A 60,948-nucleotide genomic window follows, 5' to 3' on the forward strand; every position below is an offset into this window, starting at 1 on the left:
TTAGATTCTGCCAATGACCACCTGCTTCCTAATGGCAAGAGTCCATGGAACAAAAGGATTACAAGGAACTATCTCTGACCCTCAGCTGTACCACCAACAAGTAGTTTGAAGAGATAAGTTCTCTAATCATGACCCATACACAGGGCTAGATACGTGGGAAATAATGGTATCTTAAAACAACGGAATGAGGGGGCGCCTGGGTAGCTCAATTAACTATCTGACTCTTGATTTTAGCTCAGGAGATGGAGCCTCGGGCCTGCTTGGGATTCTCTCTCACCTCTTTGTCCCTCCCCCTTCTTGCACATGTGCATGCACGCTCTTTTTCTCTTTCTCTCAAAATAAATAAACTTAAAACAACAACAAAAAACAAAAAAACAAGCAAATGAGAATCAGAGAGAAAAAAGAAGAGTAAGATATCATGGCACATGGATTTGGCCTTTCAGAAACTCTTAAAAGATTTCAGACTTTCCTTGAATGGATGACTCTAGATTTGAGGAAGAAAATATATAAAATGAGCCTAGGACACCGTGTTGTGCTAGAATCCAAACAACTCAAAAAACAATAAGCTCTTCTTTGCCAGAACACATGTATTGAAAGCCTCTTAATGGCTAAAGATAGGACAAAATTGGGCATCAAGAAGAATATGGAAGCATTAATTGAAACACATTACATATATAAAAGTCTAGAAGTTCATAACGTGAGGAGAAAGAGAGAGAGGAAGGGGGAGGAGGAGGAAGAGAAGAAAAATCACTGAAAAATAACTAGAGCACTAATTCCTTACTCTGAAAATGTCATCCTATCTTTTCTGCTACATACTGTACTTTTGGTTAAACATAGTCCTAGTTGGTGAGAGACATTGCTACTTTACAAAATTTTCCAGCTGATTAATGTGAGTTGACTTACATAAATAAAAATTATCTTGTAGCTCCTCCTGAGGTTATTTATTTAAGTTTGGGTAATCAATAGATGAAACTAGATCTTAGTATCAACAAAAGTGAGAATATTAAGTGTCCCCTGATACATTATAACATGTAGCACCTAGCACCATCTATGAAAAGTTCTTGGAAAAAGGTGGATTCCAAATATAACTAATTTCCATTGGTAGGAAAAAGCTGATATTCATTTATAGGAAATACCAGAGATGGAAGAAGAAGTTAAATGGTACACAAGGAAGCAAACAGAAAATTTGGAATGTGGTACATTTCATAGGAACTGATTTCTGCAACAAGTTAGTGGCAAGGAAGAGAGAAGGGCAGACGGGAAGAAAGTGAGAGAAAGACAAGTCCTAGACTAAAGACACTTGAGTGACATGATAACCAAATGTGACGTGGTCTTTTTTGTTTGGATCTTAACTCAAATGGTGCAAATGAAAAGATACTTTTTTTTTTTCCTTAAGATCATTGGCGGATTTAATTATGGAAATATTTTGGCAATCTTGTCACATGGTGGACCACTTAGTGGCTTAAAACAATTTATTTTCTCACAATTTTGCACTCAGGTCAGGTCTTTTGGGGATAGCTCTCTGTCCCGTTGTCATAACTAGGGTGGTTCATCTGGGACTTGAGGATTTACTTCCAAGATGGTCTCACTCACAGGGCTAGCACATTGGTGCTGGTTGTCAACGTGGACAGCAGCTGGAGCTGTTGCTGGAACGCTTGATGTTTTTTCATGTAGGTCTCTTCATGTGCTGCTTGGGCTTCCTCACAATAGGACAGTTGGGGTCCAAAAAGGAGGAAAGGGGGGTTGGCAGCCCTCTTAAAGGCTAAGCTTAGATCTAGCACAGTGATATTTCTTCCATATTCTATTTATCAATGTAGTCACAGCTTCAGCCCACATTCAAGGAATTGGAGAAATAGATTCCATCTCTCTGGGGGGGAATGACACAGGGAGGTATTTGAAGTTTTCAAGGAATAATTTTAAAGCATAGCAATGGCACTCTGATTATCTAGGAAAATGTCAAAAAAAATTTTAGAGATACAAAGTGAAGTGTGTAGGAGTGAAATGACATGATGTCTGTGGTTTAAAATACTTGCACAGGAAAGAAAAATGATAAGGAGAAAATGGGATAAATTTAGCAACTGTTGTAATATCTTGATAATTATTGAATATAGGTGATGGGAATGAGGAGGGATTAATGAACTCTACTTTTGAGTACATATGAAAATCTCATGATTAATTTTTAAAAAATATTCAGACTCAAAATAATATTAGAGTTCCTAAAAGAGACTCGAAGTTCTAGTTTCATCTGGTTTTGATTTTGATTAAATTTTAATATTAAATCTTCTCAAAATACACCTGAAATGATATTCCCCAAAAGTACTAACTTGGGAAAGCACGCAGAAATGGAGAATCTTACAGGGGTGCTGTGGTGACTTTGGGGAAAATTAATAGCCTGCAGACGAACACAGAGGGCTGCTTGACAATGGTCCCCAAGATGTGTTTTTTTTCACTTGAAAGAAACTGTGAGGACTTGATGCTTTGAGGTTCTGCATCCATCTTCAGAACAGGAAGGGAAGGCAGGGGACTGCAGAAAATCACCATGACTCTGATCTCACTGACCCTCTGCATCAATACCAGCTGTTGTCAATCCACAAATCAATTCTTACATGAGGAGAGTAACTCTTCTTGAGTAAGCATCCTCAGATATGTAGTCTGTTACTTGGAATTCAAAGCATTTTTTTAAATTTATTTTTGAGATAGAGAGAGAGAGAGAGAGAGGTCACAAGTCGGGGAGGGGCAGAGAGAGAAAGGGAGAGAGAGAATCCCAAGCAAGCTCCACACTGTCAGAGCAGAGCCCAACGTGGGCCTTGATCTCAGGAACCCTGAGATCATGAACTGAGCCAAAATCAAGTCAGACACAACTGGCTGAGCTACCCAGGCACCTCGGAATTTAAAGCATTCTTAATTTACAGCATTCTATGAGCAGAACATGTCAAGGGATCTCTCCAGATATCCCGAGTTTAAGAACAAGGGACAACTATGGATGCCCTTTCTGAGGGTATTAAAAATAAATGTTATTTACAGAAAAAGACGTCCAGGACCAGCTGAAGAAGAAGCATATTTGCAAGTACAAAATTCAAATTTCCAGCAGTTTCATCTCTGGTTATGTATGTACTCAAGAGAATCGAAAGCAGGGACACACACAGAGATTTGTAGACCCTTGTTTATAGTAGTGTTATTTCCAATAGCCAAAAGGTAGAAGCCACCCAAGTGTCCATCAAGATATGAATGGATATACAAAATGTGGTATATACCTACATATATACATACAATGAATATCATTCAGCCTTAAAAAAGATGGAAATTTTGACACATACTACAACATGGGTGGACCTTGAAGGCATGTGTGCTAAGAGAAATAAGCCAGTCACCAAAGGGCAAATATTGTATGATATCATTTGGATGAGGTACCTAGAATAGTGAAATTCATTGACACAGAAAGTAGGCTGGTGGTTGCAGGGGCTGGTGGGGAGGGAGGAATGGGGAGTTGGTGTTTAATGTGTATGTATTTTCAGTTTTGCGAGATGAAGACTTCTGGAGAGGAATGGTAGTGATGGTTGATGACGTGAATATACTTAATGCCACAAGATGGTTCATTTTAAAACAGTTAAAATGCTACATTTTGTTATGTATATTTTACCACCATAAAAGGTACCTATTTGAGCTTTATGTCCTATAAAAGACCCAACCTTTTTTTCTTTTTTAAATGAATGGAAGGGAATAGAGGAATGGGCCCTGGGAGGCACATGAGACACAGCTTTGACCTACCACCTTTGAAAGGAAGGTGTTACTTTTATATTGAAGAATGACCTTTTTTTTTTGAAGGTTTGCTCCATACTTTCTATTCAGTTAGCTAGGCCTATAAGGTTGTTTTCACCGCAATTTTGCCTCGGATTTTAGTAATATTATTGCCACCTCCGAAAGCTGTTTACACAAATCATGCTAAGTCTCATTCTCTCATTTTATTAGTCAGGCTTCCTCATTAATTTAGAAAATTGTTTGTTTAATAAAGACCTATCTTACTTGATCACGGTCTCTGAATCCCCTGGATTATGGCAGGGATTTTACTTTGTAATAATCTCCCAGGAGAGCTGCCCAAACAGCTGCGAAGGCAACAGAAAGCTACAGGGGTGGTCACATTCTCTCAGGCCCAGCAACAAGGGACTGAAGCTGACCAAAATGAATCTTTTCTGCTTTTCACTGGTGAGTTTCTTTGGTAACCTCATTTTTATTTTATTGTATCAACTAAAAGGAATGGAGTTAGGGAATGCCCTAAACTTCCTATGCGGTGATATTAATTAATATATTTAGGGTCTCATGAGAAAAGTCCACATCAGAAAGAGGAAAACGGATGTTTTTATTAAAGCACTTAAGCCAACTCTGTTCAGACGCAAGTAATTTACAAAAATATATATACATTTATCTAAAACAATTACGACTTAGTTAACATTTTGACGCTGAATCTCTAAGTATAGTATGTCAACAATTTTTGAGGAACTATTTTCTTCTATTTATTATAAATACGAGGAAAATTTTGCAAAATGTGCTGCACTTGGGTTGCTTGCTTCGCTTTGGGACATCCTAGGAATCAAAATGTCTTCTCTATTGTTTGAGTAATGAATTCCGTTTAATGTTGGCTTTGTTAAACTACCATGGAGGCAGCTTTCTGAGTTACACAGTACTGTGGATGCAAGGTACGATAGATTATTTCAGTCCTGCAGATGTGCTCATTCAAGGGTATAAGCACTTCTCAAATTCTTTTTTACCTTATTACCTTATTTTTTAGTTTAGCCTGAAGTAGATCGGGGAAAGTTAGCAGGTAGTCATAGATCTGGAAATACGTTATAACTCTAACCTGCAATTGTGACCATCTGCCAATGCTAAAAATGGATTTCAAAAATAATTTTATTCATTTCTATCTGTGTTTACAGCAGGACATTATGCCTACCCATTGGTTTTTCAAGATGTGGATGGGAGATCCCTGTCATTTGGGGAAATAAAATGGTTTACTTTGATGTTTGTTTTCTTTCCAAATTGCAAATAAGATTAACATAAGTGCGAGAGATGGTGCTGACATAGGTTGTAATACCTAAACAGGAAGCATTTTAAGCCAAGATAAGGGATTTAATCTTAGAGCATCTTGAAAAATAAAATGCAATTGTGAGTTGTGGCAGGCTGAATCATCGAGTTCCAATTGCCTATGTAGTCCCAATTTACAAAATAATTGCCGGTGCTCAACTTTGCTTTATGCCATATAAATCTGACTGGAGAAATCCCATTTCAGGTGATTTAAATGGTATTGTGCATTCTTTTCTAGTCGATCTAAAAGAGCTATATGTGGTTTATATGAATATACGTCCCATGGAAATAGGCAGTGTAGCAGCCGAGAAAACTGCGTTGTGAAATCACTCTGAATGGTTCTATAATCAATATGCTAATGTTTCTAGAACATAGCATGGCTCAGCATAGTGTGGCATACGTTTGTAATCCTGCTAGTGAAGACATATAACCATATACTGAGCATGATTGTCTCTCTGGGTAATATAGGAAAAGGAGGGCATACTCAAAAAGGATGGCTTCAAAGTCATGCCTCATGAACTCAATTTGACTGCAAGTCTTTTCCATGTTTTAAAGTCCTTAAAAATTTACTTGTGCAGAAACAGATTTGATTAGACTGCACCATCATCAATGCTTAAGGATTTTGTTCAAGCATTCCAAAGTTTATCGAAATTAATTGCTTTAATAATAAAATGTCCACAAGGTACTTGGGAAAAAAATCAAACTATTTTAGGTGGTTTTTTATTCCTTCTTGTGGAGTAAATAAATAAAATTATTTAGCATATGGGCTCTCAACCAGGGTGTTGAGACACCCCACTGTGCTGTTGTGAGCTGTGAAAAAGGGGTGGGGTTACAGTCTTCCCCAGGAATTTGTGCATAGTTCAAAACATATTTTATCTGTGCATGTAGGAATGTGAACATATGGGGCATTCATTAAAAAAAGAGACTAAGAATCCCTGATTTAGTGGAAATAAAGATAGCAGAATTAAAAAGTAGTGGTGTATATAAATATACTGACCTTTAATTCTGTAGGAAGGAGGTGGCTCTAAATACTAAGCATCCCATAAAGATTGCCCCTGAAGAAAGCCAGAGAAAGAGTTAAACATTCCCTTATTTAAGTGTAGGGGAAAATTGTAAATCTTTTAGTAAATGGGGTTTTTAAGAGAAATATAAAGCAAACTTAATGAACTACCCATTCTGAACCAAGGATACTATAAATAATCCATTAAGGGTGATTGCTATTATTTTGGATCTATAAACTCGAAATGGGGTCTATCTTTCAAAAGGGAGGCAGGGATATCCTTTTATGCATGCCACTCTGACTCCAGAATTTTTCTTACAGTTTTACATTGTGATTAGGCTTTTAGAAGGCTTGCTCATTAGAAGCAGGATGATTTTCTTGTTGAGCTCATCATATAGTTATTGAGTTTAACATGACTTTGTAACCCAGTAAGGTTACAAATCAATTATCCCTGCACCATTTCTTCAGTGATTTGCAATGCTGCCTCTATTTTATTTGGAGTCTATTCTATCCCACTGGTATATCTCTACCCCTTTCCTTATACCTGTTCTTTTACATACCTATTAAGATAATTCTAATGCTAAGTAGACAGCTTACTCAAGAGAATACCCTTTCCTTGTCCTTCTTCAAAATTTGGACTCTTTAAGTCTTGGTGCTTCTATGTAAATTTCCGGTTATATGAAAATCTTTGATGGAATTTTGATTAAGATGGATTTAATTTTATGTCATCTTTAAGGGAAATTGACTTAATTATGGAGTTGAGTCTTCCCATCCACAAACATGTGTAGCCTTTCGTTTATTCTAATTTTCTTTTATGGACTATTAAGATAATTTGTACTTTGCTCTATAAAGTTCATGCACATCTTTTTACTAAATTTATTGCTAGGGGTCTAAGAATTTTGTTTGCTGTTGCGATTATTTTTTCCTAATTTGTTTTGTGATTTATAGATACATTATAGACGTCTTGATATTGAAATTGCAAGTAAATAATTTTGCTGAATTAAAATTCTGGTAGTCTACATTTTTTTTCTTAGATTTTCCATGCAGATAATCTATAAGGTTTCTTCTTCTTTAGTAATTACATCATTCTTAACTTTTCTCTCTCTTCTGTAATGTTGACAAGAACGCTCTAATAGCAGGCATCTTACTCTTGTTTCTAACATTCATGTAGTTACTCCTAACTGAGTCTTCCTGAGGTTTTTAATAAATAACCCTAATGAGGTTAAGGAAGTCCTGTCTTTTCCCAATTTGCTTAGATTATATCGCAGATGAATAAATTTTTCAAATTTTATTTCTCAAAGAGAATAAATTTTTCAAATAAAAAGTTTTCCTATATATTATTTCAATAAGTTTTCTTTTTAATGTTGTAAAAAGGCATTTAAATGTTGAAATATCCTCATATTCCTACATTAAATACTAATTTTTATGTACACTATTAAATTTAATTTTGTTAACATCGCCTTTAGAATATCTTAAAACTGTTTTATAAGTAAAATAGGTCTGTAGTTTTCTTGAATTGACAAGAAAATCCTGTCATTTTATTTTTCCAGAGTTCTGATTAATTTTATGTTGTAATGTCTTAATATATTACCATCTACACTTTTACCCAAATGTTCCATGTGTTTTCTATTTATTCTTATACGCTGCACCATGGGTAGACTCTTCAGCATTTCATAATTTTTTCAAAGGTCTAGAGTTGATCTTAATTTTTTTTTTATTTTTAATATAAATTTCTATGATTATATTACTCATTTTCAAGAGTTTTTTGTTGCTCTTTAATGATTCTTGTTTCATTTCTGCCTGTTTGGTTTTATCATAGATTACTTATAATTGGATGTTACTTTTTCATTTGTTCTATGAAGATCCCATTCTTTGGTAAATTATTTCTCCATCCATTTTATGATTTCAATTTTACCTGGAATGAAATGGTTTTATTTTCAGATTGTCTATTCAGTTGGCTCTCTTTTTCAGCATTTAATCCCTTCATCCCTCGGTCAATGTCAAATGACAAAACTCTTTGCCCTCCCTGAGTCCCTGTGGCTCCCTCTCCCTCACCCTGCTCCCTCTCTTTTTCTTTCCTCTCTTCACCTCTCTCTCTCTTCACCTTTCTCCCTCTAGTTGTGAAACAGATATCTCAAGTCTCCTGAGGCTCCAATTTAGAACCAAGACTTACAATGCTGGTCTAGGGATGTTATCCCAAGGTGATAGTTGGTGTATCACCCATCCAGTCACTGAACCGGCTGGCTGCTTATTTCAGATCCCATTTTGCTTGCTGTGTTATTAAATTTTGCTTTTCTGGGGGCACCTGGGTGGCTCAGTCAGTTAAGCGTCCGACTTCGGCTCAGGTCATGATCTCGTGTTTCATGGGTTCAAGCCCTGCACGGGGCTCTGTACTGACAGCGCAGAGCCTGAAGCCTGCTTCGGATTCTGTGTCTCCCCCTCTCTCTGCCTCTCCCCTGCTTGTGCTCTCTCTCTGTCTCTCAAAAAATGAATAAATGTTAAAAAAAATTTAAAAAAATAAAATAAATTTTGCTTTTCTGGCTTACAAATTTCTAGAAGCAAGGGTCCCAGCAGCTATTAGAAAGAGATTGTTTTTTTTTTTTCAGTCTTCTTTCTAATCACGAGTGCTTCTGTAGCCTCTGGATTTCAGCATGGAGTTGCTTTATGTGCAGGATGTCTACAGCACATTACTCCACAAAGCCCAAGATCTGACCAGTGCTACCTGTTTGTGGATGGGTGCTTAACAGGTCGAAAGTTTTACATTCATTCACCGCTTTGTGTTTCAGTTAGATTTTCAGTCTTCCTACATGTTTAGGGATTTTAGAGCATACGTGACTTAGTTCTTACTTAAGTCTTTTTAATTTTCCCAATAATTTGCCATGTGTTTTGAGCGGTGGTTATTGACAATACGAAACTGTAGAGCAGGTTAGTTTAAAGTTCTGTAAGTAGACAATGCAAAAGCAATTCAATCTTAGCTTACGTCTTAAAAAAAAAACATTTTTAAAGATGAAAACATATTCACTGCCACACTACAGTTTTTACTCATTGTTTCAACCGAGAAAACTTTTTCAGAATCCAGCAGACCTATGACACCATTATCGGCATCACCAGTTAGTATAGAAATTTTCAACATACTGTATGTATACCTCTCTCCATTAAGGTTGTTTCGAGATGATGTCATAACTAGACCAAGTTGTCTCAAAAGAAGAATATAACAACTCAACTCAGTTGATAAGTTTGCTTCCCAAGTACAAAGAAAATTCACAGTATAGTTCACAATGGTTTTAAATGCAGACTCATACATTTTAAAGTTCATTATTCCATCAAAGAATAAAAACAAATAAATACTATGATTTATTAATATAAATACTATAGACATTAATATTAGTGCCTTCATTGTACTTGTGAAATACTTTTGCTGTTTCCAAGTATACTCTGTCTATTCATGTTATCCTGACAGCTCGTCTGTAACATGAATGAAAGTGCTGCTTTACAGTTGAGGAAGCCCAAGTACAACAGATTGTGTTTCTTACACAAGGGCGTAGTACTAATTGGAGGGATATGTATATCTGAAACCTGTGACCTGACACCCAACACAGTTTGTTGCTGTCCAGATAGGCCTTTATTGAGTGCCTGGAACTGGATGTCTTCATCATGCTTCTTGAGAAACTGCCTCACTTTGTGCATTGCTCCCTGACACTTGTCTTGTTTGAATTCCTGGCTCTGTAGCGAGTGATGAGGATGCCTTTTTCTACCGCCTTGTTCACTGCTGAAAATTGGCATACCATTGACTCAACCTCTATGCCCAGGAGAATTTGGATAGGGTGCTTTATTGAAGTGGGTAGATAGGATAGATGACTTTTCAAGGAAAATATCATTTTGTTATTTTTCGCCTCATAAATCTCTTTTATTACAGGAGGGCTCTATGGATAGCTTATATGAGCCAGTCCCAGAGCAACACGCTAACCAAGGAAGCACCTCTGTCGGGACTGGTTCTCTTATCTCACCTCATGGGGAGAGTGGAAAAGCACACGCCAATCTCTTCATGGTGAGTGAAGCCTTGAGTTGGGGGGGTGACTTCTCTATTACAAATTGAGAATATTTTGCTTAACGATACCTGTTAATGCAACGAAAACCACTCGTCTCAGAAAGTTCTTCATTTACTTTTAGTTTCTGATTTTCTCTTCACTGTTGTCTCTTTCGTGATTTTAGCTTATTAATATGAACTACCTTTTATAGAGTATGTGATTACATAAGTTAAGTCACTTAATCCTCAAAGCAGCCTTATGACAAAGAAATAATTATATCTTATTGGAGATGAGGAAACTGCAGGAGAGAAGGGAAAATTAACTTGCTAACTGTGAAGTGTTAAAGCTGGCAACTAAATATATGTGGGTTTGCATCAGTAGTTTATTGGCACACCAGGTGTTCGGGATGGGTGGGGGGACCCCCAGATTTGTAGCATTTGCCGCTTGTCATGGTCTAAGTGCTCCTACTGTGGTCATTTTCAAGACACCAGAGGTTTAACAACTGGCTTCCAATAGCTGAATATTTATTTGTTCATTATCTCTGGTGCCTACTCCAGCGTACCCCTGGTGGCTTTAAAATCTGTGCTAACCACTTTACTAAGCTGCTCCTTAAGTTTATGAGCACACATCGTGAACTCACAAAGCCTGAGTATGACTGGAATGCAAAAGCAGATCATTTTTTTGAATTATCTTTATAATTACCAGAGGCACAGAGTTCCCCGTGCTCTGCAAAATTGGCTCTGTCCCTGTTTAACAGTGCCGGCTGTTTTCTTAGTTGATTGTGCTGTATTTAAATTAATCCCATACTAACAAACTTACTTTGCTTCTATCGTGGCTTAGTACAGTACAAAGCATCCTATGTCTGCTACAAATAAAGAACTGTTTTAGGGACACCTGGGTGGCTCAGTCTGTTAAGCGTTTGACTTTGGCTCAGGTGATGATTTCGTGGTCTGTACCCCTCCTCCACTCATGCTCTGTCTCTCTTGCTCTCAAAAATAAATAAATCATAAAAAAAAGAAAGAAAGAACAGAACTTTTTTTTATCCTTCTAGATATAGATGCCCCAATAACAACACAAACATCAATATCCGCTTCCTTTATGTAAAGCACTGGAACAGGTGATGTTACGTATGACATTATTTGTGTTGATCATCACAATAACTTCAGAGAGGTTTAGAAAGGTTGAGAAGGGTTAAGTAACTTTCCCGCTTAAAAAGAGGATGACCTACGATTGAAACCCAGATCTTTCTTTGCTCTAGAGAAAGGATTACAGTAAAGTACTTTCAAGTTTTATACAGTTTTATACCTACCTTTATGCCTACCTATTTTATTCTGTGGGAACATTCCTATGAACTTCTTCTTTATATAGCTTACAGATGTAAGCAAACAAGTTCAGTAATAAGTCTCAGTAAGTAAAAATAACCCCCCCAAAATTTAGTGTGGTGGAAAATCTTCCCTCAATTTATACCCTATTCAATATCCATTAAGATGTTGATGTTGACAGATATGCATAAAGAGAAGCAACAATACATTTTACATATTAATGTGAGAGAAAGAGAGACTTACATAGAGACTCTCAATTGAGTCCACAAAATGTTTGCAAGCATTTTTACTCTATCATTAAAAAGAAACATTGAATAAGCTGAAGAGCCTGAAGATATTTCTTTAAATGTGTTAGTTTAATAAATATGCATGAAAAACAAACAAGTCCATGGCCAAGCAGTCTACTAGAATTTTTATCAAACTTCACTTACATTGCAAAAGTAAATGAGAATAATAAAAACAGGATTTAAATTGCTACAACCCTATCTCTCTCTCTCTGTATATATATATATATATATATATATATATATATATACATACATATACACACATATATATACACATGTATATCCTATAGATGTATATGACTCCATATTTAATTCAAAAATATGTGCATACATATAAGCATAAATTTGTGTGTGTGTGTGTGTGTGTGTGTGTGTATACACTGAAAGGCAACCAGTTCAACCACTGATTCTAGTATTAACTGTTAAATTATACCAGTCCTTTCATATTACAACTGATATTATATTCTTTATAAAAATTATTCCACAGCTTGGATATAATAAAATAAGTCTTTTAATAATGACATTTATGATTTACAACTTTCCCTCTGATCCTCTGAAGAATGGATCCTTTTCTCCTCCTAGTATTCTCACTTCCTTTTTTCCCCGCTAATTCAAGGGAAAAAAAAAAAGTTTTGGACTAGTCTTAACAGTGCCAGAAGAATATTCTTTTTGGATTGATGTTCTAGAAATACTATAAAACCAACCCTAAAGTTCATGGAGTTCTGTCTCAAGCTCCCAGTCCTCAACCCAAGTGTATCTGTGACCTTCCCAGAGAGGAGAGGGTGCTCTCCAAACAGACAGCATATCTAGTTGATATAGTGGAAATTAATAGCCTATACTAAAAGTAATATCATTTGTCACATGAATTGAAAAGAAAACTCACAATGAGAGAGGAATCCTAGGCTTCCTGACTTCCCTTAAACATACTTTATTTATTCCTATTTATTAGGAGTTTTATGTTGTAGAAAACACTGTTTTAAACAAGGTGTGATGTAACATAGATGAGAATAAAATAATACAGAGTTCCAGAGGAGATAATCCAGTGTAGATCAGCTTCAACTTAAGGGTTGAATAAGTATTAAAGGGAAAGACGTTTATTTGGAATTTTTAAATTAAAATTAATTGAAGTATAGTTTACATATACTTCAAGTTTCAGGTGTACAATGTAGTGATTTGACAGTTATATACATTATGATATGCTCAGCATGATAAGTCTAGTTACCATTTGCCACCACACAAAGTTATTACAATATTATCGACTGTATTACCTATGCTCTACTTCTCATATCTGCAACTTATTTTATAACGGGAAGTGTATACCTCTTAAGCCTCTTCACCTATTTTGCCTATCTCCCATCCTCTTCCTCTGGTAATCACTAGTTTGTTCTTTATATTTATGAGTCTCTCTTCTTGTTATTGTTGTTATTTGTTGGTTTGTTTTGTTTTTTAGATTCCACATCTAAGTAAAATCATATGATATTTGTCTTTCCATCTGACTTATTTCACTCAACATAATACCTTCTAGGTCCATCAATGTCACAAATGGCAAGATCTCATTCTTTTTATGGCTTTTCGTATATAATATATAATATTCCATTGTGCATATAAACCACATCTTCTTTATCCATTTACCTGTCTATGGTCATTTAGGTTGTTTCATATCTTGGCTATTATAAACAATCCTACAATAAACATAGGTAGGCATGTATTTTTTTTTCAAATTAGTGTTTTCATGTTCTTTGGGTAAAAACCCAGAGGTGGAATTACCAGATCTCATGGTATTTCTAGTGTTAGTTTTGGGGGAACCTACAAACTGTTTTCCATAGTGGCCATACCAATTTACATTCCCACCAACAGTACATGAAGGATCCCTTTTCTCCACATCTTCTCCAACAATTGTTATTTCTTGTCCTTTTGAAACTAGCTGTGCTGACTGGTGTGAGATGGTATCTTATTGTGGTTTTGACTTGCATTTCCTTGATGATGAGGGGTGTGGAACATCTTTTCATTTGTCTGTTGGCCACCTGCATGTCTTCTTTGGAGAAATGTCTATTCAGTATTTTGGGATTTCAAGTGAGGAACATTTGAAATGCCCAGCTTTCATTTTAATTGCCGTTCCAGGGTGGTTGGTAATGGAGAGCTGGTCTAAAGAGAAATCAATTGAAAATACAAGATTTTATTAAATTTCGTGAAGAGGAATAATAAGCCATCCACTTGTATGTTAGCAAAGCCAGAGAGTTCGGGAAAGCTACTGCTAAAAAAAAATGGGTAAAAAGTTTTATGGAGTGAATACTCCTGCAACTAAGTAAATATGCTGAAAGAAAACGTGCGAATGAAAACGTGCAAATATACTAGCCTGAGGGTTGACTACTTTGTCACCATATTAGCTACAATGCATGCCATTATGGCTTGATTCTGTAGCTATTTTAGTACCTCTTTATCATGTCTGAAGCTAATAAAATATCTTGATTTAGAAATAGAGTGAGAACATAAAATATTTGTACCTCTGCCAGTTGGAGGTTAACTGGATCAGTCTTGAATTATCTGATTTGCCATCTATATTGACTGAAGTAAGCAAGTAATTGTCAATTTTCACTTCATTTTGTAACTCAGAAGTTAAACTGATAAGAAATTTGAGCCTTTTCAAAAAGAGCATTAATGTGGGGTAGGGGCAATGTCCCTATTACTTACATGCTGAACATATTTTTTATATGTTGCACAAATATTCCTTCAATAAATATTTGTAAGCTAAATGAATGGATAAGTGAAGTTCCATTAATTACGCCAAAGGAAGTCTTAATAATGGAGTATGTATGCTGCAGGGTTAAAAAGCATGAGCTTTGGAGTTGAGCAAATAGAAGTTCTCATTCTGGCTCTGCCACTTACCAGCTATTTGACCTGGGAAAGTTGCTCAAATTCCCTAGAACTGAGTGTCCTTCTGTATAGATTGAGAACCATCCTTTGCATAGGCTTGGCTGAGTTCATTACTCCTCCTCTCCACATGTGGGAAGGATCCAGCACAGAAGTTAAAGAACCATGGGAAGGGCTGATACGTCACACTGGAGCTGAGGTTGCAGACTGCAGACCCAGGGGCCGATATTTTATGGCCCATGAGCTAAGAGTAATTTTTGCATTTTTAAAGGTTTGCTTAAAAACAAAAACAAAAGTCAGAAATTGTATGTGACCCACAGAGCCTAATATCTTTCTATCTGGCTTTTCACAGAAAAAGTATACAGACCCCCTCGGGCTGTGCAGTTACAGACACAGGTGGCAACTGAGTGCTTGAAAAGGGGCTAGTCCAAATGCGGATGGCAATAGGGGTAAAACACATGCCATATTTAATTTTTTTAAGTGTATTTGTTTTATTTTGAGAGAAACAGAGACAGTGTGAGTAGGGGAGGGGCAGAGAGAGAAAGCGAGAGAGAGGATCCCAAGCAGGCTCTGCACTGCCAACACAGAGCCCGATGCGAGGACTGAACTCAGGAAATATGAGATCATCACCTGAGCCAAAACCAAGAGTCAAATGCCCAATAGACTAAGCCACCTAGGCGCTCCAATTAAAGCCTTAGCATGAAAAATGTATAAAGCATCTTATTAATAATTTTTACATGAATTACTTGCTGAAATGAGATATGTTAGGTTAAATGGAATTTCACTAATTTCTTAACATGGCTACCAGATTGTGGCTTCCACATCACATCCCGCCTTTCAAATGTTACATGGATACTTATGTATTCTACCAAACCTAAATTATATATATTATTCAGGCTTTAGGAAACTTGTAGAATGTAGTTTTTAGCCTTTTGGCCTCTGATAGATGGAGGCACACCAGAAGGAAGGTGAGGGTATGTTAAATGTCAATCTACTATGTCCACCATCCTTCCTTCAGAGTCTTTCACCTTTCTTATCATTAGCATTACTATCCTCAACAAAACAAAACAAAACAAAACAAAACAAAACAAAACACAAAAGCAGTGCCCTTTCACCTCCGGAATTCCTCTACAGTGGAGGGGAAAAGTGGCTAGCTTTTTGAAGGTGGCTGTTTTTTGTCTTTGCAGAAAATAATTTGTATCATCACTACCCCAGGCTAACAGTATTATCCTAACATTTAAAGCGAGTTACAACTCTTCTGTAATATTTGGGTCTTCTAAAGTGGTGATAAATTAAGACGTTTGATTTTATCCAGTTAAGAAGGAGAGGAATGGGAAAAAAAAACTATCTAAAACTATTACATTAAAAAATAAATCACAAAGAAAAGAGTTGCTATCACTTTGCTAAGACTTTGCTACAACTTCTGGCAGTTGTCAACAGTACTGAGACATCAAAGTAACCAGGTAGTGTCATACGTTACTTCGCTTAGGGAAGCATAGATATTAAAGTATAAAAACTCTTGATGATAAACATTTAATTACATACTTTTAGACGTAGAGGAGACAATAGGGAACATGTGTGTTACCCAATGAGGAAGTTGAGATTAGTGACTTGTCTGAAGAGACAGACGGAGTCAAGACGGGAGTTCGGGCTTCCCAAATACTAATCTTGTCCTTTGGCCCCCTCTGCCAGAAGCGTGCATGAGTGTGTCTGTGTGTGTCTGTGCGTGTGTCTCTGTGTGTGGTATGAATGTGTGTGTATGCGAGTTAGAGAAATCAGGAAAGCAGGAGACAGGTGAGTGGCAGAGTACTCTTGGGAGATAAGCAGTGAAGAGGAAGAGAAGATAGGAAGATAAAGAATCCAACCTTATAATATATATGCTAAATATAATCTGATGATAGAGAACATAGCAGGAAGAACTTGAGATGGGCAATGTAGTTAACAGACTCGAGTTTTATTCCTGCTCCCCAGGTGGCTGAGAAATGTGTGTCCTTGAAAATGTTCTTGAACTTCTCTGACCCTAAGTTTCCTGAGCAATAGAATGTGGATAAAAATGTCTGCGTCTCGGTTTGTAGTGAGGATCAAATGTTATAACACACGTTAAGCACCTGGCATAATGCATGTTAATGTTCATTTTCCTGCCTTCTGCAACCCATCACACCAGGGCAGAGTGATCCTTTAATTTAATATCCTTGATTAAATGACTTTAAGTCAAACTCTCACTTGAGCTCGGATGTCGTTTTAAAATAACGGCTCAAAAATAATTTGTAATCAACACTCCTTACCTAAAAGCATTGATTTTTACTGGGCTGGACAAGAAGAAGCAACAGGATTTATTGTTGATGTGCATTAGAACACCCAAGATTTTAATCTCCACAAATTGCCTCAAATCATGAACACTCAGGTTGAGTGCAATGTTTGACAATTCAGCCCGAGATTTCCCATGATGTGTAGACAGCAGCGAACAAGGAAATCTATCACAGTGTCTCTTGTTTGCCTAATTCCTATTTCAGGATGGTTTTTTGTTGTTGTGCTGTTGTTATTTCGTTTCTTGGGTGGGGGAGGTCCATGTTAACTTAAATATTATTAAAATGCAAGTTTAATTTTTTATATACTCACTCATCAACATTGTGTACTGAAAAAAAGCACTGGAGAAATCAATTAAACTGTTCCCAGCTACCAGATTTTAATCAGAAAGTAATAGAGCAGATTCAAAGATAGTTTTAAAGACAAACAATACGATACATGTCTAGCAGTTGGTTAGAGCTCAGCACTAATGAGGCCAAGGTCAGGGGTTTAATCCCCATATGGCCAGTTATTTTCGCTGTGTTCCATAGGCACTGGCAGTACCCATGACCCCAGTCTGCTGTCTTGCCTATGTGTGCCATTGATCATTAAGGAATCTGGGTTGGAAGATGAGAAGGCACAGCACAAAACCATTACCCACAATGGGAAGAACAATCAAGGCAAGAACAACCTTGCTGACCAGTAGTTCATTTGCCCATGAAGATTTTCCTTCGCTATAATCAGTCTTCAGGCCACCAGTATAATTCTCAGCTTTCAACTTAGGATAATTCATGGGTCAATGGTAAGAGCGTTATGAGAGAAAACTGAGTTCTTGCCCTGGCTTTGTTCTTAAATAGTGCTGAATAAGTCCTTACACTGTCTGGATCTCAGTTTCCACCTCTACAAGATAATAGGATAAGACTAGATGGTCTTTAAGGCCCTTTGCTGCTCTAAAATGTTTCCTGAATATGTTTTAAATTATTTTGGAAAGGGACTGTTGTCTAACGCAAAATACTATTATTTTCCTTTTGGGACTGTAGAAGACAGACTTCTAGCATGACCTCTAATGAACCCAGCTGTATTAGTCAGTGTTCTCTAGAGAAACAGAACTAATAGGTTGTGGGTATATAAGAAATTATTTGCAGGAATTGGCTCATGTGATTATGGAGGCTGGCAAGTCAGAAATTTTCAGGGCAGGCTGGCAGGCTGGAGCCTCAGGGAAGAGTTGATGTTATACCTAGAGTCCAGGGGTGCTTGGGTGGCTCAGTTGGTTAGGTATCAGACTCTTGATTTTTGGCTCAGGTCATCATCTCACAGTCATGAGATCTAGCCCCATGTCCAGCTCTGTGCTGACAGTGTGGAGCCTGCTTGGGATGGTCTCTCTCTCTCCCTCTCTCTCTTCCCCTTCCCTCATTGTGCTTCTCTCTCTCTCTCTTTCTCAAAATAAATAAATAAACTTTAAAAAATACTTAGAGTTCAGAGGTAGTTTAGTGGCAGAATTCTATCTTCCTTGTGGGAGACTAGTCTTTTTGTCTTAGTTTTTCAACTGATTAGATGAGACCCACTCATATTAATGAGTGTAGTTGCTTTACTTAAAGTCTACTGATTTAAATGTTAATGTCATCTGAAAACTACTTTCATAGTGACCTCTAGGCTAGCATTTGACCAAATATCTGCCCTAGCCAAGTTGAAACAAAATGAAGCATCATATCTGCCTTCTGATATTTAAGTTCTTGTGTAATCCCCACTCTTGTGTATGATTTGATTCCTATAGGATTTGGCAAAAGTAACAGGAAGTCACTTCCATAATTAGGTTACAAAAGACCCTGACTTCTGTTTTGCTAGCAGACTGGCTCTATTGCCTGCTTGGCTTGAACATTACGATGAAGCAAGAGCCCATCTAGAGAGGCCCACGTGGTAAGGAACCCAGAGCAGCTAGTCAGCCCACAGCCAGAAAGGAAATGTGGCTTTTATTTCAACACTCTCAAAAACTGGATGCTGCCAACAATCACTAAGTGAACTTAGAAGAGTATCCTTTCCCCAGCTAAGCTTTGGATGAGACCTCAGACCCTTGGACTGACAACTTTACTTCAACCCTGTGACAGATCATGAAACAGAGGACCCGTCTAAGTCATGCCCATATTTTTGATCCACACCAGCTGTGAGATAATAAACATGTATTGTTTTAAGCCATTGAATTTTGGAGTAATTTATTGCACAGCAATACTTCACTAATACAGGAACTAAAATTAATTTGACAAGTTATTGATCAGATTCATTTGCAGATAACCAAATCTATGCTAGCTGATTTAAGCAGAAAGGGATATATTACAGGTTAACGAGAGCTCAGAATCTTTGGGAGGTTGAAGACGGATACCTGGCTGAGCTTGCAGAATTACTCTGAGAAACACACTGCAAAACTTGCCACTAAAGAGATTGTTGCTTCTGTCACAAGCAGAAAGTCAAGAAGACACTATCACCGTGGCTGCTCCAGAACCACACTGTCTCTGCTGAGATTTGTTACATTAAAAATGGATGCCCATACTTCAGCTTTTGCCCCATGTTAGTCAGTTTTGTATCAGTGCCTTAGGGTGGTTCATGAGGTGGACAGGACCCCACACATCTTATTCTCGTTACAAGAGTAGTTTCTTTCTTTCCGTCTTTCTCTCTTTCTTCCTTCCTTCCCTCCTTACTTTTTCCTCCTCTTTGTCCCTTCCTCCTCTTCTTCTTACCTTCTTCTATACATTGATTTTAGGTTTAGTGAATGACAGATGTCAACTACAGCAAGAAATATGTATATACCCAAAATATGTAGAGAGAAACATAAGTAGCTATGGAATTAAATGTCTTGCTGTAAGCAACAAGCTTGACTTCTAAAAGAATTTTCAGAAGGAATTTCCAAAAAATATATAATGTAGTTGTCAGGAGCACAAAACTTGGGGGTCAGATAAATCTTATAAAAATTCTAGTTTTGAAATTGACCAGCCTTGTGATCTTGAACAGTTTCCTTTAACACTACAAGCCCGGTTTCTTCTATCCAATGAGGGAACTGTTTGCTGCTCTCTTATTCATCATTTGAGAATAAAAAATAACAATATAATTAACATTATTAGTACAGTGGTTGGCACAACATAAATGATCAATAATAGGGTGTTATCTCTAAAAACGTAACTGTGGTTTGTGGTTTAACGGTGCCAGTTCCACGGAGGTGAGATTTAAGCTTTAAAGGAAGATTTAAAGGAAGATTTGAAGGAAGAACTAGGGTTAAAAGTGGTGAAAGGAGGCGGTTAAGACATTATCATCGCACGCTGTTCTAGCATCTTTCACAGAAGAGCTTAAAAAGCACTTAAAGCCAAGTGTCTTACAAATGGATAAAAGGACACACTGAAATGTGACATGTCATTTTAGAATAGATGAATAATGGAGAAGTCAAGGCAGGTGACTCTCAGGTTGGTATTCTACCACTCAACTGCATTTCTGACTTGCCTCCAAACTATTAAAACTGGGATTTTTTTGTTCTGTCTCCATATTAGCATCAGCATTGACAGAGCTATTAATAACATAGACACTAAAGGAAGAAAATGAGATTAACAATGGCATCCCATCAACTGGGTCTTCATCAAACTATGAACAAGAGGAGTCAGTGTCAAAACAGTGCATGTAATCCTTTTCTTGATTTCTAGATTGTAAAATGACTCCTAACAAGCTGACATATAAAACATAGATTACCTTCATTAAAAAGACTGCACTTTTCTTTCATTTCTTATTTTTTTTACCCATTAGATCTATGATGACATACGGTTTTTCTGCCACCAATTCATGGGTGAACACTACCTGGTGGTTTTAATTCGTCTCCTCTCGTAAATAGAGACTTATGTTAAAGTAAAATGAAATCAATAGATTAAGGTTAATTATGCCTTATTCTCTTTTTTATTTCCTCGGCTTATGATACAATGACTAATTGAATCTACTGAAAGCCATGGTTCTCTCTTTAATCATGTTTTAAAGAATAAGCCCATTCTCACTTTAATTTTCTCTTAAACGCTTTTGTCAGCCCTACTGATTTTGGATTGAAATAGTGTAGATTAGGAACCATGACTTGTTTCTACTGGAAGAGATTTTAAAGTTCTGCTCACCAACCTTATTCTATAGATGCAGAAACTGAGGTTCTGTGAGGAGTTTTTGGATCTTGCTAATTTAGCAGCAGACCTGGGGAACCAAGCCAGCTTCTGGAGTGCCAGTTCAGTGTTTTCTCATTGTGAGGATGGAGTTTGGTATTTTTACCCATCGCATTTCCTATCACACTTCCAACAAGTTTGCTTGGCTGGCTCTTGTTCCATTTGGGGCTATGAGGATTAAAGAAGATAATAAGTGACAGCAAATAGGAAACTTAATGAACATTAGTCTCCCTTCCCCTTTCTAAAACCTTGTGTAAATATAATTTCATACATCATGACACGTTTGAAGATACTTAAGAAAAGCTCTCTTTTTAAAGAAATCTGGAATGGAATCTTTTTGTAAAGGAAGAATCTTTTATAATGCAAATAACCATCCCCTAGGTAACTTGTTTTGTCATCCTGGATATTTATAGCGCTGTGAGAGGAGTTTGTTAGTTCAGGATTGATAGAAAGCTCACTTGGCATACCCGTAGACAAATGGCAAAATTTTATGTGATTTACCAGCTCTGTCTGTGATGGATTAGATAAGGTACCTGTGCATTCTCCAGGCACTACCAGCTTTGTGATTTGCCCTGAGATGACGGGCCATGTGGGGATGCCATCCACCACCTGCTTCTCTTGAGGATATCAGAATTCATTAGCTATATAGGGTTGTTACTTTTTGACAGGAGCTGGACAGGCTGGCAAGAAAGTCTACTGTTCCCATCAGGACGAGCTGACATTGCTTCTTCTTCTTCAGTGCATTCTCATGGGGGGATGAAATCTGTTCTCTCTCTGAGAACCGTGACATTATTGTAGTAATATAGTGGGGGACCTCCAATGTACAGACTGTCATCTAAATTCAGTGGCTCCTGAAGTGCCCACTTTTAATTAAATGTGCTGTTATAAATTACTGGACCTTCTCTGATGATGATGGCAGCATCCACAAAATGATGAACGCCTTTAAACACATCAATGTGCTGTCTGTGCACTTGTCTTCAAATAATACTAAATTATTAGTATTGATGCTTTGGTAAGGGTGTATTTTCTGAGTTGTTTGTTTAGTAGTGGTGAATAGGATTATATTTTCTCTGCTTTTTCAGTCACTCTCCCTCTGGCCAATAGCTCTCATTTGTGAGATCTCTGATCTAGATGGCAGGTGGCTTCTGTACCTGTGCAGTCAAGTATAGAAGTAGAATTGTGTTCAAATTAAGACACCAGGTACAAAATACCAGTTTTACCACAAATTAGTTATGTGACCTGAGGCAAGGCTTCCCACTGCTCTGTGCCTCCGTTTACTTATCTGTGAATTGAGGATAATGATAATAATATCAACCTCACAGGATTGCTGTGAAGATTAAGTGAATTACTATATATAAAGCATGAGAACTGTGCTTGATATTACATGACTGCTGTGCCATTATTGTTCTGCAAATGTGTTAAATCAAGAAATTAGAAAAGCAGTAGGATTTAAAGCCTTATCCCTCTCAGCAACTTGCTTTAACCAGTTGGGCTCAGACTAGCTGCATCTACTAATATTTCTCTTTGCTGTGTGATCTATTTGATAACTCAGGAAACTCCATCATGGGATTTTTCTCCACATGTTTGCAATAAGACGTCGAGGCAAAGTAGAAGAGCTCATGGGCGGCAGGACTCCTTTATGTGGGTGATGGTTTCTTATCCAGTCTCACAAATGTCCTCTTTGTTTTGAGAACAGAGCTGATGGTTCATGTGTGTGTGTGTGTGTGTGTGTGTGTGTGTGTGTGTGCCTGTGTGGTATGAACACACTCTCTGGTGGCTTTAGGTGTATTGCAAAACTACTATGTTAATTTTGAAGCATCATAATCCTCTTTGCCAGATGTCTATTAGAATTTTTTTGTAAGGGACTTACAAGAATGAGTTGAACAAAATAGAAATTGGGTTAACTCATTTTAATGAGAAGCTGTATGTATGCATACATATATATGTGTGTGTATTTGTCTTTATGTTCAACTCTTGCCTCAGTATTAGAATTCTATGTAACTAAAAATGAATAATTAACTTAATGGGAAATAACATCTATGAGTATCTTCAGTGTGTTTCGCATCATGTAAGGATTTTATAAAGACTAGCTCATTTAAACTTCAAAGTTAAGGAAACTGTGAACTCCAATAGGATCCTGAGATGAGCGGTCACTGATGGTAAATATTTGTGAGAAGTAACACTTGTGATTCTTTTTTTGCATCCGAAACTGTGTCTGGTCCATAGTACATGCTCGATAAATACTTGTTGAAAGAACTGTGAATGTGTCAGTGAATGAATTATATAATTCCAAAAGAATATGTTAGAATTAAAAAAAAATGACTAACATTTAATCAAAGTTGAGCACTGTATGCATGACCCTAGACAAGTCAATTTACCATTTGGGATCTCAGTTTATTCATCTGCAAATCAAAGGTCAGATCTCATCAGCTCTGTAGTCTTAAAGGTTCACCATGGGATTTACACCATCCTTTACTGCCAATCAGTTTTCTCTGGTGCAGAAACACCTTTCACATTTCCATTAGTTAGGCAACAACAATTCCTGATATGTTCACTTCATTTTTCCTTTTGGCTTTGTGATTTGAAAGTAAGATTTAAAAACCAATAATGCAAGAAACAGACACATATTAGATTCAACCCCAAAGGACAGTCGACCATAACCACCGAATGAAAATAGAAATACAGCATTTGGTATCCAAAATTTCTTTTAAGTGGCCCCTTTTCTTTCTTAATTTTGATTTTTTTTTTTAATTTGACCTAATTTGATCTTGTTTCACAGTTAGGTAAAAATGCTTTACCCCTACAGTCTACTGTCATCTACTTGAATAATAATACATTTTGGACATATTCTTCACTTTCTGTTGGTCCGTTTGTAATAAGTTGCCTGCATTTCATCCTTTATTTTCCTAACAATTGCCAGGGGTAAAAATTAAATTAAACCACAAACTCCCTAGTGAATGAAAGGTAAAACTAATGATTAGTGCTTGATTTAGGGGATAATGAATTGAAGGCTAAAAGGAACAAGTTTTGCTTGGTATTTATGGCAAGGGTCAAATTAATGTACTAGACAGAATCATTTCACTGACTCTCTGACATGGTATCTTCTTTTTGGAGTTTAGAGTAACACACACACACACACACACACACACACACACACACATAGATGTAGTTCTAAAAATAAATCTATATCTAGTCTTTGACTTGCCCCTTTAGGAAAACAGGGTCTAAACTCTGAATACATAACCGTCTGCTTATGTAAGCAGCAGTCAGAATGGAAAGCAGCTGCTTTGAGGCTGGTGCAAGCAGTACTAAAAACTGCTTAACCAATTCAGTAGTAATCTATAACTAGGCAACATCCAGGGAACAGACATAATATTAAGTAGATGTTGCCCTGTTTGAGTAATCCCTTTCCTCCATATAATCGCACTTCAGACACACATTTAATGTGCTTGACTCTCCCTCCCTGTTGTAGGAAGGAGATTGCAGAAGCAAAACAACATTAACTTTTACATTTTAATAGGGATTAAGAGAACTTTTAACTAAAATCTTTTTTAACGTTTTTTTAAATGTTTATTTATTTTTGAGAGGGAGAGTCAGAGAGACAGAGTGCAAGCAGGGGAGGGGCAGAGAGAGAGGGAGACACAGAATCTGAAGCAGGCTCCAGGCTCCGAACTGTCAGCACAGAGCCTGACGCGGGGCTTGAACTCACAAACTGTGAGATCATGGTCGGAGCCGAAATCAGACGCTTAACCGACTGAGCCACCCAGGTGTCCCTAAAATCTTTTTTTTAAGGTTTTATTTATTTAAGTAATTTCCACTCCCAACATGGGGTTTGAAGTCACAATCAAGCATTGTAGCTCTTCAGACTGAGCCAGCTAGGTACCTGTCAAAATCTTTTTCAAAGTATCCATTACAAGAGAACTCTTCAACAAATTATATCCAGGGCTTGCTTTGGCAACACATATACTAAAATTGGAATGATACAGAAAAGATTAGCATGGCCCCTGTGCAAGGAAGACACACAAATTTGTGAAGCATTTCATTGTTTTAAAAATACTGATTCGAAGGGGCACATGTACCCCAATGTTTATAGCAGCATTATCAACAATAGCTGAATTATGGAAAGAGCCCAAATGTCCATCGACTGATGAATGGATAAAGAAGATGTGAGAAACACACACACACACACACACACACACACACACACACACACAATGGAATATTACTTAGCCATCAAAAGAATAAAATCTTGCCATTTGCAACAACATGGATGCAATTCAAACATATTATGCTAAGCAAAATAAGTCAGAGAAAGAAAAATACCATATGATTTCACTCATATGTGGAATTTAAGAAACAAAACAGATGAACACAGGGGAAGAGTAGGAAAAATAAGATAAAAACAGAGGGGGAGGCAAACCATAAGAGACTCAACTATACAGAACAAACTGAGGGTTGCTGGAGGGAAGGTGGGTGGGGGGATGGGTTAAGTGGGTGATGGGCATTAAGGAGGACACCAGTTGTGATGAGCTCTGGGTGTTATATGTATGTAAGTGATGAATCACTAAATTCTACTCCTGAAACCAAAAAATAAAAATAAAAAAATCTCCAAATCAAAGTGATTCATTACAAGTAAAAATTGGATAACCCGGTTTCCAATAAAACAGAATAAAGTAGATAGTCCCTAGAGAAGGTTATGGCAATATATGTCCTAAAAATAACCAATTGCTATTCCTGTTCTCACGAAATCCTTCAGTCTTGGTCCAGATGTCTCCAAATCTCAGCTCAGAGCTGTGTCCCTTTTGCCACAATCCACAGACATATATTTGACCAGTTTTGTGTAGGCCCAACACCTAGTTGTATTAACTTAGCCAAGACTTTACCCAAGTGAAGCACGACACTGTGCTTGAATAATATGCCCCCTGTCCCAAACTCAAACACTTAGGGCTAACACTTGTTAGCCCTCTACAGTTAATCTTTTTGGTAGCATTTTTCATGTAGCACAAAATAAACTTTAGCATGTAAAAAAAATAAAATAATGAATTACTGATATAGTAAGTTAATTCAAAAGTTCTGTGATTTGCATGATTAAAAAGAAAAAGGGGCACCTGGGAGGCTCAGTTGGTTAGACATCCAACTCTTGATTTTTGCTCAGGTCGTGATCTCACATTTGTGAGATCGAGCCCTGTGTCGGGCTCTGCCCTGACAGCATGAAGCCTCCCTTTCTCCCTGTCCCTCCCTCCCTCTTTCTTTCTCTCTCTCACAGTAAATAAGTAAATTTAAAATTAAAAAAAAAAACAGGGCACTGGGTGGCTCAGTCGGTTAAGTGTCCAACTCAAGGTTTCGGCTCAGGTCATGATCTCACATTTTGTGAGTCTGAGCCCCACATCAGGCTCCGTGCTGACAGCGTGGAGCCTGCTTGGGATTCTCTCTCTCTCTCTCTCTCTCTCTCTCTCTGCCCTCCCCTGCTCACTCTCTCTGTCTCTTGCTTTCAAAAATAAATGAACTCAAAACAATTTAAAAAAATAAAATAAAACAAAAAACAAAACAAAACAACACAAAAGATATCTAATGTTTCCCATCTTTCTTATTGCAGATCGACATTTTGTATTGGTTAACTCTATACTAGACCTCTCTTATACCCAGAAAAGGTGGAATATGTTTTCAAGAGTCCAGGACTTGCAATCAGAAGAAAGTTACCTAAACCCATACAACCAATTCATGAGACTCAAAACAGTAGATTCTGATTATTGAAACATATTTGACCCAGATTTTGTAGGTTATGCGAACATGGAACCTAGCTATATTCCAAATATATGTGACAGGAAAATATAACTACAAAGACAGATGGCCGTCCTCTTTCCTAATGACCCTCACAAAGTTGGTGTGGTTGCCAGTTATGGTGAAAGGAACACGGTTGGCTTCTAGGCTTATGTGTGGAGACATCCAGACCAAGACTGAAAGAATTTCTTAAAAAGACCATGGATAGAGATGGATTACTTTTAGGCTACATGATGACAAAGCATAAAGAATTAAAAGAGTGGTCAGTCTGATCAAACTCCTCAAAGGTCTTTCGATATCCCAACTCACCTCAGGGCTTGGTTCATGACTCCCACATATTCACCTCCACTTCCACCTATTTCCTACCAGACGTCTTCCTTGGGGTGATTCACAGGTATTTTAACTTAGCAAAACCTGTTCCTCAAGTTCAGGGGCTGAGTTTCAGCACAGGGAATTTTCAGTGACGCTCTACTCAACAGTGGATTCAGGTAATTCAGATCATCCTTGAGAGTTAAATCTTGATAAAAACACAATAAGAGTTAAAGAAATGGCCCCCTCAGTTACTCTGTAGGGCAGAAATTATGCTGAATTTGGCAGTGCTCGGATTAACACCATCAACCATTGGAATAATAAAACCATTTTTCCTTTTTCTGATTTTCATTCACTACTCTTCCCAATCTCTGCATTTGTGTTTTTCCCTCTATGTGGAACATTAGTTCCAAGATTCTTTACTACACAAATCCCTTCCATACCGATGAAACCTCTCTACAATATGCTCTGTTGCCTATGACATAGTAGATGCTCAAAAAGCACTTTGAACATCAAAAACATTAGTGGTTTTTGAATGAAGGAAAAAATGAACGATAACAAGAAAATCTGGAAGGTTCTTAAAGGTGAGTTGGAGCAGTTTAAGCTCTTTCAAGGATGGTGAAAGATGTGGCGACATTTCTTCCCCGAAAAGTGTAAGGGATTTTACACAACATTCAGTTGCTCTGAAGAGAAAGGCCAGATGAATCACAAGTGTATTTCAACACACTCAGTGTATTGTGATAGATTAAACTTTCTTAAAGGAAGGTACTGTGTGATGTAATTGGATACTCTGGCTTGTATCTCTCCCCTTGGTGTCAGTAGGTTGATGGGGGATGGAAAGTTGAGGTTATGAGGATTTAGTTGCATGGTTTTTGTTTTTTGTTTTTTGTTTTTTGTTTTTTACTTAAAAGACATGCTTTGTTAAAGGCCAGGGCTTAGAATAAGGTATAAGCCCTAGTTAATAAAGGAAACACTCTACATTTCTCAAAGTTACAAACATTACAGGAGGAAGAAAAACTTGAACCCAGATTCTATGACATAGTACTAAAATGCAAGGGGGAAACACCAGTCATTTTAGTAGGAAAAGGCAAAATGATCTGTGTTTGGAATATACTCAAAGATAAACCATACTTGAATTCTCCTTCTGATTTCTTAGAGTAGTATTATTTTATTTTATTTTATTTTATTTTATTTTATTTTATTTTTTATTTTTCAGGAAGTTTCTAATTTTGAGAATGCCAAACCAAAAAAAAAGTAAGTCAAGTTTACTTTGAAAACTTTCTGTTCTCTTAGTTCTATAATGCTGAACGGAGTATTTTAGTGGTTTTCCTGTCAAAGTGTGCTTTAAAAAATTGTCGTGCACAAATCTAGATTGGTTTTACTTTGCTACCATTTCTCTGTTTATGCTGATGCATAGGAAACCTGTGCTGTGACATTCCTGTACACAAGGATGTGAAAATTCAATTTCTAGAAGAAGAAACATGTGTTTAAACTAGGCTCAGATTAAAGTGGGAGCCTCCTCCAAAACACGCTTCTATTGGTGACCTGTTAATCTTCTGAAGAGTTCTTCTAATCCAAATAAAAATGTGTTTGCAAAGAGATTTGGGTTATTTCGGTCAGGCTTGGTTTTACAGTCAGCACAGCAAGCTGCCGGAGGATGTGATACACACATGTTGCATAAGGTAATGGGATTTTAACCAACACATAGGAAATACATAGGGGCCGGAAGTTGGTGTGTGGGGAAATTTCCAGATTGGTTGCTGATGATACAGAATAGCTTCCTTGCACTCTGGAATGGTCTGAGACCAAATTGTTAACAGGTGAAATTCTCTCCGGATGTAGTCTTTCTGGACAGCCTTGCTTTCCTGCCCCCAAGGCATTCTCTGCTTTCCTAGGCTTTCCTCCCCTTCCTGCTTTCTCCCAGGAAGGATATAAAACACATCCATAGTAAGAAGGTAATTGGATGATTAACAGCTTAGAGGACCTGCTAGGCAAGGGTAGTTGTATTTTAGCCACAGTTAAGTACTTAAACTTCGCAAGTGGCATTTTAAGCCTGAGCTGGAGTGAAGAAGGAGCTTTTTTGGCAGTGTTCTCTCAGGCTTAAAAACTGCCGTGCCGATGTAGCTTTTTATTCTATCCACGGATAAGGAACTCACCAGTTCCAAATAAAATACTTAAATGAGATTACAGCCATTGGCCTATGATTGATGCTTCTATAGATTAGAGGATACCAAAACATGGAGGGGTGGATGGGGAACGGGTGAGGGGGAAGCTCCTGATGCTGACCGAATTAGGATTTTCCAAAATCCGTTAATGTGCTCCTTGGAATCCAACCACATAAAATCAAACTGAAGGCTCTTGAGTTTCTTAATTCTTTTGTCCACCACTCCTCTAAAAGGAACAACATCTCCTGTTGTTACACACCCACTTCACCTTAGGATAGTATAAATAGCTGTTTTGAATACTTACTATTTGCTAAGAGGTGTCCTCAGTGTTTGCATTAAAAAAATAAAGAACAAACCAAAATAAAACAGTAAAGAAAAAAATTATATATGCAGGTTTTTTTCTGAGCTTAAGATGAACTTGGCTTTAATTTAATGACTACCAAGAATATAAATAGTGGAAAACACTTAAGCTGTAACAAAGTTAACTGTAGGTACAGGACATGTGTGTGTTCACCGAGTGCACAAAATAATTAACATGATTGAGTAAGCATAGTCCTATCCTCTCTGTTTTAGACATTTTATTATGGAGATTTTCAATTATACACGAAAAATGAAATAATAATGAACTCCCATCACCAAGCCTGAACAGGTATCAATCTATAGTCAAACTTGTTTAATTTCTACCTATTTGACTCCCCAGCCCTTCAATCTCCACTATTTTTTGTTAAAGCTGATCCCAGACATGTAATTTCATGTCTTGATGCAAAAGCAAGTTAAAAAGCAAGCACTGTATTTTTAAAAACATAACTACGTAACCACCACTGCACTAGAACAAAAAAAGAAAGATTGCATAATATGACCAAATATATAGTCATTGTTAAATTTTTTCTGATAGTCGCAAGTGCTTTTTTTAATAGTTTACTTGAATCATGATCCAAACAGGATCCATGCAATGCATTCGGTTCTTGTCTCTTAATTCATAGGTCCTTCTCTATTGATTTGTTGAAGAAACTGGATTGTTTGTTCTGAGGAATTTTCCATATTTTTGAATTTTGCTGATTGCATCATTGTGGTATTTAAAAAAAAAAAAAAAAAACTTTTTCTTTTATCCTCTATGTTTCCTGTAATTTTTTAGTTAGATCTCAAGGCTTGATAATGTTCAAGTTTGATATATGTATATATATTTTAAAAGTAGGTCATCGGTGACTATATACTTCCTGTTGCATTACACTGGAAGCCCATATATCTGGTTGTCTCTATTTTTATGACTGTGAATTTGCTTAGTGGGTTCAGATGGTATCTGGCTGATCCATCCAGTACAGTTGCCCATCAGCCTTTCAATTAAAAGTTTTAACAGCAATTGTTGATTATTGCTTAGATCTATTGTTTCATTAGGGATTGTATATGATTATACTCAATTCCTATCATTCTTTCTGTATTTATTGAACAGAAGTATTTTAAAAAGAGCTTTTCCACATTAACTGTTGACCAGTTTGAGACACTTCCATGTAAAAATGGCCCACTTTTTTTGTGTGTGGGTTTTATGAATGTTGCATGGAAATTTCCAGGCCAAGATTGTACTTACATTAACAGCACTTTGCCAGCTAGGGTCAGAAAAATTCAGGGCCATATATAGACCTTAGTTAGAGGTAGAACTATTTCTGCTCTCAAAGGTATTGCAAATATGTCTAGGTGATCTAATTTCTGTCTGATTAAAAATGTTATTTACTAGATGCAGACTTAAATATGTTTCTTTTATTCTTCTAGGTCAATCCGGAGATCTATGTCTGAAAACAAAGGATTTGGTTAGTAATTTATAAGATTACTCATGCAGATAATATGTTTTGTTTCCTTAAAAGTTCTTTTCTTCTGCTCCTTCCATAAAGCAACAATAAGTGATTAATGGAAGTCAAATTGAGTTGTCTTTGAAGTCTATAGAAGAAATTTTTTAAAAAGGAATGTGGTTCCACTGTAACTGTAAATGGCTAAGACAAAGAAATTGATTTATTCAGAACAATTTCCTTTTACATTAAAAATATAATTCTCTTTGATGGTTTATTGGATGATTATCTTCCAGTTTCCCAACTTTAGCTTGGCCGACCATGGTCAAGGTGACCTCTTCAATATCTTTTTAGATATATGAATCTAAGAGTGAACGAAAAATAAATAAAAAATGCTTGTATTACAAAAGACTCTTCAAACATCGGACCTTTTCTGTTTTTGTGATTACAGTATCTGTAGTACAAATAAAGGCAATTGGCTTAATTTCTATCTTAATTCTGAAGCAAATATCTAATTCTATTAATCACTTTTAGAAAGCTAATGGATAATGGCTCTCCCTCTCTTGCAGAGTATAGTGTCACTAGTTATAAAATAGTCACAGTGACAAAACATCTGGATTATTCAGTCAATAATTTATTTTTATGCATTTTGTCAAACTTGTGGGTGCCCTTTCTCCCCAGCAGAGTTTAAGAGCTGGATGCTCAAACTCCTTTCCCTGTCTTTACAAAAGCCTGTCTTCTAGGTAGGCTCTGAAAAGCTCATTCAGACCAAAGTGGTGATCATCAATGGATGCAGCTTCCAAGGGTGTCTGTATTTTAATCAGGTTTCATATTCTTCCAGTGGCAGCGTCCACAGGGGCTATGTCCTATGTCACTAGTTAAGACTCTGTAGGCAATTGGTCATTTTGAATATCATCCCTGATTTAAATAATGCATAATCTTAAATAAAAGGAAGTAAGGCACAGTTTTGTTTTCCATCTAGATTTATTCTCATAGCATGCTATGTGGTTTCTATACACAAAGCTATATGTGTTTGCATCCCAACATATTTCTTGATGCTGGACTGCCTTCCCCAAAGTCAAATATGAGAGCAAAAAGTGACTTTATAAACAGCACAGGTATGCTGACTTTGTTTCCATGAGATGCTTTGGTTGCATTATGTCAAATTTACTTTTCCAATATGATAACACAGCACGTGGAATGATTCATCTTTGGTAAGGAGATTAGAAGGGATTCTTAACTCTTCATTCTGGTGCAGTCTGGTCCTTCACAGCGTGCCCAGGCCCTGCTGCAGGTGTTGGGAGGACAGGGCTGAGCAAGTTATTGTTCTTCCACTCAAGATCTCACATTAGAGTTTCTTGAAACTATCACAGCTCAATGGACTCTGTACACACTTAGTCATTTTGTTGAAAATGATGAAGAATGTGGAGGGTGGGGACATTTGAACTTATTTATTCAAAAAAATAAATTAAAAAAAGAAAAAATACTTCAAAGAATAATGTAATCAGAAACTATCAACAAGTATTTCAATAGCACCATTCTACCACACATGCGTGGGTCCTTGTAGTTCACGGAAATAAATGAGAGCCCACAGGCCACTTGGGGTTGTCCACCAAGGAGTAGAACTCTCCATTTTGGAGAGCTCTCTTATCACTTTCCAAGTTACAACCGTGTGCTGATCTTGTTCTGATTTTAAATTTCTTACACTTACTGGACAGATGTTACCGTGAATTCTGCTAACCAATCCTCTGCTTTTTTAGAAAGGAAAATAGCGAATGACACAACCTGGCAAGAACCCAGCAAGCCAGAGAATGATTCCCACATCAGAAGACTCAGTCAGCTAAAAGGTAATTGTTAAATTTAGTTCAGCTGACTTTGCATTTTCCCAAAGTAGTTTAAAGGGCAGGTAAGAAAAATTTACATCTTTCTCTATTAAAATAAGTTGGGCATTGTGGTCTACTTAAAAGGGAAAAACAACTAGAATAGAGAGGACGTATTGTTAATAGCATATATACATGTGATACGTGCGTGTGTCTACGTGTGCATAGATACATACAGACAAATAAAAAGGAAGTGGAATCTAATTAGGTTGCCTGTTGAAGAATCAATTGCAAATAATATTTGAAAGTCTTTAATGTCTATAAGAATTTTATAATGTATTAAACATCACCACATAGAAAAACCCTCTAAAAATAACATCAGTATATTAATAGTTATTACATTTAGGTTTTCCTTAAAAAATACAAAAGAATAATCTCAACTACTAATACAAAATTATATCATTTCATAACTTAAAAATTCCCAAGAAGCAAAAATCAGCAGCCTGGTATAAAAATTTATTAATGATAAATGACTTCATAATTATAATTATTTAACTTTGGGAAGGTAATGAAGAAAACAGGAAGTCTTAAGAGTTCACGAAGATGGGGGCGCCTGGGTGGCTTGGTCGGTTAAGCGTCCGACTTCGGCTCAGGTCATGATCTCACGGTCCGTGAGTTCGAGCCCCGCGTCAGGCTCTGTGCTGACAGCTCAGAGCCTGGAGCCTGTTTCGGATTCTGTGTCTCCCTCTCTCTCTGCCCCTCCCCTATTCATGCTCTGTCTCTCCCTGTCTCAAAAATAAATAAACGTTAAAAAAAAATTAAAAAAAAAAAAAAGAGTTCACGAAGATGAACAACAGCATAAAAAGTTATCTGCTTGGTATTCTCCTTCTGTAGTTACTGGAACAAGAAATTCTTGATATTAGTTACTGATTAAGATTTTCTAGTTTTTAATTACAAATATTTTTAATATCTTGGGAGGAAGGAAATTATAATGCATTTTTATCACTAGGAGCTTAATAATTTGATTTTATATTCTGTTCAGATCTCACCTTTTGTTTAACACTGCTCTTAGATTTACAAAGTAATTATTTATGAAAATAATTTATTTTGAAACATTTCAGTTTTATTCAAGATTATGTAACATTTTGCTGAATAAATTTAACTGAATTTTTAAATATTTACAATTTACTCTATTGTAAATAAATTGTTGAAACATTTGGGATTTAGATATGTTCTTTTCTTTTTTTTTTACCTTAACCGAAATCAAGAGTCAGATGCTTAACCAACTGAGCTACCCAGGCACCCCCTAGATATTTTCTTTTAATCACAACAGAGGAAATGCGTTAATAATATCATGTTTTGATTGGATTCTATCTTCACCCCAAGGATGCCAGCTATCTTCATTCACACTCTCTGTAGATTAGTCAAACACTCATCCACATCATCCATCCATGCATCCCTTTAATAAACACATGCGATTTTTAGATTATTGGGTATTGACCTATGGATCAAGAAGTTATAATTGCACTATAAATTATTTTTAGTTATAGATTTTGCCACAAATGTCTTCAAGAATTCTATTCGCTAAAACTACCTTTCTGAGATTTTTTTTTTTTTTTTTTAATTGAGGAGTCATAGGCAGGTGATTCTATTACAGCTACTCTGAGGAAAAAAATCTTGGTTTAAAATGCGGCGTTTCTGATTAGTGATGTGTTCTTTGTCAGAGAAGAATAACAAACAAGAAATGCTTTACAGAAAGCTTCTCAGCTTTGGTTGCGCGGATTCTTGAGCTACCCTATATCCTGGGTGTGTGTCTGTGCCTGCGTGAGTGTGTGTGTGTGTGTGTGTGTGTGTGTGTGTGTGTCTTAAAGTTCACCTGGCATTTCAGCGGTAGCAGCTGAGTCACAGGACATTTCTTAGGGATTAATGCTGTGCTAGGGAGAGTTGATGGCCTGAGACCAAGGCTGTCGGTGCCACTGTAAATTGAGGGGAGAAATTCAGTGGGGAGGGAGGGCCACACGTTGTGGACTTGGATTTTATGGGTGGGGTAGCTTCATTTGGAAAGCTCAGAGTATTTCTAGGCAATTAGTGCCCTACACATCAACCCATAATATTTCTTTCTCATTTTAAACACTACTTTTCAACTGTTAATTGGATAATTACTTCAGAGAGGTTTACTGTGTCTGAGGATCGGCAGTCTGCGAGGTTTAGTGAGATGAAGGCTGGAAGGTGCATCGTTGTTATCATCCAGAGCCCTTTATTTTATTGAACATGAATGATGACATTTTAAAGACAGCCGCAATAAAATAGAAGAAAATATATAGGGAATTAAATGGTAGGAGTGGCAAAACAGATTCCTAAAGAATCTGTTACAAACACTAAGACCAAAAAAAAAAAAAAAGGGTATTTCTCTCAATTTCAATTTCAAAATGGTATTTATACATGACATATATTAACATTAACAAATTAATTATAAACATGTTATAAACATAATATGTATATAAACATAACATATAAGCAAATTATAAACATAATTAACAAATTAATATATTAATTTTAGGCCTAAAGACTATTGGGCCTGATGAAAGAAACGTCCACAGGCTATGTTTAGCCAAGGATTTGTGCCTGGTGTTTTAATCCACAAAGATATTCACATAGCTTGATAAAAGACTATGTTGTGTCAGTTAAGACAAAATTTATCAGAATAAGTTGAGTGCCAGAAGCATAATATTTTTAGTTTATCTAGTCCATTTCCTTCTTATAAGAAGAGTTTTATCTAAACCTCCATCTGTGCTGTTAAAAGAGACTACATCTGTAAAATAAATGCAGGATAAATTGAGTGCTCAGGACTTTATGACTGAAGCATTGGCAAAGTGTAGGTATGAAGGAAAATTAATCTGTAATTCATATTAATTGTATTTTCAGCATCACAAACAGGCAGAATATTCATCATGTACATATTTTAGTAAATTAAAATCAAATTTAAAGTTTTCAAATTTATTTTGGCCTTAGTTTTACAAAGAAAATAAAAGTCTGAAAAGAACAAACTTTGAAATCTGTGAATTGGAGCTTACCTAAGATCAAGTTTTCATTTAAATAAAGACAGTATCCAGAACAAGGTTTTCACATTTAATGTCAGAAAGTACAAACGATAAAAACAAAGCAAATTTTTTTTTAAATAATAAAAAGGACGCAGAACATATTTGGAGATTTTTCAAACGGTGTGACCACGACAGACTGACTATTCCATAAAACGTAAAATATGCCCCAAATAATTGACCTGTTAGTGAAGGAAGTGAGGGGTGGATAAGGTCAAGAAAGATGGTTAGTATTGAAAGGAATATTAATTTCACCCATACTGTGTGAAATTATCTTAAAAATACCCTTTTCGTGTGATTTTGATGAGATTCAGTATCCAAAAAACCTAGCAGAGGAGGGATGTAGTTAGGGCCTTCCAGTTTAGCACTTGAATTGTCATTCCTTTGAAACCTTTCCTGAATTCTAGTCAATATTATTGTTTGGCCAGCCTCTTCAGAGTAAGCATGTAAATATTTTGACTTAATTTTTCCAAACCTTATTAATTCTCTTTCTTTGTTGGCCTGATACCTTCACATTCAAGATGGCAAATGTATAAAGTCGCAAACATATTTACCATTCTGTTTAATTTTCAGGGACCACAATCTAATTTAAAAATGATTCCTCCAGGGGCGCCTGGGTGGCTCAGTCGGTTAAGCGTCCGACTTCGGCTCAGGTCATGATCTCGTGGTCCGTGAGTTCGAGCCCCGTGTCGGGCTCTGTGCTGACAGCTCAGAGCCTAGAGCCTGTTTCAGATTCTGTGTCTCCCTCTCTCTGACCCTCCCCCGTTCATGCTTTGTCTCTCTCTGTCTCAAAAATAAAAAACGTTAAAAAAAAATTAAAAATGATTCCTCGGGAAGCTTGGGTGGCTCAGTCAGTTAAGCATCCAATTCTTGATTTTGGCTCAGGTCATGAACTCACAGTTAGGGAGATTGAGCCACACATCAGGCTCTGTGAGGACAGTGCGGAGCCTGCTTGGGATTCTCTCTCTCCCTCTCTCTCTGCTCCTCGCCCCCTCTCAAAATAAATAAATAAATATTTAAAAATAAATAAACAAAAATAGTTTCCCTGGAGCCTGTAATTTAACTCTGGTTAGACTGGATTACATGAGGAGTGACAGAGAGAAGCCCTATTTCACAGCCGAACATCTACACGCTCATTCTGTGGGGTAAACTCCTTGAGCAAAGGCCACTATAAGTGGGCCTCTTCCAAGGAGGTCTTTCTGAATTGAGTGATGAGAATGTTCAGCATCCTGGTGTTTTGTACAAATGAATCTCCCTTTAATTCTTTAGGGGAGTTCTTACTAGGATGATAGTTGCCTGAGTATGGTCAGAAATATCTTCATTAGAATCACCTGAAAGCTGATTAGAAATATTGCTTTTTTACCTAATCTCATTTCTTCCCTGCATCTGAATTTGAGGGGCAGTTGGAGTCTGAATGTTCATGTTGAATGGTGCATTCCTATGTATACTATTGCTTGTGACTCACTTATGTAGTTTATGCATGTTCTGATAATCTTTTTGCTGCAAACTACCCCAAAACTTTTTTGAAATAAAAATATTTATTTATTTATTTATTGTTGAGAGGCAGGGAGGGGCGGAGAGAGAGGGAAACAGAATCTCAAGTAGGTTCCTCATTGTCAGCCCAGAGTCTGACGTGGGGCTCAAACTCACAAACCATGAGATCATGACCTGAGTTGAAGTCAAGAGTCGGATGCTTAACAGACTGAGTCACCCAGGTGCCCCAAACTATCCCAAAACTTAAGGGCATCAAACAACATTTTATTAGGCTCATGGATTTTGTGGGCCAGGAATCTATTCAAGACAAGTGCTTCATGATATCTGAAGCTTCTTCTGAAAAGACTTGCCTGACTGGGGAGGACTCCAATGTCTGGTGTCTGGAATCATCTAGAATCTTTTTCACCTGTATATTTGGCACCTGTTCTGGGATAACTTGAAGGCTGGGCTCAGTGGAGACTTTCAACTGGAGAACAATGTGTGGCCTCTCCAAGAGACACAAGCTTTCTTCAGGCCAAGAGCTGGGTTGCAAGAGGGAGGGACACGAAAGGGAGCCTCACACATCATGGAGGAAGTGTCTGGAAAGTGAGCATCCCAAATGATCAAAGCAGAAGCTGTAAGGCTTCTTCTGACTTAGTTTGGGGGCTTACAAATGATCATTTACATTGCATTGTCCTGTGGCAAGTGAGTTACTGAGACTAGCTCCATTCAATAAGAAGAGGCATGCCAAGTTCATATTGCAGAATATGTGGTATGAGAGATATTTTGGTGGCCATTTTTGGAAAGCACAACTGCATATTGCCTAATTCATCCACTGCAACTCTTTTGCTACGTAGGACCAAATTGCTTCCGTTTTTATAAATATTCTCTCATCGGGTAATACTTGGGAGATTACAAATAGATAAAAGTGTATAAGACCACAAAACAAATGGCTAATCTTCATAAAATACAATTTTTCCAGTGTCTCTTCCTTAGTCCAAGACCCTCAAAGGTCTTCCATTGTCTGCAGCAGAGGCCACATACTGGTAGCCGTGTAACTGAAGTTATTCTGAGAAAAAGTCTGTTTGGACCATACAGTATTTTAAAAATCAGGAAATTTTACATGAATATCCATGTATTTATACCGACAATACTGAGCTCAAAGTCTGAGGTGATTTCAGTTGGGAAAGCTGAGAGCAATGGTGACTCTTCAGCTCACCACATGTATCCCATTATTTCCTTGACAAAATTCACATCATTTAGTTAAATTACTTGTTTGAGTTCTGCAGATATATTTATATGTGCAACATTGGTCTAGTAGGTTATGTCCAAATTCCTCGACCTGGCACTCAAGGACTATTAAAATTTTACTTTATTTACTCTTCCAGCCCTACCTCCTTCTATGCTATATTCAGAATTGCCTATCATTTGACCAGTTTCAATCTCGACACTTAATTAAATATGTTCCACTTATTCCACACCGTAGGTTAGCGTTCATAGCACTGCTTCTACGTTTGTCATTTTGCTTTTTCTTCTACCTTTCCAAACTACATCCACGCTTCAAGCTTCCACTGGGGCCCTACCTCTCCCAGGAGTACCCTGAGTCATAGTGATCCGTCCCCACAGTAGCATCTGAATCACTCATTTTCCTACTTTGCATTGTTACATAAGCGACGTAAATGCATTGTGCACACTCCTGTGCTGCTTCCGGATTCTAGAGTACTGGTGACCACTTTACTGTTCTTTTCCCATACCCAGAAGGATAATTATAGAGGGAGTTCTCCAAAATTCATGTTAAAGGAATCCAAAAAGGGGAGAGATGAAAAGGAATGAAGGAACAGAGCACAGATTTTTTTTTCCCTGAATACAAATCCTTAAAAAAAAAAAAAATAATAAGTTGCCAAAACTGCTTCTGGCATCCTGACACTGTAATGGAAAATCTTGCTTCAAAGAGCCAGCTCACAAAACCAGCTCGTTTTAACATTTAAGTATTTTCTGGAATCCTTTGTGGTTACTCTGATTTTAAATATTGTTAGTGATGTAAACAACTCTGAGACTGAGCTGGGAATTTGAACTATCTTTTCAAGAGAGCCAAGATGGGGATTTGGAGGACAACTTGCCCGTGTTTTTCACTGTGTGTGGAGGGTAGGTCTTGTTGGCCGCTTTCTCCCCCAGTGAATATGAGAACAAGGAACAGTGGGAAACTGAAGCAGTGATTGCACGTGAATAGTGAAGGTGAGAGGGAAAGTCACTGGCCTTGTGGCCAGGTGGTTTCTGTAGTCTCAGTTTCCTCATCCAAGTGGGTTGGATTAAGTGAGGTGTAGAGGGCTGCCCTCTTTTAGCGCATGTGCATTTCAGATTTACATAAAAGGAGCCCCTTTTCCAGAGCCTGGAAGGGAAATGTTGGAAGATTTCATGTAGCTGCAAGCTAACGGACCCCACATTCGAAAGCTTTTACAAAAGCATACATAGAACAATTTCAACACAAATAATCCATGTTGACAAGACATAAGCTAATGAAGCTCAAAATGCCAGAGGTGGAAAACTTAGTTTAACAGAAACAGGTGAGGAGATAACTTCGTGGAATCCTAGCATGTTGCAGTTAGACATGGCTTTAGTAGCTAGTATGCTACTCTTTTATTACTGAGAGGGAAACTGAGTCCCACAGAGGTTCCATGGCTTGCTCAGATACACGGATGGCCAGCAACATTCTTCATTTTTGTTGGTGGTGGTGTTGTTAAATTTGTATTTTATTTTGATCTGTTTCTTGTGAGAATAACATATCCTTAGAAAAATAAAACATTTATGATCTAGACAATGTACTACCTTAACAGACTAAACGAAACTATAATGAGTATTAAATTGCACTTAACCTTCTAAAATCCTGTAATTTCTGATGATCTATATATAACATTTATCTCTTTTCATAGATCTAAATGAAGAGGATTTTCTTTTGAGTAATTACATGCATACTTTTCAAGGAAAAAAACCACAAGGCATTTCCTGTCAGGTAATGTGAACAATCAACACTTGGTGTGGTGTTTTGTGAACATCATCTTGTTATTGAGTTCTGTAATACTCTAGATGTAGTGTACAATACTTAGCCTTGTAACTATTTTATCTTTAGTTATTGTAGGTTGTTTTGTAGTTGATACGCTTATGTCTCTGTGAATTGGAATATAAATGAAAGCGTTCACTGATGCCTTGAGTTGATAAGCCATTTTGATTATGCAAAACATCATGCTCTACAGCCTTTTGATAAGTAACTCTAAACCTGTTAAGTTAATGTACTGGGATTTTCTCTGACAAGACCTATGTTAAGTGCTGAGAACTGTCTGGCAACCTTTAGTGAGGGGCATGTCCCTCATGTTTTTACGTTTGATATAAAAGCATATACTATTATTTCTGACATATCCCTTATAAATTGCATTAGTTAGCCCAGGAGTTCAGGCAATTAAGAATGTCTGAACCTCGGGCCTCCCTGATAGTAATAATAATATAACATTAATTAACAGCCAAATAGTTGCTATTCACCCTGTAATGAAAAATAGTATGTGCGTCAGTCGGGCCAACTCCAGCATCATACTGATTTTTGATATTTTTCTGACAGCCATGAGATTCTCTTTAATCATTCTGATAGTTTTATTTATTAGAAAGTTAAAACTGGCCTTCCTTGGTGCAGTAGATTTATCAATAGGAAGACGGGATACAGTGTCTGAATCGTGAGGGACTGATTTGGTGAGCAAAAGGAGCTCGCGTTCCTCAATCCAGCCTGATACCTGAGACTGTCGGAGGCCGTCCGATGGAGTAGACAGTGGACCATAACTTTTGATCAACCACAGTTTCTACTGGCTGTTCTGACAGTGCCAGAGTCACAATCCTACGCTCCTGAGGGTCCACACCACATTGCCTGAGGGCCTTTAACCAGTGAGCTCTCCCGCAGGGCACCGGTGGAGAGCTCTGAAAACAGACAGAGCTCCGAATCTTAGTTTGCCTCTTAGTACCTCTGTGATTCAGGGCGATTTACTTAATCTCTCTCTGCCTCAGTTTTCATGATCTGTAAAACTGGTCTATAAAGAACCTTTATCTCATGGCTGTCGTGAGGATGAAGTGAAATACTTCAGTAAAGCACTTAGCATCATGGCTGGCATTTAGAAGATGCTTAAAACAAATTCAATTGTTGTTGTCCCCCAAGGCTCCTCTCTCCCCCTTCCTCCTCTTTTTACTCTTTGCGAGGGATGGACACTTTCACAAGTGCGGCTGGGAGATTATTTCTGAAATATGCAGTTTCATTCTCCTAAATTTAGATGAGGCCTCAGATACGGTATCTAAGTGAAACATTGTCTGATAGCCAGGAGGAAATGAAGGCTGATTTACAGTAAGAATTCCCAGACATGTGTTGTGCCAAGAGAAGTCCTTCTTTAGGGTTTTAGCAGAAAACCAGAACCATGTCTTAGAATGAAGAAAATAATATATAAAGTTCTTGGAAGAAAAGGGTTCAAGGTAAATCTTTACCAATTTCTTTTGGCATTTTCATTGGCTAAGAAATGATCCTTCTAGAACAGTAACTATTCACTTGTACTATGTAGTTTATCATTAAAGATCATTTGAGAAAATCCATAAGTAGTGACTGACGAGCAGGAGATATCTAATCTAGAAATTCTCATTTTGGAGGGTAGGGGTGGTCTTATCTATCTTTAGTATATCTCTTCATATTCATGGTGGGCATTCAATTGAACTTAACTAATTAAGAAACACTTTTTCTGTATGACAAAATACTATAATGAGATACTATTAAGTATTAAGAAATGTTATGCAATTTGTTAATTTTTTAACTCCTTGTGACTGAGGAAAAGCCAAAGCTGTTTACCCTTTGGAAGACGGGGCAGAGAGAGGGACACATTCTCTCGTGTGAAGGGGCAAACTGACCTGTCGGTGACGTCCATAAGAATGGACTTTGGCACAGACTGTAGCCTCTTATCAAGTGAGCAAATGACTTATCGGAGCAATATTTCTCCAAATGTGGCCTGGGGACTGTCTGTGTCAGAATCAGGATATTTGTGAAAAATGCAGACTTCTGAGCCTCACCCCTGTCCAAATGAATTATCATGTCTGGGGGCCAGGAGTAGGTATTTTTATGAGTGTCCTGATGGTGCTAACTAAGTACATGAACCATGAGACTCCATGGCATCCAGACATTTGATGGGCACTTGTCTACTGATATGATGCCCCATGCAATTTCGCTTTCCAAGCCCAAACCTGGCTCATGTCTGGTCTGGCAAGACAGTAGCCTCATGGAAAAACTGAAGTTGATTTTTGTCTTATATTGTGAGAATGATATATATTCATTATAGAACATTTAAAGATCATGTAAAAGTAGAAATGATTAAAATAATGAAGAGGTCCCTGGGTGGCTCAGTTCACGATGCATCCAACTCTTGATTTTTGCTCAGATCATGAGCTCACAGTTCATGGGTTTGAGTCTCTCATCAGGCTCCACACTGATGGCATGGACCTGGCTTGGGATTCTCTCTCTCTCCCCATCTGCCTGTACCCTTCCTCCGCTCACATTCTCTCTCACCTCTCTCTCAAAATAAATAAATAAACTTAAACAAATAATGAATAATATCTTAACAGGGTCAATATTTTCATATGGCTGGCAATTTTACTGAATATCATTAACATGAGATAAAGTTCATAGGATGTAAAACATATTCATAGTTATACTTATCATGTGACTAGGCCTAGGAAATATATTTTGGACAATAAAAAGCATTCATTATAAAAACTTTTAACATTAACTGAATTTCCAATCAGAAATACTCAACTTGGGGCACCTAGGTGGCTCAGTCCGTTAAGCATCTGACTTCGGTTCAGGTCATGATCTTGAGGTTCCTGAGATCGAGCCCCGTATTGGGCTCTGCACTGACAGCTCAGAGCCTGAAGCCTGCTTTGGATTCTGTGTCTACCTCTCTCTCTGTCCCTCCCTCACTCATGCTCTGTCTCTCTCTCTCTCTCCCTGTCAAAAATAAATAAACCTTAAAAATTTTTTTAAGAAAAGAAATACTCAACTAGACATGTTCCTTTAATGTACTTAAAAGAAGAGGAAAGATCTAAGGCATAGAAGAAAGTACTAGGAACCAAGTGGCAGGAGGTCGGAGCAGGAAGTGTTCACGGAATGCTCTCTTCAGTAGTGACTTAGCTCCATAACTATTTCTGACTACTTGGGTCTGGGATAAACCTGCTGGAGAACCCAGCTGGCAGGACAAGCGCTGATGCGGAGAGTTTGGAGCACAGCAGACTGCCTGGTAACCGTGATCATTACCCCAACCATAAAGAACATCTTGGGGTAACTTGACTCCCAGCATTTATTTTCGTATCCTTGCTCTTATTTGTTCTTTTCTGGCAGCATTCAGTTGATGGCTCAGACCTTTTGTAGCATATTGAAAAGGGTATAAACTATGCAGTAATACAGACTTTGGGCTAATATATTTTCAAAAATGTTTCATGCCTCATTTCTCACGTAAATTCTGAGGTTGCTTTCAGCCTTCAGAGCGTCATTCATATTCATGATAGAAAAGAGGGATAACATTTATTACTTTCAGTGCTGGTGATATTAAGCACTGTCAAGCACCCCCACCCAGGACTGCACCAAAACATTTTCTCCCTAAGCTCCTTCAGTGGAAAAAGTGTTGCTGAGTGAATTCATTTTTAAAAGTATGCCTGCATATGTATGGGTGTGTTAGGTTCTCTTCTAAGGCTTACATCACTTCACACCCATTTCAACCGATTTCTTTTTTGATGGAGACTGCAAGGCTAGGTATTTGAATTCTCAGCTCCCCCTGTAGCTAGGGTGGTCATGGGATCCAATTCTGATCAGTGAATTATAGCTAGAAATGCCTGGTGGTGGAGTGGGTGAGGGGGTTCTTTTCGGGAGGGGGAAAAAAAAAAGCAAAGCCTCATGAGAAGAAAGCTTTGCCCTTTGCCCGTCTCCCTGCTGGATGCTGGACATGGTATCTGCTGAGTTAACAGCTGTCTTTCAGCCATAAGGCCAAAGGCACATGTTAAGGATGGTGGGGCACAGCCATGGAGCCTGATTCATCAGCGACATTCCTGAGTTACTGCATCAGCATTGGATTGCCTATATTTGGACTTCTTGTTGTGGGGAAACATAAGCCTTACACTTGTTTAAGCTGCTGTGATTGGGTTTTCTGTCCCTCAAAGCGGGACGTGTTCCTCATGAATACATTTTGTTTGTGAAATTGCCACTTTTGCTACCGCGGAACCTTGATTGCTCCAAACCTCGCCCACAGGGTTAGATGGTGGCTGGACTCAGCTCTGGTTGTGCCATCTAAACTAGCCTCCTCCAATTCTCGTGCAGTGTAATCAGTATCTAGAGTTGAGAGTTAGTCATTTAGTCTTTAAGAGGAAAACTGGATTAGTAACAGCAGCGACAGCGACAAAAACCTCTTGGCTACACGCAACCCATTGGCAACGTACAGACTTAAAACTGTTTCCGGTGCAGCACACCGCTGTTGGAAAAACACGGAAGTTGGATCAAAGCGGGACTGCCTTTTGGTGCACTTAGCCGAGGGCACTGGACACCAGGCGGCTGGGGAAGAACCTTAAGGCTATGCCGTGATCTGTGAATAAGCAGGAGAGGTAGGTCCCTCCTTAGCTTTCATCAGACAAGATTTGGGGTGGTTCTAAACAAAGATTGTGAACAAACGGTAAGGCAGGAAAAAGAAGAGGCCAGAATGACAGATTGTTTAATAATTTGTTTTTTAACGTTAATTTATTTTTGAAAGAGAGAGAGACACAGACCTCAAGTGGGGGAGGGGCAGAGAGAGAGGGAGACGCAGAATCTGAAGCAGGCTCCAGGCTCCCGAGCGGTCAGCACAGAGCCCGACGCGGGGCTCGAACTCAGGAACTGTGAGATCATGACCTGAGCCGAAGTCGGATGCTTAACCGACTGAGCCACCCAGGCGCCCCAACAGATTGTTTAAATAGCACTTGCAGTGTCAACCAAAAAGTAGTTTTTATGTATGATGTAATGTAAAAATGAACAAATTATATTATGCATTGATCTTATTTTCAAGTACTTTCTTATCCATTATATAACTTTGCTACTGTCTTAGTTATCTATAGCTAAATAGCAAATTACTCCCAAAGTTAGGTGTTTAAAACAACGAACATGTATTGTCTCATAGTTTCAGAGTCGGGAGTTTGGGGATAGCTGGTAATTCTAGCTCAGGGTCTCATATGAGGTTGAAATCAAAATGTCATCTAAAAGCTACCTGTGGCTGAAGGGTCTGTTTTCAAACTCCTTCCCCCTACTGTAGCCAAGGGTTTCTACTCCTTGCTAATAGCTGTTTGGAGGAATTAGCCCCTCATCTTGTTGACCCTTCCATATGGCTGCTTGAGTATATCATAGCGTGTCACTTGGCTTCTCACAGAATGAGTGATCCAAGGCACAGGGTAAGAAGGGTACCATAATGTCTTTTAAGACTTAGTCTCAGAAGTCATACACCATCACTTCCACCTTATTCTATTTACTATAGACAAGTTATTAAATCCAGCTTATACTAAGGATAGGGGCATTACGAGCCACCTTTTGAAGAGAGCAATATAAAACAATTTAGGAACATATTTTAAAACCACCAGAGCTACCTAATAATATTACAACGTTATAGATGGAGGAGTTTCCCAATATCCCAAGAGCAATATTATAACTCATTTTGCAGATAGAAAGAATGTAGAGCTCTATTTGTTATAGAAGAAAAATGAAACCTCTTTTTTTAATAGAAGATTTTAAAGAGTGGCTTTAGTTGGTGTTAAAGGAATATTGAATGTTAGTATGAAATCTGTATCTTTGTCTCTGGTGAAATGAAATTAAAATCAGAGTAGATTTTATTATTTTAGTATCTGAAGTCATTCTCTATCCATCTGTCTGTCTATCATCTATCTATCTATCATCTATCATCTATTTATTCCCTCATAAAACAAGGAAAAGAGGTTAAGCAGTCGCCATTTCAACTTTTAGTTTATACAAGGAAAATAAATGCCTGGTTCTAACAAATAAATTTTATGAATGAACTAACTTAAATATATACAGATATTTTCCCATCTTGACCACTTTAAAAGGTTGATAGGAGTTATTTGGGTGTTCCTTAGCACAATTCTCATTTTTAAAAGAGTTATACAATACAAAAAATGTCTCATGAGCACATTCTAGTAACTTATACTGGGCCAAACACCAAGTACTACTTGACATCATTAAAATGTAACACAGACCTGAAAATGTTGGCCTAATCCTCTAAAAATCCACATGCTACACCCAATGGCAAAATAAAATGCAGGCATTCAGTATGAGCTTCAGTCCCTTGAGCTATTTTGTATTTCTACTTGCTTCTCAGTCCTTGGCTAGGTAGGATTTGTGGGACCTCTGCTTAGCTTTGGACCTTATAGTAACCAAACTTGCTTTACCTTTACATGAGTTATAACTTTTGACTTTGGACTTGTTTAAATTCTCCGTGTCTCAGTTTCCTTATGTGTCCAATGATGATGAGAAAAACTTCTTATGGTTGTTACAAATATTAAATGAAACAGCATACATATATTATCCCCAGATGTTCAGTGAACATTTGCATCCTCTCCCTAAACTCCTCTTAATCCTACTGAAGGCTCTACCCTCAAATAAAATTTGAAATTCCCTTCTATTCTATTACAAACTCCATCCAATGCCCCTAGCTTAATGCCAGGTACATGGGTTTTTCAAGTAGATGTCTACAGTAAGGAGATTACATGGACAAGTACTAAACCTAAAATATCCTGTGCTATGATTCCAGATATTACTCAGCTCCAAATATATATGTGGTTCGATTTCACACTCTATCAGATATTCAACAAGGATGCCTATTGTATACCTGATAGTGAAGGGCGTTAGGGGGATTAAGGTTTAGATTGCTTCATAAGCCATTTTCTTGGTTCTAACTCTTTCTACCAACTTCTGGGTATGGATCATGTGTTGGGACTAGAGAAAGTGAAGGATAGTAAGTGAATCCACTCTATATGTAATGTGTATATATATATATATATATATAACACCGGCACACATATATTCACCTTTATATGTATGTATTTGATGAAACATTAATCAATGTATTTTGATGACTTGATTATTATAATTGAGAATACGGATCCTTTCCTCACTATTTTACACCTTTGTGCAGTTTTATTTATTTACTTTTGTTAAAGAATGTTAACATCAATCTTGTTTTTCTAATGCTAAAGAGGGTAACCTTTAAATGGTGGAGTCTCTTTCATTAGCAAAGACATGTAAAACCCGGGCATCTGGTCAGTTGGTTCATGAGTTTGAGCCCCATGTCAGGCTCTGTGCTGGCAGTTCAGCCTGCTTCAGATTCTGTATCTCCCTCTCTCTCTGCTCCTCTCCCACTCATACACGCACACTCTCTCAAAAATAAATAAAGATTAAAAAAATTTTTTTAAAAGACATGTAAAACCTACTGCCAAAGAAATAGTAGAAAACTTTTCCCCAAATCATACTATTTTTTCTGCTTCCCTGTAATTTTAATGCAATGAGAATTGTTTTCTACAGTTCTTTATTACATTTGCCACATGGAAGTGTTTTTAGAGAATATAAAAAAGACTTGTTCTTATTGAAAAGCTTTCTGACTTAAGCATAAAGCGGTACCTTTAAAGAAAGATGAGTCTTTATTGTAAAAAAAAATTCCCCCAAATTTAGGAATTTTTCCTGAGATAAAGAAAATTTTGTAGTGTTAAAAAGTGTATCTTTGTGTGCCAACTCTCTCTTGTATTAAAATCCTCAGATCATATTAACCACCGTCCTCTCCTTGTTGGCCATCGCTAAACACAAGTTCAGGAAATGGACATGTTTTAAAGGGTATGGAAAATTTCCAGGACACTCACGTACGTCAGCAAGTCCCAGAGTGTTATGGAACTGAATACACTGTAAGCCCTCTTTACAGTTTTTTTTCCAGACTTGCTTTTGGGAACACTGCAAGCTAAATGATACAGATTTATTTGATTATTATTTCCTACAATGTAATATAAACTTGCAGATTCTGTGGCAAATAGCTACTTCCAATAAATCATGTTTCTTGATGTAGGGATGAACATGATAATTTCAAGACATCTCCTTTCACAGCACGCTCTTCCCAAAGATAATTAAGATGTTAACATCTAAGCATCTAAGGTTCTAGAATAGTTTTCTTCTCAACAGTACTTTTTTTTTTTTTTTTTTTTTTTTTTGCCTAAGGGATGATAGCTATTCTAGGTAGGAAGAAGTGATGAAAAAGTACTGTTTAAATATTACTTCTATTTCCTGAAAAACTAATGTACTCTGCCCTTGCTGGTTCTCATGCCTTCTAAGTTTTTAATAACTAGTTAAATATCAAACAGCTGTAGGAAAGAAAGAAACCCGAATCATCATGAATACAAAAAGGACTTCCTAGATGAAAACGAAGCTATGCATTTGGGAGGACTATGAAATAACTTAATTAGAAACAGAATCAAGAGAACCCGATCAAGAAATCTGGAGCTACCCCGATGCTCTTAGGCTATTAATTTCACATTTTTGTGCCTCAGTTTCCTCCTTTTGAAAGTAAGGTATTGGACTAGATGAACACAAAGATCTTTTTAAGTTCTAATAATCTGTGATCAATAGTAGCTCATTCTTACTTTTTCCTTGATATTCCTCTCAGGTCCAAGAGTTTATGTAAAGTAACAAAAGAAGATACTTATCTAGTTTAATGTCCCTAAACTTATTACAAGAACAATGAATTCCTGTGATCCAAATCCTCATTTTATAGAAGCACAGAGAAGTGAAGTGGCTTGTTCAAGTTCACATGGCTAGTCACGAAGCAGAACATCACAGCAAAACAGTCACTTTGATGTGGAAATGTTGGGGTTCAGAGCCAACAGCCAAGAAAGAATTCTTGAGACGTCTTCACTGCAAAAAAGTGGTTTTATCAAAGCATGGGGACAGGACCCGTGGGCAGTAAGAGCAGCCCTGGGGTTGTGACGGGTGACTGATTATATATTTTTAAGTTGGGAGGGGGTTAGGGATAGCCCAATTCTCTAAGGAAGTTTGGAAGCAAGCTTTCCAGGACCTTTAGGAGGCTAGCTATTGTTAGGAAAAGGCCATTTGTTACTGTTTAGTAAAAACTCTGTCAAGAGACCCTTCAGATGTATGTCAGTGTGCCATACACTTGGTGGATGATTGCTAGCATAGATTTGGGGGGTAGAGATAAAGGAAGTTTCCAAAATAATTTTTATATGTTAAAGTAGACTTACAGGACTCTGGGGCGGTCAGGCTAATGTTAAGCTAAGATTGCCTCTTGCCTTTAGCAAAATGTCCTCATCAAGGCAGCTGAGTTCCTAGAGGAACGTCACTCTGACTGTCTCAAGGATTTGTCAATGGGCTGTAAGTTGTAAGGAAATTTAATTTTCTTTTGCCTTTGTTTCCCACATCGGCTTATCTGCAGACCAAGGCTGATTCTATCAAGTCAGGGTTTCCCTGACATTTTTGTTTATTTCTTGTAGAGATTATAACTCCTCGATACAAGGGTTGTATTTTTTTCTATGTAATTTCCTATATTCATAGCTCCTTGTATGCTAGGAATCTAGTAGATGTTTAATAAAAATTAATGAATTTGTATACTGGCACTTATATTTCCTACTGTGTACATTTTGGGGGGTCAGTCAAAGAATGTACCTAAAGAGAAATATTCCTATGAATAGTTCTAGAAACTTCTTTGAAATTTCAGAGCAGATGCTATTACATGGAAAGTAATCTCTGACTTGATGTAATCCAGGCAGCCCCCAGGTAGCCTCAATGTCTTCACATTAAAAGACTGACCCCAACCTGTGGGTAAAGGAGCAAAGAGCAGTCTTGGCTCCCAGCAGAAGTAGGAGAGATGACCATGGAGCTGTAACTTCCTTGTGCTGTGGAGAATAGAGCCCATGTGGCACATTATTCCAAGACCAGAATTGTGAACACCAAAACCTGCCTGAGACGAAGCAGAAGGAGCCAGAAACATGTATTAGAACTTGAGGACGTGATTTGTATTTATATAGTGGGATAAGACTGTTACATAAAGGGCTTTGTTAGACTTGCGGAATTATACCGCTTAGCTGTTCAAATGCCTGTTAATTCTCCAGGCAAGTGCAGTTCCCTTCCCCACTTTACCTTATGCAATCTTTCTCTCCTGTGAGTAACCATCACATTTTATTTGTACTTCTCACATGACACACATTAACCTTTTCTTCCAGATGTATTTTTAGCCAGCTGTTCAGCTCACATCTATTTATTGAGCATATTAGAGACCAGGTTTGAGATGTGCAAAATAACGCTGGAACCCCAAAGAGCTCACCCTTTTCTTGGAGGGGACAGGCACAGAAACAGACTACTCATTTTTAAAATCACTCATACTAAGCAATGACAGACAAATACCTGAATCTCCCAAAGATTATATGCTTAGTAAATGTGTGTTGAATGAATAAATATTTTATAATTCTTCTAGGAGAGTGTATTCTATTTCCCTAATTCATTCAATTGAATATGCATTCAATTGCCTTTTTTATGTGCTTAACCTTATTTTAAATATTGGTCCAGAGTTTTATCTTAATTTCTATTATTAAAAAATAATAAATTTTGTAATTATAATTACATAAGAATACCTAACATCAACATGGCAATTTTTCCACCAATTATTTTTTCAATCAATATCTCATTTATACAGATGAAATATTTTCTTCTTTTTAAATTTTTTTAACGTTTATTTATTTTTGAGACAGAGACAGAGCATGAACGGGAAGGGTCAGAGAGAGAGGGAGACACAGAATCTGAAACAGGCTCCAGGCTCTGAGCTGTCAGCACAGAGCCCGACGTGGGGTTCGAACTCACGGACGGTGAGATCATGACCTGAGCTGAAGTCGGACGCTTAACCGACCGAGCCACCCAGGCGCCCCCAGATGAAATATTCTCAAATTGTCATTTTAGTTAGTTGTAGTTCCAAGAAAGCAGTAAAATAATCCTCTGAAAAGAGACTTGTTTATTTTTATATGTTTGCATTGATTGATTCTAGTTTATAATTCTTGGTTTTATTACTGTGCATTGAGTTACAAAGTGTTAATTGATCACTGTGACCTTACAAATTATCTTTTTAGAGTATGTTTTAAGTCGTAAATAGACAGTAGTCACTTTTATATAGAAGCGAATGCACATATAGCTTCGAGGTTTTTTTAGGTTTTTTGTTTGTTTGTTTGTTTTTTAATGTTTATTTATTTTTGACAGAGACAGACTGCGAGTGGTTTAGGGCAGAGAGAGAAGGAGACACAGAAGCAGAAGCAGGCTCCAGGCTCTGAGCTGTCAGCACAGAGCCCGACATGGGGCTCGAACTCACGAGCTGTGAGATCATGACCTGAGCCGAAATCCGACGCTCAACCGACTGAGCCACCCAGGCGCCCCTAGCTTCGAGGTTTTAATAATCTCACCATTTAAAACCAATTCCTTTTGTTTTTACCATGAAGATAACTTTCCTCATTTTTACCCAGTCCCTAGGTATCTTTTTTTTCAAGTGGCTAGAAATAAATTCACAGTAAAAACACTGGGTACACTGGGTACTTATGTTCTGCTTGGCAGAAATAGATTTGATTATAAAACCTGTATTCTAGGGGTACCTGGGTGGTTCAGCCAGTTGAGCGTCCAGCTTCGGCTCAGGTCATGATCTCACAGTTTGTGAGTTTGAGCCCCGCATCAGGCTCTGTGCTGACAGCTCAGAGCCTGGAGCCTGCTTCAGATTCTGTGTCTCCCTCTCTCTCTGCCCCTCCCCCTCTTGCGCTCTGTCTCTGTCTCAGAACATTAAAAACAAAAACAAAAACAAAAAAACCCTGCATTCTAAATATGTTTTTTAAAATATAGAATTTCTCTCAATTATAGGAGTAATATGTCTTTATTGTAGAAAAATTGGGAAATGCAAACTATTTAAAGAAGGAAAAGAAAGCCACTTAGAGTGGTGTTTATACTTTCTGTGCAAATTTACGTACTGACTTTTTACTTAATAGTGTATTGTGACCATTGAAAAATCATTTCTAAAACCCTAAAATTGGCAAATCTTTGGTAACTAAGTGAAGAGTCAGAAGACTAGGGAGCTGAGAACAATTGTCAAAGCAAAATATATGAAACTATCTGAGGTTTCATTTCAGTGTTCACTACAGCCTTCCTTTAAAATAAGCCAAGATAATTAATTTTAAAAGATCTCTGTTTCCCATGTTGAAGAAATTATATGAAATAGACGTCAAGTGATCAGACTTTTTCTATTTGAATACTTGTTAAAAAGGTCATGAGAGAGGAACAATTCTTTTTTTAAATCAGAAGAACAACAAAAAAAGAACAAAGGGAAATTATTTTACTTCATGCAAAGTCTATCGTTACTTTCTAGCTTCCTTTTCAATTCAGACAGGTGGTCTGGATTTATTTTGTTTCCATAAGCCTAAATTTCTTCTGTGTAAAAGAAGGGATCCTATTGGAAAAAACAATTAAATTCCCTTGTAGTGAAATATGTATGTTAAAGAAGATGTGTGTGTGTGTGTGTGTGTGTGTTTGAGGTGTTTAATATTTACATATTTATACCTGTATATAAATATATAATATATAAATAAGATAAAAATAAAAATGATGTATTTATATATACATGAAACAGGAGGTATATATATAAAAAAGAATAGGCCTATAAATCTAAGAGTGTCTACCTGATATCCTCCATTGAAGAGTCATATTTAATTTATAAATCAAAACCTTGGATTTTGTTGGTCTTAATTTGGCTTTCAATCCTAGATAACTAGTAATTATGTTAGCTTGTAAAAATCTTGTGAGAAAGGACATTGGATTAAAAGTCATAATATTTGATTCTCATCCTAGCTGTATTATTAATGAATTATCTTTCTCTGGATAAGCCACTTAGCTTCTCTGGTTTTTCTCATTTTTTAAAATGCTGGTAGACTAGATGTCCAATAAGTTCCATCCTAGTTCATAAAATATGGTTGTAAGACTAATCCAGTTCAATAATTCATTGATGCTATTTTCTAAAAATTATTCTATCATCCTAATAGTCAAGCAAAGTGTCAGAATGAGGTGTATTTAATCTAACACTTCTAACCAAATTTTTACATTATTTAAGGAATATGAACAAAATTAACTAAAGTATATACATACTTATATATAAAAGATACAGAACATACATAGTAAAACATACATATGGGAAATATTTAATTTATATTCACATATAATTATCATTTTATTGGAGAAAATTTAAAAGTAAACTAAATACACTAATTTTCTTATCTCTTCTCATTTTCAATTTCCAATGCTGTTCTCTGCATCATTACATCTTAAAGAAATATATTTTACCAAATCAAGTCTTCATCCATTTATTCATTCATTCATTTCATATCATTACTTCAACTAATTCATAGAGAGTACCAACTATCAACAATGTTATAGGTATTAAGGATACTGCATGGTACCTATATGGAAGGTTATGGCTCCTGTCTTCTTCCTTCAGTTTAGAGTCTATGGGGAAGAAAGACATTTAACCAATGATGACAAAAATATAAATCTGAAACTGTGGTGAAAGCCAAGAAGGTAAAAGAATGGGGACCTAATTTGGGCTTGGGAGTCAAGAAAGATCTCTCTGAAAAAATGGCATTTAGTATGAAGTTTCTGGGGTGAGTAGGAATTAACTAATCCAGGAGAAACAGAATAAGCATTCCAGGCAGAGGGAGCAGCATACATAAAAACACTGAGAAAAAAGAGCTCTGGAGATTGGGAACCTAAATATATTTACCTTGTGAATGTGAAGGGAGCCTGGAAACACAGGTCATACAGACTGAGTCAAGTATTTTGGATTGTATTTAAAGAACACCAGGAAATTTGGAGTAATTTAAGCAAGACGGTAATATCATCAGATTTATATCTTTCAAGGAGAACTCAACATTTTATTGGGCATCAACTGAAGGAAGGCAAAAGAAAAAGAAAACCAATTAGAGATTTTCAGTTGGGTGGTAACAATGGAAATGGTGAAAAAGAAACAGATTCAAGATACATTTAAAGAACAGACCAAACTCAGTAATGGAACAGACCAAAGTTAATAATGAAATAAATATAAGTCGACAAAGGAGAGTAAGTGGCAAAGGTGATAATCTTATTTATGGAATGTGCGATACGGTGGAGAAAGATGGCATTCACTGAGTGGAAGAATACCAGATGAGAATCAAGTTTGGGGGCTAGAGGTCAGTCTTGATAGGGCTTATAAATCATTTTAGATAGACGGTTGAGTATGTGAGTCTGAAGCTCTGAAGGAAGCTCTGAAGAAATAAATTGGGAATCATCAGCATTTAAGTGGCATTAATTGTGTGTGTGTGTGTGTGTGTGTGTGTGTGTGTGTGTGTAATGAATGATGAATGATGGTGATATAAGACGAGGGCCCAGAGCTAGTTGTAAAGGATTTAAGCATTTAATTTTGAGAGAAAGGAATTGTCAGCATGTAGGGGTTAGAGAAAGAATGGCCAAAAAATTTGGTGAAAGGAAAACCAGAGAACATGGTGTCCCAGAAACCAAGAAAAGAAAGTGTTTCTTGAAGGTCATCACGGTCAGTATTGCTGGATACCAAGCAGTAATGGAGTTTGGGAATGGTTCATTGGAAAACAAAGGCAATCTAAATGGAATATCAGAAACACAATCTGATTGCTGAGTACATGACGTGATTTGAAGGGATGAGAAATGAAAGGAGTTAGGGGAAGTAAACATAGTTGACTTTTCTGAGAAGTATGCATGGGAAAGGGGGCAGAAAGGGTGGTAAATAAAATATGGTAAATTAACGATGGATCAGATCAGAGCATATTGGAATGCTTTTGGGAAAAGTCCTTTAAAAAGTAAGATGATCACAAAGAGGGATCAGTAAAGAGGGAAGACGAATAAAAATGTAAACCAAATGTGTCACTTGCCTGATTAGAACAAAATACATGCTCTTCAACTGTTCTACAAAGGCCTCCCTGAGAGCCCCTCATTAAGTCTCTGGCTCATCTTATGACCCTCTCCCCTCCTTTCTCTTCCTTGGGGCAAATGCTAAGAATTCTTCCCGGAATTTCAGCTGTAGAACCCCTGCACATGTCTTATCCTCACAGGAATTCTCTTCCCTCTGCTCTTTGCCTAGCTGACCCTTCTCTGTTATTTAAATCATAGTCCTGGAAATGTCCTCCCTGACTATCCGTGGAGCTCAAAACTGTCTCCAAATCTTCACATCTGAACTGAGGTTCAGGCCTCAGTTTTAGTGAACATCCTCCATCAACCAATGTAAATTAGTAACCGTCCTCCCATCTACACTCAGTCATGCTGTTCTTAGCATAGCCTATGGCACATTTTCTTGTTTATGTACTTGTTTATTTGTTTATGGTATGTCATTTCTCTCTAGAATGTAGACTATATGAAAGCAGGGGTCTCATTTCACGTACTCAATGCCACATCCCCAGAATGCATGATAATGTTGGCATATCGTAGGTGCTCAATAAACTTTCACTGATTGGTTGAATGGTAAGTTCAATTTAAAAGTCAGTCTTCTTAGAAAACATCTAGGAATTAAAAGGCACATTATGGGGCGCCTGGGTGGCTCAGTCGGTTAAGCATTCAACTTTGGCTCAGGTCACGATCTCATGGTTCGTGAGTTCAAGCCCCGCATTGGGCTCTGTGCTGACAGCTCAGAGCCTGGAGCCTGCTTCAGATTCTGTGTCTCCCTCTCTTTCTGCCCCTCCCCTGCTCACACTCTGTCTCTCTCTGTCTCAAAAATAAACATTTAAAAAATAGAATAAAAGGCACATTATTGTAATTTTAATCAAATTTAGCACAAATTTATAAGTAATAGATTAGGAGACTACAGTGAATAACAATTTTGGAAATATTCTAAAGGATTTCTTTTCAATAGATAATCTTAATGATTCTATATCTCTTATCATAATTTTTATTCTAAGTTTCATCACTCAGGTATGTACTACCTAATAGCAAGAGAAAGCTTTTTGGAAGTAGTTTGCTATTAGAAAGTAGCCAGTCTAGTGTAAAAAATTTACTGTGGATAATCCATTTGGTAGATAAAACATATGTATGAACTCAAAAGTGTATTTACATTTAGCAAACATTTATCAGGCCATGTACTATACTAGACATATGTAATTGAAAAATGAATAAAATGCAATAGACTGATCTCTATTAACTCAAAGCTCCATGAGTGATTAAAGATATGAAAGTTAACAAGACTCTGCTTTAAAAAGGCTATAACACAGTTTGAACAAAATAATGAGAGGTCAGTTTGTTTTAACACCTCTGGGCCATGAGATCTCACTTATATGAATTTAGACACTATACAAATGCTTCTCTTCCTCCTAGGGGCAAATCATTAATATGGAATTCAGTTACCCTGGTATGTAACACCTTTCCCCATATCAAGTGGGAGTCATTTTCACAAAGAAGGGGGAGGGAAAAGGCCATTTTTGATGCCAGTGTTTCAGTGGAGCAATTAAGCATTGGCTGGAATAGGAAGAGGTTGCTATAAGAAAAGAAGTACAACAAAGAAAATTGTGTTCAGTGGTTGTGCAATGTCAGCTTATTATTGCTGGATGAGCCTGAAGATTAGAAAATGACTCTTCTTGAGTTACAGGGCCTGTAAAACTGAGTAACTCAGAAAATACTGAAGAGGAACACAGGAGAAAATGATACAAAAGTAAACAGCAATAGAAATTGTGTTGAGCTGAGCATGACCTTTGGAAGAGAGGGAAGATTCTGCATATCAAGAAAATCTCATCCCAGGCCTCTCTGAAAGATTAAAATGATTTCAATATTTCCCCATTTATTTAACGCAAACAGGTATGGCTTGCTCTGACAAAACGTCACATTTCCTACTCAGGTGCCATTATGCAGAGACAGAGCCTCAAGTTTATATTGGCTGCTCAAAGTCATTCTTAAAGACCAAGAACAAGTGCTGAATCTAATGACTGGAAATGTCTGGATGCCAGAGAGCCTTTTCTTGCAAACATTTCTTTGGGCTCATAGTCTCTCTCAAAGGATGGGAAAGCACTATTATAAATATTTCTCATTCAAACATTAATGAGGAAGCAAAGTCATTCACCTTTTGCGAACTGCAGTATCTATTTAGATGTCATTTATCAGCCGTTCAATGGAAAGGATAGGCAAAAGCAGAGAGAAATATTTCTGAGTCCAGCGATTTCTGGATGAGAAGGAAGTATTCCTCTATGTAATACTTCATATCTAATAACATCACAGAATACAACTATTTTACCAATTAGTATTAAATTTAACATAAAATATCAGCTTCCAAAATATTGTGAAATTGTTAAGAGTAGGTTATCCTAAATATAATAAGGAAAAGCAGTATAAATACAAATTTGCCAACATTAAACTCGTGGGAAGCGTTTCTGTACCTTCCGAAGAAATTTTGAGTCATAAGCGTTACTAATTCTTTTATCCATATTTTTTGCTATAATAAACCAGTGACACTTATATACTACAGTATAGAACAATATGGCTGTCTTTTTATTTCCTCAGTGTGTATCTAAAAAGCAAGAAGCAATATTCAAAGAAAAGTATATTATTTGAAAACATTTCATGCTTGAAATAAAATGCTGGTTTACCAGAAATTTCCAAAAGAAAAAATGAAGAAAAATGAAGAAAATTTAAATTCTGTTTTTGTTTTTTTGTGCATACCATCAGTCTGTTCCAACAACTTGCAAGTAGCAACTTTAAACCTCTTATTCCTTCTTTGTTATCCTGCAAAGACCTTGCGTCTTTCCACTATTTCACACTGAGTACAAGCACATAGATGGCACCAGATTCAATCCATTTTGTTGCATTTTGAAGTTAAAAAAAAAGGTTAAAAAATGCCCTACTTTAGTATGACTGGCTGGTTGTAATATATTTTACAAGTTTGAAACCAAAAAATTGTCTGCTTTCAAGTTATTGCTTAAAATTGTCTCAGGCTACAGGTTTTGAGGTCACATTATTAATTTTCTCATATTTATGATCTCGACACATTTTAAATTTAATCTTTTGTGAAGAATAATTTGCCCCTACCTTGAGCTGTGTTTGTACTAGGCTGTAACATCAGGCGGTGACCCAGCGGAATCAATGGGGACGTTAAAGAGACTACAGAAACTGGTTTGGACCAAGAAAGCCAGGGTGCCGAGTCTGAATGAGATAAAACCCACATTAATAAACCTTGGTAAGTAAGAAGTCAAAAAGCTGCCAAAAATTCTTTGAGAAAGAATTTGAGTAGCATATATAAAATGAAGGCCATTTTGATAAGGTCTTAAAATAACCATTAAATCTTCAGGGTTTTTAAATTAGAAATTTATTTGTGAAACAGATATCCTTACCCTATTCGTGAATTTTGCTTTTATATACCATATCTCCTTCCCTTCAAGACAAGACTCGGGGATAGCGTGGGAGAACGAGATAATAAGGGTCCTAATTGTTCATTATTCCCATTCTTTGGCCACGGGAAACAGTATTTTTCAATTTTTATGTGAGTGCAGCAAAATGGCATGTCATGACATGCAACTTTGAAGTTCATTTATTTATTCACAATTACATGCTATTAATCATAATCTTTGGTTTACATCAATGAAACATTTGAACTGAAAGAGATTCTGTGATATGGTATAATTTCCATACATGGGTTGCATGTATTTCTATTTTCTGTAATTGTTTTATATATTCCTAGAAATTTCATCAGACCCTTCACCACATGTAAAAATATAGGTCTCACTAATCAACTTCATAGTATTAAAGATATACTTTCTTTTTGTTGTTCTCTCAGTCTTGTTCTTCCTCTTCCAAAGTATTTCACTATGAGAAACACTTTATGCATAAATCTATTTATAGACTGATATCAGAAAAAAATTAGAATACCAGTGGTATTTCAGCCCATGTCCACTGAGATTTCATTTTTTATTTACGTACAGGGAATAATTCATTTACTTTCTTATGATGCTCTCTATACACATTATTTCCAAAAATCAAAAAAAAAAAAAAACTTAATATAAGCACACCAGGACACCTGGGTGGCTCAGTTGGTTAAGCATCCGATCCCTGATTTTGGCTCAGGTCATGATCTCATGGTTTGTGCGATCAAGCCCCATGTTGGACTCCACACTGACAGCACAGAGTCTGCTTGGGATTCTCTCTATCCTTCTCTGTCTCTGACCCTCCCCTCGCTCTCTCTCAAAATAAATAAATAAACATTAAAAAAAGAATGCAAGCAGACCATACCATGTTTATATGATATGGGGAATTTTTTAGTTTGTAATTTTTCTAAAATATCTTTTAGTATACTATTTTCATGTGGCTTTCAGTCAGTGTAGCCAGACTATATATAATCGTTACATACAGCTTCAAAATCTTTTAGGTCAATCTGTTCTTACAAAACAAATCATTTACTATACAAAGGATTTCTCTTTAAAGAATTGCAATTTAAATTATTTTGTGAAGGTAAATGAATTCCTGGTTTGTCCTGTGATGTTCATTCATTTCTACTATATCAAAGGAAGTATAAAACCCATATTATATTCTTAACTGATTTTTCTTTGTAATTCAGAAGATGAAGATGAAACTTTAATTTCCTGTATGAAATTAACCAAATCCCAAGAAAAGAAAATTAGTAATGTTAGCACAAGGGGAAAGGAAGAAATGGAGGGGAGATTGGATTCTATTTCTGCATCACTGGTTAGATCCAGCATTTCCACGGGAGGCAATATGGCAGAAATGTTATCACACAATGAAGGTGAAGTTCAGATGTGGAACAGCTGGAAGCTTTTTCCAGAAACCCCTCTCTGGACATGTGTTGATTTTCAAATTGCCCAAGTTGGACCCTGGAACGACTGTTTGCGCTGCACTCACCACCCACAACTTAAGTCTTCTTGTACAGATATGGATCTCCCACATTCTTGGGTAAGTTTGTAAACTGAGGAAATGCACTGTCTCATCTCGATGTTTGTACCAGCAAGAAAGAAACAGATAATAAAAGTGCTAATCAGTCAACTGTATCAGTGTCAGGAAAAGTTACCAAAACTAGAGTTGTCTTTCCAGAAAGCATTGCAGCTCTTGTGACTTTTGCTATCACGTTACTATAGTCTGTGTATATATTCCTTGTGTTCAAATAAGCTACTGCACGATATTTTTGAGATAATTTTTTTTAGTGGAAAGAAAACTTTGGATGTTGATTCAGCTCAAGAAGGTGTGGATTGAATTGTCTAAATCACTGCTGTGGTCATGAAGTTTCTGTGACAAATAATAGCTAATTTAAATGAGCATTTTCTATGTGCCTGCCATTCCCCTAAGCACTTCATTCTTTTATTTAAATCT

The 60,948-nt window shown here is 37.1% G+C and overlaps 1 protein-coding gene and 1 non-coding gene across 2 annotated transcripts; both read left to right on the forward strand.

Moving 5' to 3' along the window:
• The first annotated feature begins 24,995 nt into the window (after window positions 1–24,995).
• LOC122230795 lies at window positions 24,996–25,100 on the forward strand. The gene has a single exon (XR_006207880.1). It is a non-coding gene; the product is annotated as a U6 spliceosomal RNA (small nuclear RNA).
• A 5,979-nt stretch (window positions 25,101–31,079) lies between these two features.
• On the forward strand, window positions 31,080–60,581 carry LOC122230683 (putative uncharacterized protein ENSP00000383407). The gene is made up of 5 exons (XM_042956872.1): window positions 31,080–31,111; window positions 32,848–32,934; window positions 40,409–40,488; window positions 58,681–58,807; window positions 60,182–60,581. The coding sequence occupies exons 1-5, from the start codon at window positions 31,090–31,092 to the stop codon at window positions 60,544–60,546; spliced, it is 681 nt and encodes a 226-aa protein (XP_042812806.1). The 5' UTR covers window positions 31,080–31,089; the 3' UTR covers window positions 60,547–60,581.
• The last annotated feature ends 367 nt before the right edge of the window (window positions 60,582–60,948 follow it).

This window comes from Panthera tigris, chromosome C2, assembly GCF_018350195.1.
Source record: "Panthera tigris isolate Pti1 chromosome C2, P.tigris_Pti1_mat1.1, whole genome shotgun sequence".
Lineage (NCBI taxonomy): Eukaryota > Metazoa > Chordata > Mammalia > Carnivora > Felidae > Panthera > Panthera tigris.

Bases quoted from the DNA above. Each gene is read 5' to 3' on its own strand.
- LOC122230683 (XM_042956872.1), top strand. From the start codon at position 31,090: ATGTCTGAAAACAAAGGATTTG. The intron at 31,112-32,847 runs GTTAGTAATTTA...CTGCTTTTTTAG, and splicing joins GTCTGAAAACAAAGGATTTG to AAAGGAAAATAGCGAATGAC. The intron at 58,808-60,181 runs GTAAGTAAGAAG...TTTGTAATTCAG, and splicing joins ACCCACATTAATAAACCTTG to AAGATGAAGATGAAACTTTA.